Genomic DNA, 72,089 nt, shown 5'->3' with positions numbered 1-72,089 from the left:
GACGAGCTCTTTCCCGAGCGCGTTCATTCGGGATGGATTTCCATGAAATTAATTCAAAATTAAATATTTCCGTTACGTAAGACAATGAATGACTCATACTCCCGTAAACGCGGCCTCCCCCTTACAATGACAGAATAGAAGTGAAATTTTGTGCTTGAATTATTATTAGTGGCAACGCAGCCAGTTGTGGAAGCAGATGACGACGACGAACGCAGAAGCATTGGCACGAGAGCGTGCCGAGCACCTGTGTAGCTCTGAGAGCAGGTGGTTTTTAAATGCCAAGCATTTCTTGGCGATAATTTGCTACTTTGGCAGTGTCTATCTATCTATCTATCTATCTATCTATCTATCTATCTATCTATCTATCTATCTATCTATCTATCTATCTATCTATCTATCTATCTATCTATCTATCTATCTATCTATCTATCTATCTATCTATCTATCTATCTATCTATCTATCTATCTATCTATCTATCCAGCCGCCTACGTCTTTGTGCTGTCATGATCGTTTCGTTAACTTGGTATGTACCAAAATTGGCACACTATAACAAGAGTATATGACCAACATAAATGATATGACATGTCATGATATGCGTGTCATGTAGGTCATGACAATGACCCAGCAAAAAAAGATTACCACTGAGAAACCACATAAATGGGTTCTAACGTGGGTACTAAGTTAAGGCATCACTAAAGGATGATGGTAGAATTCAGTCATGACTATGACTGAGCAAAAATGACCATAACTCAGCAAAAAACGATGAACACTCAAAAACCTTTGAAGAGGGTTCGGACGTGCGTAATAAGTGAAGGAAACACTAAAGGATGATGGTAGAAGTCATAATCATGGGCATGACTCAGAAAAAAATTACAGACACTCAGCGAAAAAAGATAAATACTCAAAAACCACTGAAGCGGGTTCGGACGTGGGCACTAAGTGAAGGAAACACTAAAGGATTGTGGCAGAAGTCATAGTTATGACCACGACTCAGCAAAAATGACAGTGACTCAGCGGGAAAAGATTAAAACTCAAAAATCACTGAAATGGGTTCGGACCTGGGTACTAAGTGAAAGAAACACTAAATGATTGTGGTAGAAGTCATAGTCATGACCATGACTTAGCAAAAATGAGAATGACTCAGCGAAAAAAGATTAACACTCAAAAGCCAATGAAATGGGTTCGGATGTGGTACTAAGTGAAAGAAAAGGCAAAAGGTTGATGGTCGAAGTCATAGTCGTGAGCATGACTAAGGCTTTCGCCTTAAGGTCTCTTAGGTGTAGCTGAAGGGACTCCTGAGGACTCATGACATGAATATCATGGCATGTATGTCATGTAGGTCATGAAAGAGCCGCCTACGTCTTGGTGCTCTCATGATCGTTTCGTTAACCTGGTAGGCTCTCCGCACACGGCTTACCATAACATCGATTCCCACAAGGCATGGGATCTGCCGGATTTTTTTAGCGTTACATCGCCGGCGCAGGCTAGCGTTTACAAGTTTGAAAATGTCGCTCCTATGTTTAGCAGCCTGAACTAAGTGCCTTTACTCTGTCTAAAGACTTTGCACTTTTGCTCACAATTTTACGCACATGCTAGCCGCGGAGCCTATTGTTTGGTATTCACTGCGATTGTCACTGAAATCCCAAGCACATGTTACAGAGATGCACTTATAACATAACATAACTCAAAAGAGGCTGAATATTCTTCAATCAACGCTCATTTTGCCTAAGCCTACTTTACCTGAAAAATAGATAAGGATTTAAACAGTGACACAGCACAGAGAAAGGAAGGTTCAGGAAGGTTCCCTGCGGACGCCGGGAACTTCCTTTTATTGTACATGCTGGTTCAGAATTTCCTGAATTATTACCTAAAATTCCGGGTGTCTTAGGAGTAATTACGGCCATATTTTCTACAGCTCTGCTCAAACACAGATGCCTTGCTTAGCTTCGAGATTTGAGGCACCAGCGTACATAGTGTCAGTATTGTGGTCATATTAAATATATGAAGCACACGTGATTTAATTTTCACTGCTCATCGTCCTTTTACAAGAAACGTCTCTTTAGATATCGTAACTGTTGAAGTGCATCATTGCCTATATGTTCTCAAAACAATGTTTCGACCGGTTGCAGTACAACGGGGAAGACATAGAAAAACATCTTTACGAAGACGAGGAGAAAATTGCTACTGTCATGGTGACCAAAACAGGAAATGGTGTCCGCATGGTATGTACAGCAACGCCATAATGTAGCCAAGCCTCTGAGCATGACATATTGCAAAAAAAGGTAACCAGTTGAACGTACAACTGAAGTAAGAAAATGTCAAGCGAAGCAATGACACTGTCTTTCTGGTTTATCACATATTGCATCCATGTCAGATTAAATTTGTTCTCCCTCAATAATCACTTGCTATAACCATGCGTAACACTGTCAAAAAATAAAAGCAAACTTGTTGTTTTGATATAATTTCATACTTGTTTCAGGAAGGGCTAGTTAGCCCCAGTCACAGAATACAGCCGATGCACGTCTCTGCAAAGTCTGAAGACGGCGTTGTTCCTCACGAGATCCACGAGATTGAGCACAAGGAAATGCTGGACAAAACACTTACTTACAGACGTAAAGGTGAGATTTTTTTGTAATACCATGCGCAAATGGCATCGTACGAGAAACCTAATTGTGTACGCTAATCTACAGCCCGTGGGATATGACAATACAGTATAAATGGAATGTTAACGCCGGACGAACTATCTATAAGCGAATGCTGTACAAGGCCCTTGCTTTTAAAATGTCTCGGCCTTAGCTGACATGTTTAGAGCGATTCTCATTATCATGCCGTTTTGTGACGGCATACCGGTTCACAGCTCTCCGTCTTCGTTGAGAATGTGAGAGTGGGAGCGAAAGGGGTCATTTAATGCATAGTAGTAACACAGGCCTCAAATACCTTACTACTAACTTCTAGTGATTTCCTACTATTGTGTTGCTGTAATAAAGACGTACATATGCGGATTAAAAAATGTTAACATTGTAGATTTGACCATTGCGAAACGTGTAGCAGCCGTGTCACAATTATTAAAGTTTTTATCTCTGCCGGAAACTAATCCCTGCGAATTTTCACACAGGATGCGCAAAATAATCAGAAATTACGTTACTTGAATTTGACGCATCATTTATGCAAATTCTATTGGGGGCATAATTTATTTTATTATTGTCCTGACTATGAATGCCTTGCGCAATGCTGTTGGCTGTTGGACAGTTTTATTATTGCTTTCGAAAATCGTCACCGCTATGCCGCTGCTGTTGCAGCCTAGTCATCTTCATTTGTGCACGTAGTCACAGAATCAGGGTGATGACTGCAGTGCACAGCTTAAGAACACAGACCGGACAAGAGGAGATGACAAGGTACATGGCAGACTGGCAAATAAAATCTTTATATCAGGTGCATGGTTGTTAAATATTCCAGTTGCTAGTCAGCAACGTGTCGTGTTGCTTCGTTTATGTTCTGCCGATATCCATAGGTTGTATGCCTATAGTTATGTATCAAATAGCTCGCCCTGTTGGCAACCCTGAGACGCAATTGCGCGCCACACATGCCAGGGGCGTCACAGGAACATTTTCGCATCTAGCCCTCGTCGAAATACAGCCGCAGATGGTCGGAGTCGAACCTGGGACATCGTGCTGTGCAGCCGAATGTTTGTTCGGTCTCGCGATGACGTAATAATGACGATGACATGACAACGGCAGCATAATCTCGACTGAACCACAGTGACTGTTAAACACTCCTTTGTGGTGTAACCATCGTTTGTTAACCGGACGCAGGTGAGTGATGTTGTTTGGAGCCCAGGTACGACAGTGTATGCAAACCACTCTGTTTTCTTGTTTATAAATTACCGCTCGCTGTAGGGCACGAGCTGTACAGCTAGTTCTATGTTATGCAAATTTGCCGTGTGCATCCAGACGGCTTGCGTAATGAATGTACTTTGGTTTTCCGCTTCAGATGCCGTTCCGAGTGAACGAACGTCGTCGTGGTCTCGAAGAGGCCGAGTCCCATCGCTTGTAACCATTGAAGTTTTCGTTGTTATGGACACATGGCATCACCGCTTCTTCAATAGCACAAAGCATGCGCTCTGGTATCTATGCATCATGGTCAACTCCGTGAGTTCGCTTTTTTGTTGTGTCATGAAATATGCACGCAGAATATCAGATCTCTCAACTTTAATACGAATCGGTATTACGTCTTAATTCAGTGGCATTATTTTTCTGAAACCTACAGCGTACGTTCTTGCATGCAATAAGCCGTGTCGATGCATGCAAATTCATCTTGTAATTTGTCAGAGTCAGCAAGACACTGTCATCAGCAAAAGCGAAGAATGAAGAACTTTGCTGCCATCATTTATTCTTAATCTGATCCTTTTCTGTTCAACTTATTTACAGCAAGAAACCACTGATTGTGCCATAAATATTCTGGATTAGTGAGACGCTTAAATAAACATTACTATAAGTGAAGTCCCCTTACCAAGACTGGCCACGCTGAAAGGCAGGACGTATACAGGCATATGCGAACACGCGCATCGTTGGCTTAACAATTGAGGTTCTTTATTTTAATGGCCGAATTCCGACGCAGTGATAAGCGATAGAGTTTTCATTCTAGGTATTTACAACTTCAGCCACAAGACTGGTGCAAACGAACTCGTACTCTTTTACGCACACACAATTAGACTACCATTCTTACAGCGGTCAATATCGTAAGCTGCAAATATCAAAAGTTAGGAACCACGCTCTGTGTCCTCTTGCTGAGCCTTCTGATCTGCCATCATATTAAGGCTTCGTGTGAGTTAGCTTTCTCTTAGTGATGCAAAATGGGGAGAGTCTCACACTATATAATTCAGTTTCCAGATAATTCCATGTGCATCCGCGTGTTTCTTGCATGGTCATGCTTTTCAGAAAAATACGGCGGTCTTGAGGCGTGATATTACACTAGAACCTAGAATACAATTGCTAGTCATCGTCAGTCAGCCAGTCAATGAACTTTTTTTCAAAAATTATCCTGAGGGGTCAAGGGGACGGTCGGCTGCGGGCCGCACCCACGTGGCGACAGGAATGTGGGGCTATATGTTATACTGCACTTCGATTACAGAAACGGAGCTTCATTACAGAGAGAGAAAGGAAAGGAAAGGAATTGGGCTGGTAGGTTAACTAGATTGCACCTGGTTCGCTACCCTATACAATGGGGTACTTTGTTATGAAAGAAACTTCAGAAATGCTATGGTGCAGTGCATGTGCCTTCCTCCGGATGAATTGAGGAGTAGAGGAGACCTGCGGTCTAAGCATTGCCTCACAGCACTTATTGACCTCTATATTGTTCGGTATTGCTATAGTGCTTTAAAGGTAACGAAGGTTCGCTACCGCTTCTTCGAGAGAATTGCGTGAGTGTTCAGCGTGCTTCGTCTTAAGACTTTGAGTTCACCGATTCTGTTCCGATAAGTATATCTGCTGCTTTGCCGCAAAAGGAAAACTCGACCTTGCCTTGTTCCATTCTTCCCGCTTAGGCAAATATAAGGTACAGAGCTGCTTCAAATCCAGGGGTGAAGCTGCTTCTTACCGGCGTGGAAAAAGCTATGGTAAGATGGTTATCACGTCCTGGCCTTCCTTATAGCCCTCTAAGTTGTCAACGCTCAATATTTGTCGCTTTTGCCTGCACCCAAAGCAAGAAGCCTACGTTGTGTCCCCAGAGCCCGGATATCTCTTTGACGACGGAACAATAACATTGTTCAGAAAGCACGCTGTCGGGAAAAAGAACGAGTACGGCCGCCCAGACTGTTGTGTTCCTCGCAACCGGGTATGTTTGTTTTTGCCCTTGCATTTTCGCCACCAAGAAAGTATCCTTAATTACAATGTACAAAGTGCTACCCTTATTATTTATGCAGGCGCAACGTGTTTACATTTTACAATGGTGCACTGACTGACGCTGGCTTGGGTGAGTGAGGCTACCTGCACGTTGTTTACCAAGCGACGGTAGTGAAAACATTTTTTACTTTGTTTTTTGACCTCAAGCCAGGTAATAATAATATTCTGGGAATAGAAGATGGCTAATAGAAGAGGAGTAAAGAGGGAGAACGCAGATGCACGCATGCCACTAATAAGAAATGAGCCATTCAGATTTATTTATTTATTTATTTATTTATTTATTTATTTATTTATTTATTTATTTATTTATTTATTTATTTATTTATTTATTTATTTATTTATTTATTTATTTATTTATTGTAACGATATTGCAAATGCGAGCACCCTCCATTGCAGGCCTCTTCACCACACAATATATCATGTTACTTTGAAACATAATATTAGATGACGTCACGTTGGAAAAAAGTCAGGACAGCTGCACATGAATGACAGGGAGCAAATGTTATGCCTCAGAACGCCTTAACGACGCATTGGTAATTACACTGATATCGAAGCGCTCCGGACCACCAATAACAACGCGAGTATGGTCTACAATCACATGATGCTGTAGGCGGGGTTTCTCAAGTAAACGTTTACCTGCGCTTTGTTCAGGGCAATGCTCCACAGTTATGAGCAATATCAAAAGGAACATTGCACATTTTGCCTTGTTGCACTTTTTTTACGTACCACCGTGGTCTCCTTAAATCAATCCAATTGTTCTTGGTCCGATTACTCGAGGGGCAGTCTAGATTTCACCTTTAGTTTCTTTGCATCACTTGCGAGCGGGGCTGCAGGCTGTCGACTCACTCAGTGCAGAACTTATGCATTAGTGAGAACATTACCATCAGAATACACCGCACCCTTGAAAGTTATACAATGCTAAAAACACTATACTGCAAAGTACCGACACTATGAAGAGCCCGAAAAGCTAAATTCTAAACCAAAACTAAATCAGTAGTGGTGTACACTATTGAATCAGTCCTGGCATGCTGCATGACTGGCTGGGTTTGAATTTGCTATTACCAGCCGTTAAATAGCAATTTAGCCGGTGGCGCGTCCAGCCGGTGGCTAGCGGATGTGACCAAAGTTACAGCACATCGCCTGCGAGCTTTTCAGTGCCCGGTTGGCACTGCCTAATCTCAGAAGTGATGCCGAGCCACCGCGCAGGTTCTTAGTGTCCTAGGTTCTGCCTCATTTGTAGTAAGTGGTTAACGCGGCGCTTTTTTCCACTTTCGGCATCCAAAACTTCTAATTCTGCGGGCTTTTCTTAACGCACCCACACGAATTTCAAGCGTATAAGAGGGAGAACGCAGAAGCACGCATGCCACTAATAATGGTCCTGCTATATATCTATACAATCCTAAACTATAGGTTTTCTAAGTGGTGAAAAATTTCGTTGCAGTCGGCCTTTAAGACGCTCTAAAGTAATCTGGAGCAGTGAGCTACTACTGATATTAAGGTGCTTTGAAGGCGTTGCCATGGTGCAACTGGCTGCCGCGTCAGTTTTCATAACAAAATGACACAGGTTTCATGCCGGTTGCGCTGCCATCCCATCCGTGAACATTTACAGTTGTCTTTGCGACATAACGGTGATCATGCGTTGTTGCGAATAGGACCCGGCTGAACAGCTCTGGCGCAGAGTGCGCTAAGTAGAAGCTGTTCGTACGCCATATTATTTTTATTTATGATGACATGATTATTTCTTGTTTTGGACATCGGTTTGCGAACGGGATACAGCAGAAAAGATTTGACGAACGTTGATGCAATAAGAGCTGTTCATTCCAAGACTGTCACTGCGACACCGATAAAACGATGAAGAACTGCGGTTTTGTCGAACATACTTGTCTAAAGCAGAGCTGCAGAAGAACCAAATGAAGGAGCTCGAGTGAGACTCATGACGTCACATTCGTGGCAGAGACGCGAAGCATAAACAGCTATTTGAGCCTGAGAACTCTAGCTCTAGCTTAGAATCAGATAGCCTTGTTTTCCAATCTCATGCAATGCCAAGAAATGCGATTTTAACGTACTCACCTTCTTGCTGCAGCAAACGTAGATTTTGTAGTGTACACTGCCATACTGAAATGGACAGTACGGTGATGATTACAAACTTTGAGACAAAATAAACTTTCGCATGTTAAATTACACCCACCATTCTACAAAATGAGTGCGCTGACAAAACTTGAAATTCGTTGGCCACTTCTCTTATGCGTCGTGCTTACGACTATGTCCTTGTTATAGGTATCGGTTATGTGTCTGGGGTCTGCACAGAGTCCTACGTAGCACTGGGGGAAGACAATCCCGGACTTTTCAGCGGAATGCACACCTTCACCCACGAAGTTGCCCACCTGTGAGTACCTTTAGTATCGACCGTAACTGTGACGTACAATCGAATGCGAATATAACGAGCCTGGATAAAGCCATTTGTTCTCTACATCAAGCATGCAAATCTTGTTGAAAGATTTCTAATATAAAATAACACCCTTACAATTAACTGGACACCAGATTAATCGAACTTGGGGCGTCAAGTGCTGTGAACTTCCTTGCATTCCGCGAATACAGAGTACAGTGTAGTTATTCTGATTTATCTCGTTTTTCGTCAAGTTTAGGCACAGGAAGAAATTACTGCCTACCATAGGTGCAGTTTTGTTTTTAATAAATGAATTAATTTCATGCTTTTTTCCACATGCGATAAAGATTCGCTATAACCAAGACATCAGAAAAACTAAGTTTGCCATAGACGAGTTTACCTATATCAAATTATTGATATATAGAACTATTTTAGCCAATAAGGCAATTTGTTATAGTAGGATTCGACTGTATTGGTAATAAGATGAAATGGAATACCAGGAAAACCTTCAGAAAAATATATTCGGAATTCTGAAAGAAATATGTTCTGAAGCTGAATGTTCGAATATTCAGCTTGAGTAGATTCACAAATATCCAATCATGTTCTTATCAGTTTAAATTCGTTCGCAGAAAAGGAAAAAGAAAGACGCTTGCTTCCGAACATTTGTAAATACGTAGATGTCCTGCGCTAGCTAAACACAATCTATGCCTGCAACTTTATTAGTCTCATGAGTCCATCTAATTGTCTGCCACGTTTGAACTGCATTCTGGTTCTGCCCTTCATTCTATTACTTTAACAGTACAAATATAAATAACTGCAATAAAACGCGAATACATAAAAATTGGGTTGATTCAGAAGCTATTGCAGTCTAAAAATGTGGGCCTAAGCCAAAGGGCAATGTCCACTGATTAAGTGCTGCTATTCAATGTACCTTTTTGGGGCCAACTTGGTACACCGGGTATTACAACCGCAATAAACACCATGCGCTGCACTCCGAATCAGTTCGCAACATGTCTCAAAAGCATTAACCATTCGCTGAATAACAATTCTATGATAATAAGAACCATTCTTTACCATACCGTGAATGCTTCCCATTACGTAAATGTCAATTGACGTTGCGTCCGCAGCTTAGATGTTCAGACGGCACAAAAACGGCCAGACAGTAATTACAGAAATTTGGGTGAATTCACCAAGAAGTCGTGGTATTAAATACGTGAGACTGTCACGTGTTCACACACACACACACACACACACACACACACACACACACACACACACACACACACACACACACACACACACACACACACACACACACACACACACACACACACACACACACACACACACACACACACACACACACACACACACACACACACACACACACACACACACACACACACACACACACACACGTGTGCAAGAATTATTAAATGAACAAATTACTGAATAAATGGTTCCTATAGTTAAGATAGCAGTACGAAGGCAGATAAGAAGTACTGCCTTATAGCTTAATAGACTATTGAATGCCTATTGAGTGCTAACGAGTTGATTTATTCGCAGCGAGAATTAAAACTTGAGCGGTACATTTGTTGTCTAGTTAGAATAACAACGACGAACGAACGCGGGGGATTATGACGGCTGTTCTGTGCTGAGCTGGTCAGGCCATATGGTGTATAGAACAGATAACCGGTGTTCCATAAGAGTTACAGAATGGATACCAAGACAAGGGAAGCGTAGTCTAAGATGGCAGAAAACTAGGAGGGGTGATGAAATTAGGAAATTTGCAGGTGGAAACTGGAACCAGCTAGCGCAAGACAGGTGCGATTGGAGATACCAGGGAGAGGCCTTCGTCCTGTAGTGGACATAAAAATGGGCTGATGATGATGATGATTACATTATTGTCTGCAATTGAATACGAGTTAAGAATCACAAATAGCATACGTTAAGTCATGGAAGCTGGTGTCCCATTTTCAGAAGTGTTGCAGCAATCCTAACCTACGCATACGTAAGTTTCTCGCTTCGAAAAGCACTGGTGTCGGCGAAAGAGACGAATTTTGGCGCCCTACAGAACATTAACTTGTAAATCAGCTTGACCTAATCTGTAATTGCTTGCCCTATAAAACAGAAAGTCGTGGACAATTGTTTTTACACGCTTCCGTTCCGGCTTTGGCAGAATATCGACGATTTGCATTTTTACTCAAAACGCATCATTTTAATAAAAAGTTCAAAATTAACTTGTGTAGTTTAAGTGCCAAAACCATGATTTGATTATGAGGGGACTCCGGAATAATTTGTATCTCCTGGGGTGCTTTAACGCGCACTTAAATCTAAGTACACGGGTGTTTTCGCATTTCGCCCTCATCGAAATGTGCGCGAAATGAGAAATTTTTCTGTGACCTATAGATGTGTGTGGCGAAGCATGTACTAATGCTACCCCGTCTCTTTTGCAGCACTTGAAGTTCCGCAAAGCTTGTTCTCAAGGATGCGGCGTTAGATATACTATTCTTATTTCATTTATTTCCCCATACATGGTCCCTGCCTCGTGCCCTTAAAGGAGTGAATACAAAATGCAACAAAGCAACGAAACATTGGATAAGAAATACAATCCACGCATGCGACCCACATTAAGAAGGTTACATAGTAGCTTGTAAATAACACTACGGCGCGTTTTACATAATTGTGCGCGTCTTCAATCATCCGCTGTTTTCTTTACGATGGACTTACAAACCTGACTGAAATGGTAGAGCTGAACTTACAGCCATGGATATTCACGGACATTTGTTTTGCGTATTGGTCATATTCGCTGTACTCGAGCAGACAAGATCTTGCCAACCATATTTAAAATCTAAAATAATATTCGCGTCACTTGAAATGATTGAGTACTGCTGTAAGATAAATGTTGGATATTTTGTGAACAACACGTTGTTCAAAAAAAGAAATTTAGAACGAACAGTGCCTCCTGGTGTTCACATCTGTTTTAGTGCACTTAGATTACAAGCCGTTTACGAAAGAGCAGGTCCCGGGACCGTAGCCTCGTGTGTCTTCGATGCACGAAGCCACAAAAGCGTTAAAATCAATTCCGGTCTTTTACGTGCCAAAAGCCCAATTGATTATGAGGCACGCCGTAGTGCGGGACTTCAGAATAATTTTGACTACCCGGGGTTCTTTAACGGGCACCTAATACAGGGTATGCGAGAGTTTTTGCATTGCGCCTTCATCGAAATGAGGCCGCAGCGGCCGGGGTCGGACCCGCGTCCTCGAGCTCAGCAGAGCCACGTCATAGGTACTGGGCTACCGCGGCGAATAAACCGCACAAGTGCTGCTGCGCTTCTTGAGATGCACCAGCATATATTACCCCGTGTGCTGAGCTAATAAGTAATTTTGTTTCGCGTAATGGCCACACAAAGTGTGCAACTTCTCAGAACTATCAGTCACCTTTCCCTCTTTCCTCAATTCAGTGTAGCCAACCGGGATAAGCTTGGCTAACTTCCCTTGCCTTTCCCTTATCGTTTCTCTCTCCGACACACATCTGTCGGGATCATGCACTTTTATTCAGCCTGGGTGCAAAGCACGATGGAGATGACCCGGACGTGAACATGCCCGGCCATCCTGGTGCCGCGCGCTGCTCGTGGAGTCTTGGGCACATCATGAGCTACGTTAACAACGGTCCGCCTCACCACCGGTTTTCTACGTGCACCTTGGAGCAAATTAGTTACGTTCTGAGGTAAGACCTTTCCTTTTGTTAGATGAGCATGCGTGTCAACGTAAATATTTTTTTCAAGCTCCAAGCCAAACATACGCACCACAAGAAACCCTTCTAACAGCGGAGCTGTTTAAGGTGGCGGTCCCACTCCGGTGGGACCACTCCGGCTTTGGAGCAACCGTGGCGGCTCTTCTACTTAGGATATAAAGTTGTCGTATATACAATAAAAAAGCTTAATTCTTGTCGATTCCAACTATATATACTATAAAGAAATTGATTTATGTGATTTAGAAATAAATGTTCAGGAACAAGCAGGAGATACGTGGTTTTTGCGAACTGTCTCAGTTATGACCATATTTAGAAGAAACTACCGCATTTACTGCATTGTGGCTTGCTCTGTATCTTTAGGACATATTTATCTATTACCTGTAGACGCAGAAAAATAACGTTGAATGTTTACTTATTGGATGATTTGCTTTGGAAGATTGCCAAAATGTCGCAAATTCTGTTATAAACAGCCCGGCAACTACACGCTCAAGCAAGCTAGATTTTAGATAAATTAGAGTTCAAGGAATTTCGATTTACGACGCGAAACTTCATTCATGTACCTAAGCGACTAATTACCCCGTATCACCGTCACAACAAGGTCGCCACGACTGACTGCATGTGTCCGAATGAACCATCCTTTTATTTCAAAACGACTATTTTTAAATATTACTTAATGACTTCGTAGAAGCACCCGGTAGATCATGATGGCGTCATCGCCCCTTTGATTTTGTTATCTCAGCATTATTTGTGAACAATTTACAGCTCGGGTATTCTTAGGCCCGGTGGTTGGGTTAATCTAACAATTTGAGGCTAAAGTAGCTTTAATGTATCACACCAATTGATAAATAGGCTTTCCTTCTTTGCCCATGTTTTCTTCGGCATCAATAGAGTGAAACTATGTTATCGTTTATAGTATACTGCAGATCACGTTGGCGCTATAGCCAGCTAAATCTTTTTTTTTTTCGGGCGCAGATAAGGTAGATTCAAAACAGAGCCTCCTTCTTTAAACAACATATTCTGTCAGCATGTAAAGTTTATACGTAATACATTTGCTTTGTTTCTGTCGTTACACTTATTGCACTGTAGTCTCTCGTGAATGTCATGTGCGCGATGATGATTAGCAAGCTCACACTATCAAGAAATTCGCTACAAAGCTGCAAATGTTGCATTTTGTAAATTCAGAGCAAAGTCTTATTGAAGTGAATTTCGAATTCAGTGATTAATGTCCAATAGCAACTATAATGGCTCGTCCGCCATCTTCATTTCATGGAATCAGCCAGGCATTGACCATTATACAGTGACTGGAGGCAGATGCTTGCACCGTGTTAAGCTGGACTTACGCCCACGACTCACAAAGACGCGCGATCGTGACATTTCCTGAGTGTGTGCACAATTCCCTGTCTTTTTGATTCTTTATTTTGTTTACTTTTTCTTCAAAATTCTCGTTCCCAAATACCGCGGCCGATAAGAAATTGGATCCATCACTGATTCGCACACTGCCTTACTTTAAAAAAAAAAAAAAAAAAAAAAAGGTTAGCCGGGCTCGTTGGCACGACGGCATATTATTGCATAGTATTGCATTTTTTTTATTGCGATAGCAATTATATGGACACTCAAAAGCAGATTTCTGCCGTCGGCGTCGCCGTCGCCGTCGGCGTCGCCGTCGCCGTCGCCGTGAGGTTCCGTATGACGTCAATGGAGATGAAATCGTGGCCGCGCGCCGCCGAACGCTGTATGTGCGAGTGAAAGGGCGCGAGGGACGCGCTCTTTCACGGGGAGTGAACGCACGGCGGAGAACAAACGCGCGTTCTGCGCCGTGCTTCCTTAAGGGCTGCAGAAGTAGGCGTCTCTTTCCTCCTTTACAATCACCATATATGTAGAGCAAACGCGCCTTCTTCCGATGCGCGAGAGGCCGTGGGGGAGGGGGGGAAGGGGGAGGGAAGGGAGGCGACGTTTAGCTGCGGCACCAAGTGCCTATTTATATCAGAGGCTCCGGCAACAGTCACCAACGCCGCACGCATTTTGAGCGAACGCGGGCAAAATGCCGACGGCGTCGACAACAGTTCGGCGCGTTGCCGGTGCTGCTGCATGTCCAAGTTTATACAGCTGATAAAGCTAATATCATTACTCCGTATATCTCTCTACAAATTTGCTATCGCAATTGATGCTTCACCTTTCAGGTGAAACTGCGACAACTTTTTCTTTCACACGCCTCTTTGTATTTACTTACCAGTACTCCCGTGTAGGTTAGTTAACAGCAACTTCTTTTGATTAAGCTCCCTGCCTATCAGTACTGTTGCAGTCCCGAATCGGCAGGGCGCATTTTTTTTTTTTTGTTTCCATCGAAGCAGCCCCTTTCATCAGCGCCGTCCAGACGGCGACCGTGCCCGACACTGACCATGACAAGCTGATCGTCACGGAGATGCCACAGATTGGTGCGAGGGGCCAACTTTGTGGAATTACTACCGTGGGAACTGTGACGATCTCCGTTTCCCAGATGGCCACGCAGTTGCGCCAAATGCGAGGGCGAGGGTGCAACATTAGACGCGGAGCTCTGTGAAAAATACGACTCCTCTGATGGGCCGCACCAAAGTCATCAGATTCCCTAGTCGGGTGAACTAGCGAAGACGACTGTTTTATGAGCGGACACCTTGGATGCAGTGGTGTGCCGTGACATGTTCTCATGTGTGCCGAGACATGTAGTGAGTCAGACAGTCAATATGATCTTACACGGAGTGGGCTACCATATCTGGAGCCACTGTAAATACTGTAAAATAGGCCCTTTTCTCTCGCTCTTACTCCCGGCCGTAACCATCCCTATGGCTGAAGGATCACCGGCCTAAACGCTACCCCGAGTCCTAACAATCCTTATTTCTCTTCGCTGCTTTTGAACAGCGTTTAGTATGTTCAAGTAATATGCCAGCGATTATATTATTCGTAGCGAATTAAATGGCTGTTATCGGGATTCTGAACTTATGGCAAAAAGGTTCAAAATCTTCGAATTTTGTGCTTGCGCTCGTGTTTGTATACGCGTTTGTGTGCGTGCGTGCGGTTGGTGTTCTTCCTTGGCGATTGTTTTTCTAGGTATTTTACTTAATATTATCTAGAAAGCGTGACGTATTAATAATCGTTTGTCAGTGTTCCGTCTTCGCCTTTCTTTTCTGATTGAAGACGTGCAGGTGAAGCATGCTGGAAAATAATCTCGGAAGGGACTTCCGTGAAGAACGTGTACCCGGGAATGGCAGTGTCGTTTCGAAGGTTCTGCGCAGTTCTGCCTTACGACAAACAAAACTCGACGTTCGATTACGCCACCGTAAGAAAATGAATTTTTGTTGCGGAGATTCATTTGTTACATTTGCAGCGCGATACGGTTTGTGCTGTATGCCATGCATGCCTTAGATGCGGAATACCCCAATATAACCTCCCTTTTCCTCCACATAGGTAAACCAAGCAACCTGCCAAGTGCGCTGCCATTTCTACAAGGAGATCATGTCCATATTTAGCGATATGCCACCTGTGCGCATGAGCTTCCACTACGAAGCAGAAGCACTGGACTACATGCCTTGCGGCGATCGTCTGTAAATTTTGGCACATACTCTCCTTTCACAGCCTGTCTCACTGACCGGTATCTAAATAGAAAGACTCTGAGCACGTCATATAGCTATTAGATCGTAGAACTACATGTGAACTTGGGTATGGTAGGATTAAGTAGAGTGTAATGGGAGACGTTGGAAGCAGCATAAGCCTCCGGTTAGTCTAATCTACGTTTATGCACAAGAAATGTGGATTTCTTGTACTCTCTTATCTGCCTCCGCTCTAGATTTTTCTGAACCTGTCATGTTTCCTCTTATTAAAGCGAATAACCTTCTTTGGTACTATCGGCCTTTTTCGTGGTTGGCGGCGGTCGGTGGTGGTCAATGGTCGGCTTCGGACACGCATTTTAATAACGGCTGCCTTTTACCAAGAGGCTTGTACCACACACATCTGCGTCAGACATGTAGTGATGCTTACCTTTTTGCATAAAAATTGGTGTTACTATGATGTTCGGCGCCAGTTATCTCACGCTAGTTGCGCGTCTCGCACCTGGTTGCAAAAATGAGATGTAGAAGCTATTGTTTGAGGACTAAAACAGTGAACCAGTTTTTTCTGTTGTCGCCAGGTTTGCGTCCAAGGAGTGTGCACGGCAAGGCCTCCCAATATGGGTGAGCCGACGGATCAACAGAGAACCGATAGTGCTTATGAGTCTACTGACGTCGGTACAACCCGTGCCGAAGTGATGACCACTCCCGAAGAGACGACCACAACTAGGCCGACGAGAAGACCAACAAGAAGGATGTTCCCGTGGCGGCACAGGCAAAGGCATTTGTAACTTATGGGTATAGCAGCACATGTACGGAATAAACGTCGTCCGTGGACAGTCATGATTGATTGAAACGCTATAATCCGGCACTGTTTTCTTCGGCAAATTCTGCGCTCTGCCGAAATGCACATCCGCGGGAAGACGGCCAAATGAATTGAGGTATCACTGTCCCACCTTTTTCCTTGAGGTAGTCTTCGGCAGAAGGTTTTCCAGCACACTTCAACGTGCATGCAACGCTATCCACAGAAGGCCGCACGGTGGGTTTATTGCGCAGTTGTTGTAATATACTCATTAATAATATTTTTTTCACTATCATTTGTCACGCTTGAATTGCTGTCGCTTGTAATTCGCGTACAAGCTTCTTTCTGGCGGCCTGCTGCACGGGCGTGCAGCTAAAGCTAGGTGCATGGAAATTTAGTGATGAAAATTACTCGAAAAATACCCGTTAGTACCGCCAACAACGATATTTTTTTGCATTATTGAATCCAAGAAAAAATAAATTAAGTCGCAGTTAATGCATCCGTCCTCGAACCACAATGTACAGTGGATAATGCACATACGATGACTGCATCGTTTATTTAAAATTTGGGCAGAGTTACGAAGTAGCTAGGAAACTTGAAGTTTACGTGAATTCTGTGCTTCTACACCTTTCGCGGTGGGCTGTACGTAAGAAGCTAGTGGTTATTAGGCCGAAACCTGCTTACACAACCAACGAAAGATTCTGCTTCAGAAAGTTGCGCTCCCTAAGGAAGTGTTTAATTGATCAAATGTTTCATCAATGCTTGTAGCCTCCGTGACTTTTTGGCAGCCGCCTCACGGTCTTGAATGTAAGGGCAAAGTATTCGCTGACCTCGAGAGCTCCGCCGACAACATGGGACCCTTCACATAAGGTACGAAAATGATGCACTGATGCCGTATGCGCGAGCTCATCGCTGCGCGGACAGTTTTTATGTGCGCGTCTTTTTCAGTTTCGAAAGTTGTTCGTCGTGCCTGGTGTCACTCGGTTTCCAATAGGTCAAACCCGGGTTCTGGTGAGAAACTCCCGCGCTGAAAGCTGGTCCCCCACCTCAAGTGCACCACCACCGCATTCTTGCTGCATATAGCACCGCCTCTCTTATCGCAACCTTTTGGTGCTAGAGGATTCGACCACCCAAATTAGAAGCACGTGAGCTGTTTTGGGGGCATATTAATAGGCCTTCAAATTCAATTAAAAGCGTTGAGACTATTGTTGACGTTGACGCTGCATCGACTCATGAGCGACAACAAATTCTGCACGATCCCTTGAGTCGGAACAAAGATTACTCCCCGTGAGCAGTGACCGAATACAACGTCGGAAACTAATAATTATGTGCGACAAATCCTGTCAAACCCCAACATGAATCTTCACTCATGACACTTGAACTGCATCTTACAACTCGGGAGCCTAGGATGAGTGTCATTTGAAATATAGGCCACTGATATATACTATTTTGCTACATAAAACAATCAAACACTGTCATATATATATTGTCACGGAGCGGCATATTTTCTCGAGTTTTCGAGTGGTTTTGACGCCAATTAACGGCCGCCCAGAAACGTGGTGTCCTCACTGTGCGGCGTATAATTTCGAGAAGGCGACACGCCGAATTACGGGCGTCAAAAACGTCGTGGCCTCACGGGGTGGCATCTCGATTCGAGACGCGGCACGTCGATTAACAGACCTCGAGGTGTGCGTGGGCGGCCGTGTGGTACAGTGACAGGGCTCGACCTTGGAGAGAGGGGAATCTACCGTCCCTCGTCCATGGTGAAAGGGGCGCGGCCAAGACCTTTGAGAGGAGTCATGAATTAATTAGGTGAATTCTGCATACCGACAGTTTCCCTACATAGGGAACTAGGGAAAGGAGAGGCTATTTAAGCGCAGGTTTTGGGCCCTGCTATTTAGTCTAGAAGCTGAACCTATGTGCTGCTGAGAAGCCGTCGGGGGGCTAGTGCCGTCCAGTATCATCTGGGCCGCCTGGCCACGTCGGAACTCCGAGGAACTAGTTGACGAACGAGACGACAAACCAACGTCTGCAACGAAGCCCACGGTAGTTCGCCTCAAGTTAGCTCAACCTGCTTGAGAGAAGACGTCAAATCTGGACTCCCGGGAAACCCAGCCCAGCAATCGCATCCAACTCGACAAGATCGGCCCGCCAGCATTCTTCGGGAAAGCTCTGTGCCACCGACTTCACGGTTTATGGACTTGCTGCTGCTGCCCGGCCACGCGTATGACATCGTTGGTTTTCTTTTGAACGTTGTTTTCTTTTGAACTTTGTTTTAGTCAATTACTGTTAAGTGTATGCTTGTAGATTTGATCCGCGCCCTGTTTCATTCTTATATCTACTGTTAATTGCTCGTATTTATTTGTCTTCATCATTGTGTTATATTAAGTTCAGGTGTATTAGTCTGTCTTGTGATTTTTATTATTTTATTTTATTAATTTGTCTATATTTATCAGCTGATAAATATCTTGTTTTTTGTTTACTCCCGACTCTGACTCTCTCACTGTGTTCGCTCGAGTATGGAACGACCAACCGGCTTGTCTACCCCGTCCATCGACTTCGCGCCGACGACGAATCGGTGACAGCTGTGACATTATATATATATATATATATATATATATATATATATATATATATATATATATATATATATATATATATATATAATTTCGAACGATGCTCTGCAGGTCGTGTACGCACGTAGTTTAGATAGAGGGAGCACACTTACGAAAAAGGCATGTTTACTTGCTTGCGTATCGGCCGTAGCACGGCCTTCATCAGAGTGCATATATATCAAAATTTGTGGTTAATCAGGCATCTTTCCCTGCGTGCACCATCGGTTTCGAGCACTCTGAGCCTCCATGCACACAACGCGCCGCGTCCGAGCCACGTCCGCGCCTGCTCCGCCTACTCCGTGTGCCGAGGCACCCTACCGGGCCCATCTAGGGACTAACAAGCCCACGCACACAGCAGGGAGACCCTAGGTCTGGTATTCCGGTAAGAACTGCGCATTTATTAAGCTGGGTTTCGATACAACACATTTTAGCAATGCAACCGAATCGGAATCTAATTGCTATACAAAACATGGCCAAATGGTCGCTGGTGGCCACTGACTGCGCGCCGCGACAGAGAAACACAAAGAACAAAGAACCCAGTCTATAGTAATGTCGCCTATCCGTCGGCCAGTGCCTGCTATCGTGCACCCCACAGCAGATAAGATGGAAAGAGAAGAAACAGATGAACAGACGGGGGGCACGATCGGACGGCGCTGCCTCAGGACATGGAGACGAAGGAAGAGTGCAAGCGCCCGCCGAGGCCGGGACCCCGCTGAGCCGAAGTAACCATCCGCCAGCGGCGGACAAAGGGGCCGCCGCCGGCAGAGAGGAATACATACGCACCTTCCGACGCCTGGATGTGGTCTTCAGTCCCCATCTTGGGCGCGCCAGTAAAGGGCCCGAATCCCGCAAAAATCTTGGCAAACAAGGAAACCTGCTGCCATCCCTCCTAACTCCCCCCCCCCCCCCCCCTACCTTCAGGCTGGGGAACAAGCGACTGGCAACTACGGCATCGATTCTAAGAATAGTAGAGGGGAGCTGTTGGTAGAAGTTCGCGGGGAAAGGAATAGACTGCGAATAATGAATGCCCTCTACAAGAAGCACAGTAATAGGAACTGGACCTGAAAAGGCCTTAATGGAGAAACAAGAAATTAAATAGATTTCATACTCTCTGCCCATACCAGCATAGTGCAGGATGTACAAGTGTTAGGTAAGCTAACGGGCAATGATCATAGGTTAGTCAGGTGTAGGATTGCTCTCCATTTGAAGAGAGAAAGAGCAAAATTAGCCAAGAAAAAAACAGGTCAACCTAGACACAGTAGGGGAAAAGCCGACCAATTCAGGCTCGTAAACAAATATGCAGCGTTCGAACGGGAAGATGAAGATAACATAGAGGTAATAAATTAAATCGTAACTAGGCTGATTTCAGAAGCAACCATTGAAGTAGGATGTAAGGTACCAAGGCAACCAGTAGGTAAGAGAGAGAGCAAGGAGAGGAAAGGCAGGGCGGTCAACCAGAAGAGCGTCCGGTTTGCTACCCTGCACTAGGGGTAGGGGAAATGGGGAATAGAAAGAGGAAAATGGGGAGAGAATGAGTACTCAGTACACGTTGGACGATGTACAGGGACACTATAGGCGGTCTCTTAAACCGGTGCACTTCAAATACTGTACTAATGCACGCATCGATTTTTGTGCCAGTGACGGGTGTAGCCACGGTCCGAGTATCTTTGACTCAGAGAACGGTCTCGAGTCCAGCCGGTTTAAAGTTGGCCTGAGAGAGAGAGGCGTTCTACGTCGTAGGCGAGGACAGGTACACAATAGGTGCTCGATGGTTTCCTCGCGCATACAGGAGTCGCACATCGGGCTCTTGGCCATTCCCATACCATATGAGTAAGCGTCGGTGAACGCCACTCCCAGCCACAAGCGGCACAGAAAAGTTTTCTCCGCGGGAAAGGCTAGAAGGCAGTTGTAGCCGTAGCAAGGGGTCCAACTTGTACAATCGGCAATTGAAGGCACTTGAACTCCATAAAGCTTGTGACTTTTTGCGTGCAAGCAGACGAAGTTCCCTGGTAGTGTCCGTCCTCGCGTCTGGGTGTCTTCGTGGGCCGATCGGGCAGCCCTGTCAGCAATGTCGTTGCCGATGATGCCACAGTGAGCAGGAATCTACTGGAAGACTATGCTGTACCCTGTTTCCAGAGCATGGTGAAGCTCTCCCAAGTAACAAAGGATCTAATGAACAAACGACAGTGCATGAAAGGGTCTAACTCAAGAGATCAGATAGAATTAGCAGACCTGTCAAAGCTGATAAACAAGAAAAAAGGAAGCAATATACACAATTATAACGTCGGAAAATTTGAGGAAGCAGTAAAAAAGTAGCAATTTCACCCGAAGGCAAAGCATCGATTGCAATAGCAAATTAGCAGACAGCTATACCAAGTAAGAATAATAGGCCGCATAAACTTACAAACATTCGCTTACTAGCTAAATTAACAAGCATGGTGTCAGGCGCGCACATGTAAACGTGAACACATCTCACTCCATGACTGCGGAAGCTCGCTGTCAAGACGCGGCAGTCAGGAAGCGCGGCCGCAGCAGAGAGCGAATTGAGCTTCGTGCTGTATCTCGCCTCAACGCGAACTAAACGTCGAAAGCAAAGCGCATACGAAGCTATCGGCACTGGGCGTACTTTGTCCACATCACAGATCACTTTGAAGATGAGGCACGCGTGGGCGCGCACTTAGTTCACGTCCCAGATCACTGTTAAGATACGGCGCTCGCGCGGCCGTGCCGTAAGCAGCAGCCGTCGGTGCAGAACGGCCCCTCCTCCCTATCATGCCTCCGAAGCGTTGCGCGCGACGGAAGACAGCGCGCTTCCTCCGCGCTTCCCCCTTGCGTGCGCCAGCTTGAGCCGCGATCGCCGGCTGACCCTCGCACGCCTTCATTCGGACATACGGCGTCAGACAGCACACGGCGCGCGGTGATGATTGTATCACCATTGAACTTTATGTGGAACTTCACGACGACGACGACGGCTATGGCAGAAATGCGCCTGGAGTGTCCATATAACTGCCATCGCAATAAAAATGGCCACAGAGTGAAATCAGTGAGAAGAAAACTTGGCATAGGACAGCGCATGATGTATGCAGTGAAGAATAAGTAGGGTAATGTCATCAGCCATTTTTGTGATATATATAACGCAGTAGAATAATTCTATATTGACCTGCACAGTACCCAGAGCAGCCGCGCAACCTTCATTTGTAGTAGTGATGAACAGGATACAGATGCTGCTTCTATAACTAGCGATGAAGTAGACGGGTCTTGCAAGACATGCCGCGGCGGAAAGTGGCAGGAAAAGATTGAATAGCCGTCAATTTAATCAAAGATGGAGGAGCTATTATGCTTTAATTGCTTGCGGCCTTTTATTCACAATGATTCAGGACTTCAGGTGTACCAGAGACCTAGAGAATGCTAGCATTATCCTAACACATAAGAAGATATATTTTAAGGAATTGAAGGCCCGTTAGCTTGCTTTTACTAATGTATAAAATATTTACATAGATAATTTACAATAGAATCAGGGCAACACTCGACTTCAATCAACCAAGAGAACAGGCTGGCTTCAGGAAGGTATATTCTACAATGTATCACATCCATGTCATCAATCAGGCAATCGAGAAATTTGCGGATTTCAGTAAACCTCTCTACATGGCTTTCATAGATTATGAAAAGGCATTTGATTCGGTATAGATAGCAGCAATCATAGAGGCATTGCGTAATCAAGGAGTGCAGGAGGCATACGCGTGATCGTTTTGGGAAATACCTAGAAGATTCCACAGCTACTTTGGTTCTCCACAAGAAATGTAGAAAGTTACCTATCAAGAATGGGGTCCGGCAAGGAGACCCAATCTCTCCAATGCTATTCACTGCAGGCTTAAAAGAAGTATTCAAGCTCTTAGACTGGGAAATCTTAGGAGTGAGGATCAACGGCGAATATCTCAGCAGCCTTCGGTTTGCAGATGACATTGGCCTGTTCAGAAGCGCTGGGGATGAATTGCAACCAATGATTGGGCACCTCAACCATGAAAGTGTAAGGGTTAAAAATTAATCTGCAGAAGACAAAGGTGATGTTGAATAGTGTGGCAAGAATAGAGGAATTCACCATCGCAAGTCAGCCTCTGGAGTCTGTGCAGAAGTACGTTTATCTAGGTGCAATTCCTCACAGGGGACCCTTATCACGAGAAGGAAATTTCCAAAAGAATAAAAATTGGTTTCAGTCCATACGGTTGACATTAACAAATCCTGACTGGAAGCTTACCACTCTCGTTGAAAATTAAAGTGCGCAATCATTGCCTTCTACTGATGCTAACACATGGGGAAGAAACTTGGAGGTCAACAAAGAAGCTCGAGAACAAGCTAAGGGCTGCGCAAAGAGCGACGGAAGGGAAAATGTTAGGCGTATATTTAGGAGCCAGGAAGAGAGCGCTGCGGATCAAAGAGCAAACGGGGATAGCCGATATTAGAGTTGATATTAACAGAAAGAAAATGGAGCTGGGCAGGCTATTTAATCTGTAGACACGATAACTGGAGGGCCATTACAATTACAGTATTGTTGCCAAGGGAAGAGAAGCGCAGTCGAAGACAAAATCAGCAAGCGCAAGACAGGGGTAATTGGAGATCGCTGGGAGAGGCCTTCGTCCTGCAGTGAACAATGAAAATAGGCCAGTGATGATAAAAATTGACAATGATAATATATAAATAAAGAAAAGGCATGGAGGTTAACCAATTACGTGCCCAGTTTCCTACCCTACTCGTGGGGAAGAAGAAAAAAGCAGGAAGAAAGAGAATCAGTGTATGCACACCCGCAGATGATAGTTCATTCAGGTATATAGACAAGCGCTCATGTAGTCCGGTCGCTTTCTAGAAGCGCATTAATGCTTTGGTGACTTTGAAGATACTAGGCGTATTCCGCCAAAGTCCCAGGATTCTTCGCTGTGAGAACAGTTTGTTGTTAAGCGGCCGAGGCTAGTACACAGAGCATATAGATGTGGCACAGCATTGGACTGTGGCACAGATGGTTTCAGTAGATCCTGAAGGGTGGTATCGTGGTTTTGACGGTCATTTGAATGGAAATGAATAAGCATTCGTGAATGCGACGCCCAACCAAAGGCGGCACACGTAAGTTGCTTCACGACTGGAGAGCCCGGGTGTCAGGCAAAGTCGCAAGTCAGGCTCCAAGGAATACAGTCGCGAGTTAGTGAAGTCCGTCCAATTCCGATGTCGAACGTGATGCAAGTAGCATTGAGTAATGAGCAGAATGACAGTTTAGATTGCGGGAGTAGAGGAACTGCGCTGGTCTCCATCGTTCCCATTAGTTACTTCGATATGAGCTTGCACAACAAGCACTTCAGGAACACTCAGGAATATCTAGGAACACACTTCAGAAAAAAATCTGCCAATAATGAACTTACTTGATGCTTCTACGCAGATTTATATACGAAGCGCCAAGAATTGACGTTTGACGTCTTCTGCTGCATTTGTTTCGTCCGGCTGACATGCTTTCCTGGCCATTTTTGTGTTTCCGTACATTGCCCTATAGCCCGATGTATTGTTCAAATGTGTGGCTACTACTAACATCTTGGTCAAGGCTAGTCAGTTTATCTTCAGAACTATATTCAAACAGTGCGACTAATACAAGGACACACTGTTCTTGGAATAGTCCTTGGATTGAAGAGTTCTTGGATTGTTGGTTGCCCGTGGGGGCAACCAACAATCACCGAGTACTCCTCAAGTCCCTACATGAGCAAATAATGGTGGCCCCTATTCCGCGTAATATGCACCCGGAATATCACTTGGGCAGGAGAAAAGCACGAGCGATAACAATAGAAAGGAAATACGGCACTCCGCTGCTTGCTGAACAGATGCGGCCATGTGCCCGAATGGGGAGGGCAGCGTGGCTGGACAGACAGCAGGAACTAGTATCCGCCTCCGTTCGTACGCAGAACGTCGCCGCAGCAGAAGAGGCCGCCATTGCCCTCGCCATCTCGGCATCGAGACAAAGTGATGAACTATATACTCTTACAGACTGTTAGCATGTCGAACCTGCGTGAACGGCCATCTACATAAAGTAGCCTGCAATATTCTTAATCGCCTCAACGAAATACACTGCACCGCGATAATCTGGACAGCGGGACACGAAGCCATCCGAGGACACCATCGTGCACACAAGATAGCCCGAGGTCAATGCAACCGGGCACTGCAAGAGACGCCAGAAGACCCAACTGCGGAAACACTACACACTACGATATACTTCAGCACTACCGCCTTTCGAGAGAACGATGCCGCCACCGCACCCATCCCTCACCACAGCTGAAGCCACGACCTGGAGGCAACTCCCGACCAACGCCTATCCTCACCTCACGCTCCTTCACTCGATGTACCCCACCCTTTATCAGCCCCTTTGCCCTTTCTGTACAGAGCAAGCTACCCTCTACCACACCACATGGGCATGCCAAAATATACCCATTAACTACTCCAATTGAAACGCAACGCACGAGCACTGGGAGATGGTGCTGACCAGCTCGGCACTGGAGGATCAGCGAAAGCTAATCGCCACAGCCGAAAGTGCCACCGCTGCTGGGGCTCCGGACTGAAGGCTCCACCTTCCACGAGGATCGACGCCTTTCCGTGTCCCGTCAAAAAAAAAATGTCACAGTTTCGCCCTAAGGGCGAAGCAATGAATGCGATAGCAACGCAGCAATGTCATACGAAGTAAGGTGAGCGGCTTTGGTAACAATATGAATTGTAGTAAACATGAGGTGATTAAGTAAGCAGGTGTGCTGCGGCGTAAGTAGACCGACATGAAGAGAGACTCGATGACCACGAGAAGGCGCGTGTGAAACGGTGGTGTTGATGAGAAGCGCTTCCCGTGGGCAGCGCGTGCGAAGGGACACACCTGTAGCGCTGCACTGCCGATCCGGGCAGCATTGCATGTATAGCGTGCGTTGGAAAATGTGGCCTGACTGTTACTAACTGAATGAACAAGCGTGGTGTGAGCGCGCACAAACAAACATGAATAGATCACACTGAATGGCTGCAGACAACGACTGTCAAAACGCTGGCAGCAAGCGCATACGCCGCAGCGGGCGAAGGTAAAGCTTTAGGCGAAGGTGCGTGCGGTCTATCGCTTCAACGGAAACTGAGCGGCGAATGCACAGCGCATAGAAAGGTCAGAGCAGTGTGGAGATAAGAGACGGTGCGGGCGAGCGACGAGCGTGGTTGTTGGCAGAGTAGAAGTCTCCTCTCCTTGTCTCATCTCCTCTCCTCTCGGCATTCCTCCTCTCCGACGCTCCTCTCCTCTCCGGATTGCGCTACAAATGGCAACTCCTGCGGCTCCGCGCGCAATAATGCGAAGCAGCTCAGGTTAGAGGCGCGACGGTAGGCGCTGCATAGTCCGCTGGGGGGCGCCACTGTAGCTCGCGGTATAATTACGCGCGCTCCGCTCCTCTCATTCTCCCGCAACGCCGCGATGAGTGCCACGGACAGCGCCAGCGTCAACGCCAGTGTCAGCGCCGTGGACAGCGCCGCGGAGAAGAGGGCTCGAGCCGCTGCCACGAAACGGCAGTGGCGACAGGCCGATCTGAAAATTAATGGGAACTTGAGTCGACCCCATGGCTGCTTCGCATGCTACTCAGGGTTCCCCTACGAGAAGATGGAGTAATTTTTTTCTAATAGTGGAGACAAACGTAGCCTCAAAATAAAGCAATTTGCTTCTTTTGACTCCTTTTCCTGAGTACCCAACAGCAACACTGATTCGCGGTCGCGGCTGTCGTTTTCCGATGAGGGTGGGATGCAAAAAACGCTTGTACCTTCTTTGTGTGCAAGCTCAAAACCCTCAGATGGAGCCCGTATGGCCTCCCTCATAACCCACTGTTGCTGTTCTGAATGTTCAAAACCCGTAATTTAATTTAAATATAGTAGCAGTAGCACGCTCCTTGCGCTGGTCCTCTGTGTAAGTGTTCTTGTCGTCGTCGTCTTTCAGGGCGGTTTCTTTAACGTCACTTGAAATGACTTATCCAGCCACCCTTCATGTAAATGAAATAACAAAATTTCTTTAAGCCCTCCCGAATGCAAAGCAAGCTTATTGCAAAGCAAGTGCGCGGCAGCAGATTCCGCAGCTGAACGATGTTCTTCCATTATCGCAAAGCAAGTTTCGTATATATGCGAGGTTTTTGTGCCCTTTTGAATGTTGGATAACGTGTACGTTGACAGTGGCTTTTAGGTGCCAAGGGACAATGATTGACAGATGCGACATCAGTGGAAAATTTCCAGTTCCATCATATTTTCAGACAGCAAATTGAACAGTACTGTGGTTTGCTTGTAGTATAAGTTTTACTTTCGAACTGATGCCAACAACTTTTTCCCCCATTTAAGTGATCTATTGATTCTGACTGCTTGGAGTATGGCCTTTCCTTCTGTGCTCAGTAACAAGTTAGAATAGACACTTTCATCTTGAATGTCTCACCCGGTGGTCATAAAATACTATTTGCCGCGCTTTGCATTCTGCTGTCGCTAAAGAGAAGCGAAGTATTGACGCAGGCTAAGTATAAAAAGCAGAAGAGTGACCTTTTTCACTACAAATCGACACACCTGGCAGTGTCTCTTCCACGAAAATATTGCAAACTTTCCACACGCTTCGAAAGATGTGGGCAAGTCCGAAGTCAGTTTTACCATTTTCAATCTTCTGTAGTTGGAATTAGGTAGCATGAGCAACTACTCAAGGGCTCTTAGATATAACATATATTGCTCCGCTTTTTACAGGATGCATATGATCTTTGTGGCTCTTTTTATACTCGCGATTGAAGGTAAGCTGGTTCACTTGTATTTACATTTTTTTTTATCCAGCTGGTGTATTAAGGTTCATGATTTAGCAAAAAAAGTCTAAAAATCGGGTTAGTTGGTGTCGTCTTTACTGTAGTCGTGTCCTGGCTAGACTTGTCGACTTTGCGTTCTCGTTTTAAGTTTGTCCACATCCCTCAGTGCAATAATCAGCGCGCTTTACAATGGGATTTATCGATTCATATTTGTGTAACACGACGCGGTAACGTAAATTAAGTGTCGAATGAGCTATAAATAAAGAAACATACCAGCGCGTGCACACGCATACAAATACATAAGTATAACCACTTTCTACCTACCCCAAAATTTTCATGATGTGCAGATATTCTAGGGCGGAGGTTTTAAACGAATCTAACCATTTATCTGGCAATGTAAGCACTGATTTAATTAATGCTAAAGTACTTTAACAAATCCCATAGGGCTCTCCTTGGACTTATTCGACGGGTGTGAATGCAAGTACATGTGTGAATAGCGCTCATCTTGCAGCCACCCTCACTTTCATTCCCTATTCAGTAAAGGGAGGCGTGGAGCTATGCGTCCTGACGCGTGTGTCATTTCAGCATCAGTCGAAACACACTCCACCAGTAACTGGGCTTCCCTGGTGCAAGGCGCACCTACTGTTAACAGATCGGTTCACATTTATGCTCATCTAAATCACTTCCGTCTTATAGCCTGACTGGAAGTAGTGCGGCTATTCCGCCCCCTTCCAGTCATGGTGGCAGATGCTCGCCACATAATATGAACTTGTCCAGCCTTACAACCCGTATATGTTGACTGGGTAGACTAAGACACAACATGAGACTACCAACATCGTCAGTGTGTTCGTTATGTCACGATCGTGGTGACGCGAAACAGTGCTTGTTAGGCTGACCGGAGTTCGTCGATGATTGATGGGTTTTCCTTTGTGTCTTGAAATTTAAAGCGGCTTTGAGCGACCATCCTGCTGGGGCACTGTATTTCCGGGAGTGAGGTATTTGGCCTTCTACTTAAGTTTCTTAGAAAGGCCGCGTTGTTCAACGAGTGGAGACGTTGAGCAGCCGTTGTTTTTTTCGTCACCAGGCACCTAATGTAGTAGGACTGGCTGCTTCGTGGACGTGAGTTGACCTGACGGAGCAGAGGAGCCCTATCTACGCAGCGTCTATAGCAGGAGTGTTCAAACCACTTTTCAGCGTTAGGGCTAAGTGGCATCATTTACATTTACATACTTTACATTTAACTGTGCGGCAAGTTTAGTCCTTTGCAACTTGGAAGAAGATGTTTGGGCGGAGCAATTGCAGGCACGACTTTCCGAGGCTAAGTATGCCTAGATAACGCCATTCTCCTCTTGCTTAGTTAGATACATGTCGGTCATCAATGCGCGATTACAGCTTTAGGCTGAGTTAAGCTCGTTCAGTGAACTGCAAATATAAAAGACGCGGCAGGTTATTCAGTTCTTCAGGCGTGCAAAGCGGGTGAAATTGTGCATACTGCCAAACTTGTCTTTGATCATGTCAGATGGGGAAACCAGGGAAGCGCGTGAAATTGTGCATACTGCCGGGTCTTGTCTTTGAATATGTCAGATGGGGAAACCAGGGGAGAGAATGTTTGTTCGCGCTGTGCTTTGCCAACTGCGAGGGACATCACATCTTTGTAAAAAAATCAAATGGGCCACAATTGATGTCAGGGGTGCAGCGAATTTCGCATCGCATTTAATATCTACACAACACATATATCCAATGTGTACACATCGAGGGTCGGCGTTCTTTAGCCAAAATTGACCCTTGCGCCACTAAACCCACTCATCAACAACAACACACCGAGACCACAGCCTTTGTTCCACGCAGGTAAGGAAAATGCGAGGCTCGTTTACCCAAGACTTCTTGAGGAGAGGTCGTCTGACGGGAGGATGGTGGTTCACGTGCACGACGACCTCACGCTTAACCTCAGGAAATCGTCAGTCGCAGCCGGCGAAATCCGTGTGCTGACGGAGGAAGACGGACGCCGCGTCACCCGATTCGTGAGTTGAACACGTCATGCCAGTAAACTACAAAAGTTAGTCAGCAGACATAGCAATGGTCTGATAGTGACTAGAATATGAATATATTATCAAGAATTGGTAATCACTTTGATTAGAAGTAGGGCACACGCTAGAGTGGCATCGCCAGCGCCTCGAAACAGCTAGTGGCACTCCATCTTAGGTGCTGGTTTCATTCAAATCTGAGACATCTTCGTGCTGCCAATAGACTCCCATTTATTTACTTATTTTATTAATAAATTATCTGCTTATTATAAATCGATTTATTTTGAAGCGAGGGGGCAGTAAAATTGAGCAACCAAATGTGCCCGACACCACCGTCTAGCTTCCACCAGGCTCTGGCAACGTCACTGAAGTGCTCATAATTTTTCTTCTTCGCAACGCTTTAAGTTAATTCTTATATTGAACATGTTAAATCTGCGGAATTTAAAGTCGTCATTGCTCAGCACTAAGCAGCAATTCGGAAAATAGCAGCAGCTGCGAGATATCCAACATTCACGCTCACGGAAATGTGAACCGGCTTTCAAGGTGAGCATTAACAAAAAACTTATATCTCTTAAGGTGAGACGAAGCTAAGTGGAACGCCATTGTATTTGGTGAACGAGTAATAGAAGCAAGTTTATGAATTTTTACTGAGGGTACATCCCGACGGCAATTCGGCAACTGCAAGAAGGGAAATATAACCAAGGAATTAAGAATGTATGATATCATGTATACTAGTTACCTGAATTAGCGATTACCAGACAATAACTGATGCCCTCGATCACCGTTTATTTTGCCAAAAAGTGTCCTTACTATGTCAACAGAAAATGAATAACTTTGGATCTTCAAACAGGTTGGGTAAATGAAGGTATGTCACATTGAGACCTTACTAAGTGAAATCGTTTGAATAACTTCAAACAACACGCTTGAAAGTTGGGTCTTCGCACCTCTAGCATCGCAAAATATATTAGGCTGATTCATAGACGTGGCTGTGTAAAACTTGTGAAACCAAGTATCACTTTCACTTAAATGATAACTACTGTAACCATCAAGTACACAAGAGCACCTACAAAATAAAAGCTGAATATGATTCATTGAAGATAGTCAAACGAATAAATTCTAATTATATCAATTACTTCAGGACTTTTAAAGATCTGTACGTTTTGCTGCAAATACGGCAGGGCACCCTTATGATACGAAAAAATTATTTAAATGTCGGCACGTTGAAAAGTCGCGCAAACGCCAGAAAAAATGTCGCTCAAATGTCCACACGTTGAAAAGTCTAACGGACACAAGCGCTACACCAGGCAACATTTTATTGAAAACAGCAGTGAGTATACGTTAAACCAATAAAAGTAGAACGGCTAAACAGATTGCAGGATGCGTATGTTCGTCTTATTCGCTATCCTGCAGTTTCTAGGTGGGGCAATAGGTGATTATAGTTATTGATCAGTGCTTGTTCTGCTTGTTACATCTTCTATCTTATTGTACTGTTGATGGAAAATGAAATTGTTCCGTATTGTAGACCATCTTCAAAATTACCGATCCACGTTTCTGTTCCTCAATACGTGCTAAGCAAAAGTTTTTACAAGCTTACCAGAAAGCCCCCGAAAGACCAACAGTGAGGCGATTCTTTTTCGTATTTCGCGGGCTTTCTTTCAGGTAAAATTCGATAAAATAAAATAGCCAAAAACTGTCAAGACAGGCAATACTGTTTGTTTTTTTCAAAGCAAACAAAAGTGACCACCCATGAATGTTTCACTGGGCTGTTTGAAGGTCGGGTGTGTCATCACCTTACACTTGCGTCGGCAGTTAAGTAAATTTGACGCCTGGAGATTGGAATAAAATCGGAGTGGAATGGTTTTTCGTGACACGACTACTGCTGTGTTCAAGTCGCAACTGACCGACAAATCAGTACACGTTGCTCAGTCGATATTTCCGTTGGTGTTACGGCCACACCGTGTAAACTTTATATTTATCATTCAAGACCGAATAGATGCATACTCCCTTCAACGTAATTATTGTCGCATGTATACAGGCGCCAACACGCCTTCTACACGGCAAATCAGTTGTTCGGAAGCCCACAAGATAGAGGAAGGTTGGTGAACGGGAACTACGTGCTACAGGCAGGTGGAGGAAACTTTTCCGTTTTATAAACGTTCCTGTAGCCTTCCGCGATACGGATATGCCTGTAGTATTCAGTGTCCCTGTGCTTCGAGTGGTCGATCAATGCGGCCTAGCTCTGCGATTCGCTGGCCTCCTGGTTAGCTCAGATAGTAGAGCGACCTCTCCGGAAAGGCGTTGGTTCTTGATTCGATCCCTGGACCAAGGCAAACTATTCTTAACTGCGAAACTTTCCTTCTGAGAAATCTAGTATTAGTTGTAGCCTTTGTAGCTTCTTGCTAAATTAGGAATTTTTCCTTTCATGAACATTCGACCTGGAAGAGGACAAAGTTAGGCTCCATAGTAACTAAGTTATACCTAGTGTGACTGTCATTTTGGTATTATATCCAAGGCACTTTACGAACTGTTTCTTTTTCCTTTATTTTTTGCATGCTGAGTAAATAGGCGAGATCAAGGCAGATCGCCAGGAGCTTTAAAACATTTAAGATGGATTAACATTTTGTGCACGTCACAAGTGTCCGATGATTAACTTTTTACGTAGGTTGTGCTGAAAGATACATACGCTTTTTAAGGCCTGGGATGCCTACTTTTACAGCAAAGCTGTTATTGCGACACGATGCTATTGAGACTGTGCGCTCAAAACGTCCGCACAAAATGTCGCTGGAAGTTCACTGATAAATTGCTTAACCTAGAACGTTAAGTCTCAAAGGGCACGTTGACCACGTCATGAATTACATGTGGGCAAAGTAGAAGCGTATGGGGCAATAGACGCATGTCCCCGTATAGTTTGCACCGGTAAATAAAATAAAGCGTTTTGACGCATTGGAGCACTTGGGTACGTCAATGAGTATTGCGATAGCTTTATGAACGAAGATGAGAGTATGCAGCTGCCTGAAGCCACTCCAATCGACGCCATTGATATGACAAGGCTTCAATTGTTGCTGCAAATAAGCGGCTCAACATTTTGCTTTCGAAATTTTCCGCTTTTAAAACTTTTCAAACATACATGTATACAGTGACAAAGCATCTTTTCTCCGAATCAATTGTTAAAAGTGCTTTTCTTAGTTCGGAACGGTTCATTCGAGAGCTTGAAGTGGTCACGTGTTCAAAGGCCGCCGGTGCAACAGCCGCGGCTTGGCGCAAGTATACAGCGAGGAGAGTGCACCCAGGCTCCGGAATAGTCAGAAGAACTAGAAAGGCGTCTTCGACGGGAATCACTGCCTCGAAACACTCTGACAATGCGCGCCCACTCTGCTTTTTGCGGTTAATTAACTGCAAGTATGTATATTTTTTTCAGGCATTGATAGTTCACCAGACCATTGACTCAATATTATTGAATAGGCTGATTAATTTATAAGTTCTAAGGGTGTGCGAATTATGAATTGTGAGACCGAATCGAATACGAATCGAAGAGTGTCAGAAGAGAATCGAATCGAACATCGAATAGTTTTCGAATAATGAACAGCCGTTGTAACGATGATAATAAAACAATGCTCACATCTTGGTATTGCTAAAGTTAGCAAGTTTCTGTCATTACATAGTACGTTATGAAGCGCTGTTTAGTAAAAGCGCAAATAGAGCATTAGGAGCAAACAAGTAGTTTCTTCGCATGCATGGCACTCTTCAGGGAGTACGAATGATCGTTGTATAACCTTTAAAGTACGGGTACCTAAGCAACCTAGCCTGCTCTACTATGCAAGTGCTCATGTTTTATGTCTATACTATGCCCGCGGGGATGAAAATTTACCGTACTTTTGTTCAAATTTTGTTTAATAGGGTGCAGTGGACGTTCTCAAATATTTGTAATGTATTGAAAAAGATATTAACATATACGAATCGAATGTTGTCCTATTCGATTCGGTATTCGAATCCAATAAGACAATATTCGATTCGTTATTCGAAAGTTTCAAAGATTAGGCACACCCCTAGACTTATACTCAAATAATATTTGATTATATTTTGTGCATAAGCACTCCTCATGGTCAGAAATGAATGTGAAAATGCTGTTCTATTTTTTTCGTCGATGTGGAACGGCTGTAGGCATCGCAGGGTTAAGTACCATAAGATCTTCTTCACTGTCCAGTAAAACACGTGTCATTCTTCAAGCAGTCCTGAAAGTATAAACACTCAATATAAGCTTTTGGGATATGAACTTGTAACTAGAAGTTACCGCTATGATAAACTACATCGGTGTCAGGGTTATAACTGAAAAGTTCGATGTAACAACAAAGAAACCAGATGATTGAAAGGGGTGAACGAAATGTCCTCTTCTGCATGTGTTTACTCTAACCTCTGAAACCATGAATCCTTAAGAAGTCGCTCAGCTTTCCGTCGTTACCAGGTTGGATTGTTTATTTCTGATAACACCGAAAACCTTCTGTTTATGCATTCTCTCAAGCAAGCTCATGCCTGATTTCAGTACAACGGGGAAGATATTGAGAAACATCTTTACGAAGACGAAGAAAAAATTGCCGCTGTCATGTTGACCACAACTGAAAATGGTGTCCGCATGGTAAGTGGAAAAAATGCCTGCCGCAGCATATCTTAACATGCATGCTTCAGACCTCTTCTGCCACTGGGAAAAAAATTCGAAATGAAAAAAAAAGGGATCTTTCATACTACTCCTTCTGCTAAAGAATGAATCAGTGCTAAAATAAAGTGAGTAGCTGAATTTACATTTAAAGAAGCAAAGCCTGCTAATTGGTTCCCTTTATTACGAGCAGACAATGCGTGTACGTGCTAGTTAACTTGTTTTAGCCTGTAATACACTGATTGCCTATACTGTCCGCTATAGGGTTTATTCTATCTATTCTGGCCTCGCGGGTAGCACTTGACGGGATCAAAGCGTCCGCTATCCAGCTAGATGACGGGTCGAATGCAGTTGAACATTTAAAACTAACTGTAGTTACACTGAGAAGGTAAAAAAAAGCTAGTTAAAACACACAAAACGTTCAGTTTTTGAGCCCATAAAAATGTGGTCCTCTCTCTAGGGCTGGTGGCGGCGGCGATTCTGGCCGCCCCAGCGTTTTTCGAACCGCGATTTTCATCCCCTTTGCCGTCCCCCAGGCCCGGTCGAAACACCAACCGACACATCGGAGCGCCGTCGCTGGGTCGCTTCCAGGAACACAGCTCGGAGTCCGCGGGGGGTCAGTGAAAACAGAAAGCCATAAAAGAGAGAGGAAGGGTCGCTTCCCTCTTGAAAGAAAGTGTGGACGCAAGCTCGCGATGCGCACAGAACACTATCAGTGTAGGCTTAAAATAATATCCTGCGGCTTCGGCTTAATTCTACCCGTCGTGTTAGCTAAGTGGCCATATATGACGTTACGCTGACTGAGCTTGAGGTAGCTGGTTCGAACCCGTCCACGACGACCGGATTTACAGAGGGGCGAAATGCGAGAAGGTTCCTGTACTTCGATTTATTTGCAGGTTAAAAAAAAAAACTAACAGGGGTCAGAACTCATCCGGAGTCCCCCACTGTCGGACGCGCGTCATCATCAGCTGGGAGTTCTGGCACGTCAAAACCCCAGAAATTGTGAATTCTTTATTTATTATTTTATTTCGGTTTTCCTACACATTGAAGGAAGGACTAGTAGGACCCAAACACAGGATTCAGCCAACGCCGATCTCGGGGAGATCTGAAGATGGCGTGGTGCCTCATGAGATCCACGAAATTGAGCAAAAGGAAATGTTGGATAAAACTCTCTCTTACAGACGCGAAGGTGAGTCTCATTTGTAACGCCCTTTTACGATAGGTGTCCTACGAAGAACTTTCACTTGATGCACTGAAGAAAATCTTATTGTTAAGCTTGGTCTGTGAATCCGCATATCATTTCAATTGAAATTTATTTGGTTACCTTGATTTTGATAGAATTACGCCCTTCCTCAGCTTTCATTTTCACGCATGTCCCTGCATAGCAATCTTTTGCAAACGATATCTGAGGAATTTGTGGAAATAAATGTGAAACTGCGCAACTGGGCTGAGCATATTACCAGATTGAAGGGAGTTGAGTGCAACGAAGCAGGAGGAAAATAAACACACGGTGGACACACAGGCACTACTAATCAACAATGGTCTTTGTTTTCTCCTCCGAGCCAATCTAAAGTACACCTTAAGCACACCGTATTACAGTTCACGCGGACCTCCTCGTCACCAACAAACAAAGTAAACCAGACAGATCACAAAAATAAGCTCCGAAGAGACGAACACCGCCATAAAATGTGCAGCAATTTCCAATGGTCATCTTGCGCAGTTTTAATTATTAGGCGAGTGGATTCACACTTACTGCTGCCCATGATAACTATTTTGTGTGCTGTAGGCGCTTCAGCTCGATGTCTGCACGTAACAAGACTATTTCGCATTACAGATCCAGATGTCCCCAGTGAACGGTCATCATTATATGCAGGCATGGTTCCGGCCGTCGTCACTGTGGAAATATTCATAGTTTCAGACAAGAAGCATCACAGATACTTCAGTCGTACGGAGCTAGAACTGCGGTATTTGTGCATTCTTATGAACGCTGTAAGTGTTTGCTTATTTTAGTTTGCCTATTGCGTGTGTTGTGCTCTGACACAATCATTGCGCATGTATGAAATGTAAATCAAGCGGTATGTGGCGTCAAGTGGAGTTTCATTTTTCTATGTCAACTGGGCATTTTGCTTTATCTGCTCATATCGGCATGCCGAGAAAGGCCGCGTTTGGAGGTGTTACATAATATATATATATATATATATATATATATATATATATATATATATATATAGTGTAACACCTAACACTCCCAGGGTTGGTTCGAGTTGTAAAACAAGTAAATACCCCAGAAAGTGGATGGGAAAACGGCTCCGCGGTAGCTTAATGGTGAGAGCATCACACGCGTAATGCGAAGACGTGGGATCGTTCCCGACCTGCGGACAGTTTTTTCATCCATTTTCATTTCCCTTAATTTATCATTTCTTTACTTCATTTAGTAAGCACAAGTAATTTCCCCTATGTTGTCCTTGGTGTCTGTTTTTCGGCTTCTTATGATACTTTACATGGATGGGACACATACGCGAAGAGCCGGTGTCCATTTGGAGAGAAAAAAAAAGATATAAAAGGGAAGTGAAAAGAGAGACGTTCGCCAGAGGGCATCTGTCATTGACCACCATGGTCGAAATAAAGCGTGCATTCGCCTAAGATTAAAAGAAAGCAAACACATGATTTAAATTCTGGGGCCGCTTCGGATCAATTGTTCACAATGAAGAGGAGTGTGAGAGTATCCGATTATTCTTACGTAACGTGGTGCAAAGTGCGCATTAATACCTCGGGAAGATTACTCCCCGTCCTGATGAACGCGTGTGTTGTCCACTGAATATATAAAGAGTAGAGGTAGGCGAATGTCAGCTTTTTCGAATACGGATATTACGTATAGAATGTCGAATAAAATATTGAATAGTAAAACAGAGAAGCATAATTGTACAGCAGGAATATTACCCGTGAACCGACTAGTGCGAAAAAGACAGCTAACTGTCAGAGACAAGGGATCAGTTTTACACACGCTATAACTAATTATGAGTAAAACAACAGCATAAACAGCCTCTCCACATCTTTAGAGCTTAGTTGCCAAAGTGTTTTCCAAGAATGACCCGCCACGGTGGCTTAGCGCCTATGGTGATCCGCTGCTACAAGCACGAGGTCACATGTTCGAATCCCGGCCGCATTTCGATGGGGGCGAAATGCGAAAACACCCGTGCACTTAGATTTAGGTGCACGTTAAAGAACCCCAGGTGGTCAAAATTATTCAGGAGTCCCCCACTACGGCGTGCCTCATAATGAAATCGTGGTTTCGGCACATAAAACCCCAGAATTAAATTATTTCCAAGAATGAATGGTTGCTCTATTGCTCGCTTTCGAAGAACACTAAACAGATGGCTGGTAGAAAAAAGACCGAGGTTGCACCCCCCCCCCCCCCCTTCAAAAAAGAAAAGAAAACATTGATCAAGAACTTTTGTGCCGCAGACACATTTCAAATGGGCTGTTGGAAGGAAAACATCACGAAATCATCACTGCTTGTAGCATACAACATAAAACTGCTACATCAGTGACTAGAGTAACAACAGCACTAAATGACAGACAAGCAAAAATAAGAGGTTATCATGTAGGCTCTCACCGCAAAACCACAAACAAAGCTTGCATTACCAATATTTTTCTGCATTGCTTAAAACATTTTTGTAGTTGTTTCACTTTTGATAAATTACGACGATTTGTTCAACAGGTGGAGAACATACTTTAACAGTCGGTTATTTGGAAGTATTTTGTTAGTTTCGATTCTTGAAAACTAGCGAATACTTCTTTTGCGAATACAAATACGAATAGTTCATGTGTGATATTCGATTCGTATTGGAAACTTCGAATACCCCTAATAAAGATTCTAAGAACAGACGCGCAGATAGACTCTCCTCTGTCTTTTATTACACCAGCAGAATCACATTCAGTGATGCGCTCAGTAGACATTGTACGCCAAGACATTAGAGCTTGGGTTGCCTTTCCTGACGTCGTTCTGGGGCTGTTGAATCTTTCCTTTAAAGTTGGCTACCATGTGCCGGCCAAAGGGAAAAGGGATAGAAATGTTTGCTGAACACAGCAAACCTGTGCTCAGCAATCACGCACCGCATGAACGGACAGCTAGCTACAATCGGCAAGTGCGGTTATGCGGAATAATACTCACAGCCTAATCAGCAATATGGGCAACACTAAAAAGGGATCAAGAGCCACATGTCTGATCTCACGCAGCTTTCAGAGAAACTCTTATCGCAAAGCCGAAGACATCCATCACAACTGCTCGGTCTAGTGTATCTGCGCACAGGCAAAGGCAGACATGAACGGGATACTCGAAAAAAGAAAAACTATTTAGTATAAAATAATAATACTAGGCAAAATATTTACTACATAAAGTACGAATCACCCAAATTCCAAGAGTACACATGCAGAGTACAAGATACCGAGAAAAGTATTTCGTCAGTTTCAAGATACTTTCAAAATACAAGACACCGTACAAAGAGAAGAATTTCTACGTCATTGCAGTGCTTGACTTTGTCAAACACAGGGAAGGGTTAAATTCCGAAAAGCTTTCCTCCCGACCTGGGAAAACGCTGCTTTTCAAACTTTGTCTTAAACAGCCTGCATTCTTTTTTGAAAATATGACCGTCTAAAGTGAGAGCCTCTGTATACGGCACATCAGCATTGTGCTTAAGAAAAAAAAAGAGCGTTCATAGACTGCAGTACTTCAATACTGATGTTACATCTTAGCCCACAATGTCGTACTCAAATTAAGCCCAAAACGAGAACAAGATGGAAGCAGGAGCCAAAGTTTCTACAAGTGGACTTGTCTTGCTCAAGGCCTTGAAAGAACAAGTCCACTTGTCGAAACATTGGCTCCTCCTTTCACATAATTATTTGTTCTCGTTTCACTCATCGTCTTGAATTTTCATCTCCCGCCTTCCCCATGTTTTCCCTCAAATTAGGAGCGAAGTTCTTGCGTAGCTGCGCTTTCAGCATTGACCGCTGGCGAGTTGTGAAAGGAAAGTCTTTGTCGTGTGCCCGACTTTGTTGCTCTTTTTCGTTTACTGCAGAGCAAGTGGGCCGCCGAGCAAAATTCACTGAGTTCAAAAAATAATCAGAGAAAACATCTTGGTAACACGGTCGCACAAAGCCATCATAAAAGTGCGCTGCAGCGTGCCCGCTTTTTCTGCACTTATTTGCGACATTTTCCGAAACAAATCTGCGCACGATGACGTCACAGGATTGACTCTTAAAATGACAGCATTTACTGAGGCAATGCATTCCTGTATGTGCTGAGTACGTATCTTAAAAATAAAAGGTGAAAAAAAAAAAAGACCACCAGCATGGGTAGGTTACTGCACTAAATTCTGCTTTACGAATGTATATCTGAAATACAAAAATTTACTTTCATTTCATTTATTTCTGAGAGTGCCCAAGAACAGCTCTCAAAATACTGACAAAAATATGCAAGAAATTGGAACACGCTTAAGCTTCGCCTTTAAGAGTGGAACGCGATAGCGTTATCAGGACCCGTTCGCATCGCATTTTTCTTTGAGTCGGTTTCACTACAACACCGCACGTCGGAAAGCCAGCTTACAGAGACCAAGCTTACACCGATCCCCTTAAAGTCGGCTTTACTATTAAAAAGAAATACATTGCTGAGACGACGTTTTTCGAGGGGCAATATAAGTCGTCTAATATTTAAATTTTAAGGCCCTAGCAACCTTTTTTATTATTTTATTAATTGTTTGCTATTGCCCCGACGCGCGCGCGTGTTCAAAACGCACTAGGCAGACCAAGCCCCAATTTGACCTGCCGAGTATGCGAGCGCATATCTGGATAGCATTTTCGCAAGTAGCATACCCGAGTGCGCCGCTGTTGGTATGGTAGAAACAAGGAGTTTTTTTTTTTTTTTTTTGCAAGTGCAAGTGCTTTATTTCTTCACATGAACATGATTACATAAATATCTGGACCGATAGCCAGGGAAGGCTAGTTTTTTCTTTTTTTCAACCTCCTTGGGTAGAAACGGTGGCAAAAGGGGTTTGTGCTTGAGTTTCCTCGTAACAGAATTATGTTTTCTCGTACATTCAAATAGCAGCCCGACGCCACCATGTCGGTAGGTTACGGTTAAGTGTACTTTCATTTTTCTGACGGATGTCACTGTGAGAAATTCAATTTTTGTTCACTAACATTTTGCACCACGCGGAGGGCCTGCACGGTCGCGGTGGTTCGGAATGATTTTCTCCTACACTAACACCACTAACACCTTGCGCCACGCGGAGGGCCTGCGCGGTTGGTGTGGTTCGGGATGATTTTCTCCGCCACGGACCCCGACATCCACGCCGACGCCGGATTTTCTGCGACACGGGGGCCTTAGCGCTATCGCGTTAAAATACTGCAGGGGAACAGTATCTTAACTACGTAGAAGTATGGACGAACATGAATACGTGTTTCTTGACGGGAGAAATCCACAGAAGAAAGAGCGATGAGTAACAGGAGAACAAGGTGAGGGCAGGAGCCAACGTTTCGACAAGTGTCGAAACGTTGGCTCCTACCCTAGCCTTGTTCTCGTGTTACTCATCGCCTTGAATCGCCATCTCCCGCATTCCCCTTGTTTTCCACAGAAAAAAAGAGGTTTCACAGGAAAAGTGAGATTCCAAATGAATAACGATTTACGAACAAGGAAACATTCATCGTGAAGCAAGCGTTTCGATAAAGGCAACACTACCCTTGTAGCCCTTCATAACTTTTCGCTTTAAGGGTTAGCTTCTATCGCACGCTGAGTCCCATCAGGGCGGTGCTGTCTGAAGCACGGCAGTTGCAAGAATTATCGTAGCTCAGTGCTTTGCGACAAAGTTACACTTGTCGCCAACGCCATTAAAACGGGCGCCCGGAATACCTATAATTAACTACCTACCAGTCAAGTAAGTAATAATTTTGCCCACCACACTTATTTTTTCGCATTGTTTATATTTAGGCAAACTTAAGGTATAAAGCCACGTCAAATCCAAGGGTGAAGCTTCTACTTTCAGGCCTGGAAAGAAGTCAGGTGAGTCTTCCACGATGTACTCCGCGTGCTGTAGTAGTCAAATTACTCGCGCTGAAACTGTTCTCATTTTTCATGCGTCAGCAGAAGGAAGACTACATTATGTCTCCGGAGGACGGTTACCTGTTTGACGACCTAACAATAATGATGTTTAAACAGCACGCCGTAAAACATAAGAGCGAGTATGGCAATCCAGATTGTGTCTATCTCATGACAGGGTACTTTTCTTTTCTACAGTCTGTCCTGCAGGCCCATGGCATATTCTTAATTGCAGTTAACAAATAAGTGTCTCAATTCACGCAGGCTCAACGTGTTTACCTTCTATCAAGGCAGAATGACTGACGCCGGTTTAGGTAGGTAAGATTTTATCACACTGCATGCCGTGCAACACTAGTAAAAGCGCCTTTTTATGTAGACTGAATGCCAGGGACTTCACTATCTGTTGGCGAAAGCAGGGCGCGCAGGGACGCACAAGCATGCACACACATAAAGTTATTTTTTTTTGGCGTAAATCTGCTTTGTATTTTAAAATCTGCACTTATGACATTATAGCCGCACAGGCTGGATGACTTCCTCATTGTGACAAATAACTACGTTCACATAAAACAGTAATTTTGTCAAGCTATGACAACATACAGAATAATGCTCTTCTCCAAAATGACGCCTGTAATGATATGTTCAATATATTGCCCCTCCCCGTCTGTCCCCCCACGCTATGCACTAATATAAATTATTCATTGAACTATGTAACATCCCTACTTCGTCTTCTTTATCTTAATCACCAGCGTCAGGTTTCTTAGTGTGGACGCAGCAAAATCCTTAAGAAAAAGAAAAAAACTGAAAAAAAAAACGCGGCATCGCGCCATAACATCATGACGTACAGATATCAATAAAGGCCGAGACGGAGAAAATTTTCCCCTCTAGCACAGGATAGATTTACAATGAGCTGTCTGAGTTGTTTGTTAAGGCACGCGCTACCAAAACAATCATTGTATCAGTTTAACAAATTGAGTGGCATGCACATTTGCAACGATTCTGCTCTTTCCAGGAATTGGATATGTTTCTGGTGTCTGCACAAGCCACTTCGTAGCACTCGGAGAAGACGAGCCGGGACAATTCAGTGGAACGCACACTTTTGCCCACGAAATTGCTCATCTGTAAGATCGACCTTTCGCATCGTCACTTGCCTTTTAGCTGTACTTATACTGCGAAAGCAGCGAGAAGCTATGGCATGTGGGTGTTCCATATAAAAACCCGTATGTACTAGAGCACTGCATAGGCTCGGGCTTACCCGAAAGCCCGAGCCCGGCCCGGCCCGTTGGCCGGGCCGGGCCGGGTAGAACAGTTTTTTCACGGGCTCGGGCCGGGCTCGGGCACGGCATGTGCTTTTTGACCCGGGCCCGGGCCGGGCTCGGGTTTTTTGACGCGGGCCCGGGCCAGGCTCGGGCTTTCTGGTGGTGTGCATGTAACGTGCAGCGAGTTATTCTCGGGCGTCTAAACTCTGAAAAACATTATTTTTCGGTCTCGGGCCGGGTTCGGGCCGGTTTTGAGTCGGGCTCGGGCCGGGCTCGGGCCTAAGGTAAAGGGTGGCGGGCCGGGCCGGGCGGGTAACGTAGATTATTTCCGGGCCCGGGTCTCGCCATAAAAGTTTTGATCGGGCTCGGGCGGGCCGCCCAACGTAAAAACGGGCCCGGGCCGTGCCCGGGCTGAAAAAATCGGCCCGTGCAGTTCTCTAGTATGTACCCACATATCGTATGGTATTATTGGATATAAGACTAATGACTCACAGTATATATATATATATATATATATATATATATATATATATGTATGTATATATATAGTTCAAAAAATAGAAGCACGTAGGAAAAACATAACAAGACTTTACTGACGTTTCGGCCGGGGTCCGGCCTTCATCAAGAGTCTTGATGAAGACTCTTGATGAAGGCCGGACCCCGGCCGAAACGTCAGTAAAGTCTTGTTATGTTTTTCCTACGTGCTTCTATTTTTTGAACTACTCCTGTGCCAGCTCCGGTTACTCTTTACTTCACTGATATATATATACATATATATATATATATATTGTGAGTCATTAGTCTTATATCCAATAATACCATACTATATGTGGGTACATATGGGTTTTTATGTGGAATCCCCATATGCCATAGTCATCCGTATTCATTTCCATTAATTTATAATTTCTTTAATTCAATTAAGAAGTACAAGTAATTTCCCCTATGTTGTCCTTGGTGTCATTGTTTGCTGGCTTCTTATAATATGATATATATATATATATATATATATATATATATATATATATATATATCTGCCTCTCCTATAAACCTCTCTGCCTTTCCTATTTTCTATTTCTCTCTCTCTCCATTGCCTGTAGGATATATATATATATATATATAAAGCCTACAGGCAATGGAGAGAGAGAGAAATGGGAGATAGGAAAGGCAGAGAGGTTAACCAGATGCACGTCCGGTTTGGTACCCTGCATTGGGGGAAGGGGTATAAGGATGAAGAGAGAGAGAAAGGAAATAGAGAGAGTACAGTTTCGCGCACATTTGAAACTTCGCATGAAGTCTACAGACGGTCGCCAAGACCTGTCGACTTCAGGTAGTGCAGCAATGCTCTCGTGGCTTTCTGTGCCATCGACGCATACGGCCATGGTCCAAGGATCATTTCCGAAAATGGTCGAGAGTCCAGCCGGTTCAATGCTGTCTGGAGAGCTTCATGCTCGACGTCGAACTAGGGACAGAGACATAAGACATGTTCAATTGTTCCTCTGGTTCCACAAGAGTCGCACATTGGGTGTACCCCCCATTCCAATGCGGAATGAGTAGGCCTTTGTAAATGCCACCCCGAGCCAGAAGCGGCAGAATATTGTCACCTCAGAGCGGGAATTGTTTGATCGCACTTGTAGGTTCAAGGATGGGTCAATTTTGTGAAGATGACACTTCCGGGAGATTAAGAGAACACCAATATTTGTGTGTCATAGCATTAGCCACGATATGAAGTTTTCCAGCAGCGTCGGTTCTGGATAAGGGGATTGGGAGTGGTCGGCCTTCCAGATGAGCAGACCGGGCAGCTTCGTCGGCGAGGTCATTACCAGCAATGCTGGTATGTCCTGGTAGCCACTGAAATATAATTTCATGCCCTTTAGCGATAGCTTGATGGTGGTATTCTCTTATCTCATATGCCAACTGCTCATGAATCCTGTGATAAATGGCAAAATGCAGACTCTGAAGTGCTGCCTTAGAATCACAAAAGATGACCAATTTCTGAGGTGTCTCTTGCAGGAGGTATTGTACAGCAGCACGCAGGGCAGCAAGCTCTGCCGCCGTTGATGTTGTCACGTGTGACAGTTTGAACTTCAGTGCGGTTTTCGTAGCCAGAATGACAAAGGCACCTGAAGAGCTGGTAGATGAGACCGAACCATCGGAATAGATGTGTATTCGGTCCCCGTAGGTCTCATTCATTAATAGCAGCGTCATCTGTTGCAGAGCTATTCTTGGGTGATTGGCCTTCTTCTTTACTCCCGGAATACTTAGGCGCACCTGAGGCTGTTGCGGGTGCCACAAGGGGAATGAAGGCCTTGCTGCTGGGGTGTGTCCTGATGGAAGACAATCTGGATTGGTGACGATAACTTGAGAAAACGTGGAACGAGGTCTCTGCGAATGCAAAACGCCAAGTGATAATCGCGGACGCGGAAAAAATGACGGATATGCGCCCTGAGACAATCCACTGCAACGTATGTTTGGATCGGATGATCTTTGGCGAGGACGATTGTTGCAGGTGTTGACGCGCAGCGAGGAAGTCCTACACAAGTGCGCAATGCATGGCCCTGTAAGCTCTCCAACGAGCGAACATTTGACTTGCACGTATTGGACAACACTGGAAGGCAGTAGCGTAGGTATCCTAGAAATAGAGCTCTGTACAACTGAAGCATGGAGCGTACAGATGTGCCCCATGTTTTCCCGCACATGAATCTCAGTACCTGGGCAATCGACGACAATTTTTTTCTTCAGGTACGTGCAATGAATGCTCCAGGAAAGATTGCGGTCGATTATTACACCTAAAAATCGATGGGTCTTTCCGTAGGCAATAGTGTGTCCATTAATAGAAACTGGGTATGTTGTCATACGTTTTCGTGTGAATGCAACCAACGCACATTTCTCGGTTGATACAGTCAAGCCTTGTGCTTGAAGATATGCTGATGTCAAGGTTGCTGCCCGTTGCAAACGCACGCGCACCTGAAGCCGAGTAACTGCAGAAGTCTAAAAGCAGATGTCATCTGCCTATATCGAGAGGCAGATTGTCTTTGGTAAAACGTCAGCTAGTCTAATGAGTGTCACATTGAACAACGTCGGACGCAATACCTGAGGCACGCCGCAGTACGTGTAATGTTCAGCTCTGGGGCCATTTTCTGCTTGCACAAAAAAAAAAAAAAAAAAAAAAACGACCGGTGAGTTATGTAGCCGGATAAGCAACGAAGCATGCGGCCGCCGATTCCAATAGTCTCCAGGGAGGTGACGATGGAATCATGTTCAACGTTGTCAAACGCGCCTTTCACGTCGAGAAAGAGCGCAACTGATATGCGCTTACGGCTTTTCTCCTGCTGCACAAACGTTGTGAGTTCAATGACGCTATCAATGGCAGAACGACCCCGAGGAAAGCCTGCCATGGAAGCGGGGTAGATATTGTAACGCTCGAGATAGCATTCTAGACGTGCAAGGACCATCCTTTCCATAACCTTGCCGATGCAGCTGGCAAGAGCAATAGGGCGATATGCCGCCAAGTCCAACGGAGATTTTCCCGGCTTTAGTAATGGTACCAGCCGACTTAACTTTCATTGCCGGGGAACAGTACCTCTATGCCATGAGTTGTTAAATCTGTTCAGAAGCGTTCTTCTTGTCTCATGTCCAAGGTGTCCCAGGTCAGAATAGGTGACGCTGTCGGGGCCTGAAGAGGATGATCGTTTAGAGACTGCCAGGGCAGCTTCAAGTTCTTTCATGGTGAAGGACACGTCCATTTCCGGTACCTTAGCCACTGGGAGGTCAATTACATCAACGCTGGTGTTGACAGGCTCGCCAGTGACTCTTGCACAGAATTCCTCCGCCACACCAAGCTGTGTTTGTCCAAGATGGAGGGCCAAAGCTGCAAATGGGTGTCGTTGGTGTGGGGATGAACGAAGACCACGTACTGTCCTCCAGATATGTGAAAGCGGCTTGCGAGGGTCCAGTGACTCACAGAATGTCTTCCATCGCTCACTCTCTAGTTTATCTATGCGACGATGAATTTTCTTCTGAATGCGGCGTGCGTCTTTCAGATCATAAATTGATTTAGTGCGTCTGCATCGTCGTTCTGCACGCCGTCGAATCGCACGAAGTCTTTCAAGTTCAATGTCGAAATCCGCTCGGCTTGATGACCCCGATGATGAACACTTGGAAACTTTAAGCGCTTCTGCGATGGTGTCGTCGATGTCGCCGGCGAAATCTCCCCCGCATGCTTCTTCCATAAGCGACGTAAACATAGTGCAGTCAGTGCTCTTCAAGATACCACGAGAGAAAGACTGAGTGAGTCCACTAATCGTTAAGTAGGTGGGAATGTGATCCCTCCCATGAGTCTCGATGTCGCAAAACCATGTAACATGTGATGTGAAGTTCCGTGGCACCAAAGTCAAGTCCAGGCTGCTGCTATACGTAGGACCCCTTAGATATGTCGGGCTACCATCATTCATGATGCAGAGGTCATAATCAGAGGCAAGCGACGCAACATTCCTTCCCCTGGAGTTATCTTGGTGCCTCCCCAAAGCAAGTGGTGTGCATTGAAGTCCCCAGTGATGACCCAGGGGCCATCAGTTTCCTTTATTATGTATTTCAGTCTTTCAGGGTCAAACCGCCTTGATGGGGTGATGTAACAACCAAGAGTAAAGGCAATTTTGTTCGTTTTGACGTGGAAGCAAACGTATTGGTTGTAGTCATGAGGCTGAACAGCACGCGAAACATAGTTCCAGTCCGTGCGGATGTAAATGAGAACGTTGCTCCGTTCCTCGCATGTGGAAGAAGCAAAAGCTTCGTAACCACATAGTCTGTAGGGCTTTGATACGTTCAGTTCACAAATAACAAGTATAGGGAACCAATTCCTCAAGACAAATTGGCGCAAATCCAAGATGCGGGACTTCAAACCTCTGGCATTTCATTGAAAAATCGTCGCACTTCTAACTTCAGTGCGAAAAGAAAGTACTGGGTGAGCCATGGTGCTTATAGGAGACTTGCAAGTACTGAACTCAGTGCATCCAGTATTTGCAATGCGCTTTCAGCTGTTGGTGTCTGCAGCTTGTTCAGTAGCATGCGAATCGTATTCATTAGTGATCGCACCATTATAATCACTTGCCGATCCTCTTCAATTAACCGGCAGGAGATGCCCGGGATGGTTGACTTGCATCGGCGTGCAGCGATTCTGCTGGTGGTTGCAGTTTTGGCAACGCAGGCCAGGCTTCGGTGTCCGTGTTCTTCCCAGCGCTCTTGTCCTTTTTAGGCCTTTCTGATGTCAATGGCCTCGGTGGCAGTGGAGGAGGTAAAGGCAATGAAGCCACGGAGCGCATAGGGGCTATTATAGCTGTGTTTGAAATTGAAATTCAGAAAATAATGAAGTTGACGAAAAGATAACTTGTTGTGGGTGGGAGACGAACCCACTATCTTCCCATGTGTTGTACTACCAATTGTTCTACAGCGACGGCCATCAATCCGTCCACTATCTTGGACATTTATGTCTGCTAGATCTAGCCCAGCGAGTGTTAGCCAGCCCCACTCGGGGTCATGGCGGGTGGATGTGCAACATCCTTTTTTTGCCCGGTGGCGTCGCGTAGCAAGTTAGCTTAGGAGAACAGACACGTGGCTAATAAACCCTCGTAGGCGACCAGTGACATAAAGGCTGCCAGATTCGAGACCCTCGCTACGAAAGAACAACAAGGGAATCAAAGGGACTCAATTTTTGTTAATCACGACCATATTGTCACGTAGTAGTGACGGTAAAGAAAGCAGTCGTAAAACTGTGTATGACAAAACTGGTTGTTTATTGGGCGAACCTGTGCCCACAAAAGCAAGCTACACTCAAAGCACAACGATAGCGGCGAACACAGTCGGCGATCGTCGAAAATCTGATCAGCGGCGAAACGCGTCGGCTTTTATACCTGAGTCATCGAAGGTTCCAGATTAATCCCTGATGCCCGCGGGTCTTCCAGAAAGTTCTAGACAATTCGCGTCGGTCATACAATCAGATAACATAAGCGTCGGTGAAAACAGGCAACGGAAAGAAGCATCGATAACGTTCTAGAAACTTCCGATACAGGCGTGTCCTGCGCCGAGCGATAACGTTTAACATTTGTTAGCCAGTGGAAAGCGGCCGCCGGTGAAAGATAAACATGTATACGTGTCAATACCCTCCCTTTAAAAAGCATCGTCCCGATGCTACAAACACGAAAGCGAAAACAAAACCATGCGTACAGAAAGGGACAAAAATAACAAAGCAACAAAGGACCTAAGTTCGTCAGCGGGCGTAGAAAGGCTTAAGACGCACCACGTGGATGACTTCAGGTCGTGCGCGGCGCCGCTGTGATTGCGAAATACCGTCTGGCACGACCTCATAGTCCAGTGCGCCAATACGTTGGATGATCTTATATGGTCCGAAATAGCGACGTAAGAGTTTCTCGCTAAGTCCTCGTCGGTGTATCGGAGTCCAGACCCAAACACGGTCTCCGGGCTGGTACTCGACGTAGCGTCGTCGAAGATTGTAGTGTCGGTTGTCGCTTCTCTGCTGGTTCTTGATGCGCAGGCGGGCGAGCTGTCAGACTTTCTTCGGCACGCTGCAAATAGGTGGCAACGTCGAGGTTGTTGCAGCAGGATGGGGGACGCTCGGGCTGCCATTGGGGTCGTTGACTTGACCTTGATTGCTGTGGTCTTCTCGGGAAGAAGTCCGTACTCCGGGGGTTGGTTTTGTAGCCTGAGGCTAGCTCGATGCTCCGGGACAACGTTGGTACTCTCTTCGGGGTTCGGGCTTGGATCACGGCTTTTCGGGGGCGTCCGCTGCATGGACACAAAAGCACCTCCACCAGATGTCACGTAGTAGTGACGGTAAAGAAAGCAGTCGTAAAACTCTGTATGACAAAACTGGTTGGTTCTTGAGGGAACCTGTGCCCACAAAAGCAAGCTACACTCAAAGCACAACGATAGCGGCGAACACAGTCGGCGATCGTCGAAATCTGATCAGCGGCGAAACGCGTCGGCTTTTATACCTGAGTCATCGAAGGTTCCAGATTATTCCCTGATGCCCGCGGGTCTTCCAGAAAGTTCTAGACAATTCGCGTCGGTCATACAATCAGATAACATAAGCGTCGGTGAAAACAGGCAACGGAAAGAAGCATCGATAAGTTCTAGAAATTTCCGATACAGGCGCGTCCTGCGCCGAGCGATAACGTTTAACATTTGTTAGCCAGTGGAAAGCGGCCACCGGTGAAAGATAAACATATATACGTGTCAATATAAAGCCAGCAGGCCATGAAGCCAAAGAAAGCATGGGGGTAATTAGCTGCGGTTCGAACTGAAATGCAGAAAGCAATGAAAGAAAATGAAAGTTGACGAAACGATAACTTGTTGCCAGTGAGAGAGGAAAGGTCTCCATAAATATTATACACTCTAACTGGGGCGGGAGCAGCTTCATTATGAAATCACTGCGAACATTTTCACGCCACACAGAGTGCAAGTTGTCTTACGAAGCCGGACGCTCAGAAAAACAAACGAAGAATAAATTTCCTGCATGAACTCCCGTAAATAAAGCCGACAAAGAAAATTGGAAGCCAACACTGAGTTTGGCTGGGTATGAGCATTGTTATTCTTCAAGAAAGCCACCGAAATACTGGATGAAAGCAACCGTAAAAAAATCGTTACATTAATTGCCCAGCTTTTGATTTTGAAGACAACCCAAAAAATGTCACAGTTTCGCCCTAAGGGCGAAGCAATGAATGCGATAGCAACACAGCAATGTCATACGAAGTAAGGTGAGCGGCTTTGGTAGCAATATAAATTGTAGTAAACATGAGCTGATTAAGTAAGCAGGTGTGCAATGGCGTAAGTAGACCGACATGGAGAGAGACTCGATGTCCACGAGAAGGCGTGTGTGAAACGGTGGTGTTGATGAGAAGCGCTTCCCGTGGGCAGCGCGTGCGAAGGGACACACCTGTAGCGCTGCACTGCCGATCCGGGCAGAATTGCATGTGTAGCGTGCGTTGGAAAATGTGGCCCGACTATTACAAACTGTGGTGTGAGCGCGCACAAACAAACATGAATAGATCACACTGAATGACTGCAGACAACGACTGTCAAAACGCTGGCAGCAAGCGCATATACGCCGCAGCTGGCGAAGGTACGTGCTGTCTATCGCTTCAACGGAAACTCAGCGGCGAATGCACAGCGCTTAAAGGTCAGAGCCGTGTGGAGATAAGAGACGGTGCGGGCGAGTGACAAGCGCGACCCCCCGCTCCCTCCGGCGCTCGCTTCCCGCTTCCTTGCTTGCGCGTGGGAGATTGAATGCGTTCGCTCTCCGTGATAGCGTGCGTCCCCGCACGCTTCCGCTCGGGCATACGGTGCGCGGCGAAGATTTTATCTATACGGAACCTCACGGCGACGGCGACGCCGACGCCGACGGCAGAAATCTGGTTGAAGTGTCCATATAATTACTATCGCAATAAAATATGTTAAGGTTCGTTACAGTTTACAAGAAACTAAGTAGTGCACAGTGATCGAACAAGGAATATCACTGTAGCCATGGAACGTTTCGACAAATGGACGGGTCTTAGCCGGTGACACAACTCTTTTTCTTGAAAGCGTTTATATACAGTTGTTTTCCTCCTATCCCAGTGAAAGACAATAAAAAGCGGCACTCTAAATAAAGCGAGGCGAAATCTCTTAATAGGCCACTTGATTCTGTAAAATGGTGAACCGCCGCGCTGCGAAGCAATCAATGAATGAATAAATAAACTTTTATTTCCCAAACAATAATATGGAAAAGGACGCGATGAAATGGGCTCTAGAAACACATTAAGCGGAGGCTGTCAGCTGTTTAATGAGAACGACGGAAAAAGCGTATAAAGCGAGAGCAAGCAAGATGCACGCAGTCACAGGGTGTTTCAGTTTGTATACGCGTGACATTTTTTTTTTCCAAAGTTAAAATTCCTTGTCACCTAGTGCCACGAGCGTTGCGTTAACACACGTGCCGATTGATCGTGATGCGATGTGAAATGATTCGATGATTTCTCGGTGCATTTTTTCCTTCTTCCTCTGCGGCGCAACGGTGATTGTGTTTTTAAGTTCTGGCTCGCAAATACATTGTTTCGCAGCGAAATGTTTCACCCTGCGACATTCCTTGTTCGAGTACTGTATCTGCTCTCGCTTCGACGTCCAAAGCCTCTTTCTCTCCGGACAACTTTAAACAGATTGAACTCGAGAGCGTTCTCCTGAGTCAGATACTAGGACTATGATCACACCGGTCTCTGGCACAAAAAGCGATCCGTGCGCTAGTGTAGTACCTAAAGCGCACCGGCCTGAGTGATGACTTAAAGTGCTCCTGTGCGTCCTCTCACATGCGCTCAGTGTTCACTCTCTTCCCCTTTTCCTCTTTCATTTCCCCCTTCCCCTTACCCACTTTGTAGGGTAGCAAACTGGACGCTCGTCTTTCCTCTCATTGCTGTCTCTCTACTGTTCATAACTTCGTTCTCATCTTCCTGTGATGCTCTGTCTTGCTTGGTTTGCATTGAAAGAAATGCTTTTAAATGTTTTGAGACCTACGCGTCGCCGTGAAAATATTTTAAAAACATAGGACTATTCCGAATCTCGCACCTGTCGTCGTGTGCATAGGCTGGGAGCAAAACACGACGGAGATGGCCCAGACCCGGACATCCCAGGGCACCCTGGTGCAGTAGGTTGTCCTTGGAGTGACGGATACATGATGAGCTACGTCAACAAAGGGCCTGAATTCCACCGTTTCTCGCCATGCAGCTTGAGCCAAATTCGGCACGTAGTCAGGTAAGACCGAAAACACCTGCAGCAGCCCAGCCCTTAAGTGTTCTTCTCTCGGAAGCTTTTATCTAGATGCATGTCAGCTGAAAAATTGTTACTTTCGTCATCGAGAAAACAAGTTTTTATAAGTTTTCTTGGCATTTAGATGACAACCTTTGCCGAATGCTAGAACTGGTTTCTTTTTATTTATGGTATCAAATTTATTTTCTAAAGTTCAATAAATCGATCATTAAGAAAGAAATAAGCAATAAGCTCGCAACTCTTACTCTACCATAAGAAGAGCTACCACAATTCTGAAAACTCTCTCAATCAAGAACTTTGACCTCGAAGAAATAGATATACACCAACCCACATTGTACAGTAATGTATAGACTAGAAGGACACCATTCAACTGGAATCAGTATTCGTAAGGACCACTTTAATTTATCCAATTAAACAATCACCAAACAAGGAGGTTTATCAGAAATTATTCCAACGTTTCGGAGTCATTCCGACTCCTTCATCATGGGTGTATTCGGGACGCTGCAGCAGATCTTTATATATTCGGCTGGCTGCCCTGGCCGTGGGTTCCCTCGAGAGGCGAACCTGCGATGGATCTACTTGTAGGTTGAGGGCAATGCTCCCAACGAGCAGTTCATTGCCCTTACAAAAAGTTTTGCAGAAAGTCTATATAAAGTGTGTAGACATTTGTCTATGAAGTCACCAGACTTTTGTAGACATTTCTTTAGACTAGTCTATGACAGTCTATGGACTTATGGCCATACACTAATTGTAGACTAGTCTACAAAATATCTGAGTCTATAGACTGACTAGACTGTCTATAGATCAATGAAATCTCACTTTTGTAAACAAATGTCTGTAGAATGTCTATAGACAAAAGTCTATAGGTTTATATAGTTCTGCTTTTGTAGAAATAAGTCTATAAAATGTCTCCCAACGAGCAGTTCAATGGCGCGGTAGCGGCTTGGATGCGCCATGGCCCAGAGTAGAGCCGCTTGAAGGGCCTATCAAAGCGGCTAAGGTTTCAAATTTCAATGTTTGCTCAGTTTCAAACGCAATGTAATGCTTCTCTGCAATTGATATCCGCAATTGATAGCCATGGGTGTCGATCTTCATGACTGGTGCTGAAAGGCAAACTGGTGGACACACGTGTATTTTGCTTTGCCATGCTTTCTGAGTTCCCAAGCATTGGCTTCATGCGCAGACTGACCTATAACTATACTTACTAAATAACGGCAGTCTACCGATGTATCTAAAATTTACCTTATTATACCTGCATTTAAGAAGGTGTCGTCGGCCCCGGGTTCTGCATTTCGTGGCCTCACCATCATGCTCGAAACTGCCGAAATTATTTAAGCAAGGACTTTTAAAATTACCATTACGTATACGCTTAACATTCCAAACATCAGTAAAACATCATAGGAAAATTATGTATATTTTTAGGGTAGTTAAGAATCTGCACAAATAATTAACTTCTTGATCGGAAAATAAAATAGATGTCGCACTCAGGCACTCATTCGCGACTTTCCCTATGGTCCATAATTCTTCTATTATTTCCATCTTGGTTTGTCTCAAACAGGATCCATTATTTTTGGTCTCGTCAAATTCAGGGGTGCGGCCACGTCACTTGTATACAGTGGTCCTGGAAAGTGGCCCCTAGGATTAATTTTAACGCACAATCTATGTTCTCGCGCCATTTATGCCGCGCCCAGTCTGACCAATATACGTGCATTTTAAAGCTCTTTTACAAATTTCGTTCTATATATTTTTTTCGAATTTCGCCTTTCCGAAGGCGCCATGGCAGGGTTTCGACATCATTATTTCACATTTGACTGCTCATGCTTATTGTTCTTAACATGCTGTTACTGTCCCATTGAAAACAGAACCGCATTTTTAGTTGAACTAGCTGGTATAACTTTGTGAAATTTTCACAAGATCCTGGGCATTGTAGTTTTTCCTTTTATTGATGTATATGTATCTATCGTCAGTGCCTTGTTCAAAGCATTGCATGTATATCCCGGTGTTTTAACTTTGATTTTGCTACGTCCTAGTTCAATTTCTTTAATTTTATTTTGGTTTTGCCTTTGATCGTAAAAACATAGCATCGAACATTAAACAGCTGTGCAAGCCTTCCTTTGCAAAAACACTTAGATTGCTTTGTTCGTCCCCGTTTTCTCTTTCGTCATGTTTCAACTATCTAGCGGCCAGCCACGCAACTACGATACAATCTCATTGCTGTCGAAAAAAATACCAATCACTTAAGGTCACACTAGCATATTTGTGGCGACTGCAGTATATATAAGTGGCCTCTGGAAGAAACAAATAAGCGGTATCGCGTCTTTGTGTGCATGCTTATATGCGCCTTTACTTGTGCAGTCGTATTTCTTTTCGCCGTTCACATATCTATTAGAGCAGTGTACCAAACAGCCCAGAGTAAAGTCCTGATTGAGCACGTTTCATTAGAGCTACGAGATAAAATTTATGTTTTAACATTGCCCGACGAGCGTAGGTCAGCATAATAAGCGGATCTCAATCTCCAATATTTTCCCAGGACTCGATCACATTCATTTGCACTCATACTCGTCGGCGCTCACTTATGTTCACAGTCACTTGCATTCACACTTACTGGCTGCCACTCTCACTCATACTGGTATCTACTCGCATACATACTCACGTCCTCTAACACTCACGTTCGTCCTAATAAAAGCCACCGTCACCGAATTTCGCTCGTGCCCCCCTCCTGACACCCTTGCATGTAGAGTGAGCATGAGTCGTTGTACTCGTGAATACCGATCTACGCGGAGGAGTCTCTTTAGTTGATGGCTGTTAACAGTTCTTCACTTTCCAGGAGTTCTTCAGATAGCGGGAGAGCATGCTAGCATTACTATCCTAGGCTTACCATCACGCGCGTAGCTGGGATTTTTTTTTTTTTTTTTTTTTTTGGGGGGGGGGGGGGGGGGGGCTAAGGTTGCATACGCCCACTCGGGGGTTTCCAAGAACCACTCAGGTCTCCTTTATGATTTTGGCGCTGATTATTATGGTTATGTAATGCCAGGTATGGTTCTAAACGGAGATACAATCAAAATTCATTGTAAGCTCCCCGGCATCGGACGCGCATGCCCATACAGTAGCCGCACATTCAAAGGATATGCGCCTTTGTTCGTAAGCGACGTACCAAGCATAGAAGGGAGCAGCGTGTAACATTGTCTTCAAGAAAGCTGTCACCGGTTTGTTTTGTTAATAATTTGTTCTGTAGACGGACTCTATTGTATAATGCCCTCGGGCCTTCAGACCGAGTATGTAAATAAATAAATAAATAAATAAATAAATAAATAAATAAATAAATAAATAAATAAATAAATAAATAAATAAATAAATAAATAAATAAATAAATAAATAAATAAATAAATAAATAAATAAATAAATTTGCTTCTGCCTGCTTTCGATTCGTTATTCTATCCGGTTTCAAAAATTGAGTTTCGCACACTCCTTCATTTTTTGCCGCAGCATAATGGACAGCTCCTAATAAACCATGCATTCTTTGGTAGCTGTTGCACTGTCCTAACTGCACCGTTACAAGTAACAAGACGACGACGAAAAACATTTATTAAGAAAAAAAAAACAAGCAGGCGTCTTCCTGCAGTACCCCGCACAAGAAAAATAATCATCTTTATCCATTTTCGTCACTGCTTTGCCATTTCTGGATTTCAGCCGTGCGGGATCAGCGTGCTGGAAAGTGTCATCACAGGGGAGCGTGGTGAAGCATGTATACCCAGGAATGGCGGTGACCTTTAAGCAATTTTGCAGCGCTTTGCCCACCGACAAGGAAAACTCCACGTATGAATACGCCACCGTAAGAATAAAATATCTGCCATATCAATATCTCGTACTTCTATCGGCAATATAAACGACCTCGCGCCCTCTGACATTTTAAACAATTAACTTATGATTTTTTTTATCTTTATGCTTCTCGTGCAGGTCAATCAAAGCTCCTGTAAAGTGAGGTGCCATTTTTCCACAATTTACACATATGTATGGCAGAATGGCGTACGGAAAAATTACAAGCTATTTTTTACCAAAACGCAAGACGCACTGGACTACATGCCATGCGGAGATCATCACGTAAGCTGGGAAGAAACTTTAATAGAAACTTTATGGAGTGGAAAATATATTAAGGAGGGGTGGTCGGAGCCTCTCAGTCCAGGGCCCTACTGGCCTCTGCCGCCTGCCTGACCTGGCTAATTAAGGACTTTTGTCCTGCCAGGTCGGAGCGGGAAGAATTTTGTTCTTGCCGCGTGTTCAGCAAGAGTGCGAGAATCATCTAGCTATCGGAAAGTGAGCACAATTAATCAATCAATCAATCGATCAAAAATTTATTCCAAATGGGAACCTACGTTTAAGAAGAGAGCATTTCAAAACGCGTCACGCAGCAGATGACAGCGCTGCAGCAAATAAAACACGTGAAAAACAAAGCAGAAGGCGGTTTGCTCTCCATGTATACATTGTCTTGAAATCAAAAACGTTTTCTGTGCAGATATAACTTTTTTGCTTGTCCGCATAACGTAACCGCAAGTTTGATGGTCTGTAGGTGATGCGGTGGAAGTCGGTCATCACGGACGTTGAGATGATCACGACGCTATTAGGACGTGCACGCCTGGACGATAACGAAGTTGTCTGCGTTGCAGGGCATCTCAGACATATTTTAATGCGACAGTGTTAAGGGCCCCGTGTCACAGAAAATCCGGCGTCGGCAACCAGCGTGCGATGCGGGTGGGGGAGAAATTCCCCAACCACCCCGACCGCGCAGGCCCTCCACGTAGTGCAAGCTTTTGGTGAACAAAAATTGAATTTCTCACACTGAAATTCGTCAGGAAAATGGTAGAATACGACTTTAACATTCAGCGTCGGATTTTAATTTGAATGTACGAGAAAACCTAATTCTGCTACGAGGAAACGCAAACACAAACCCGTTTTCCAGCATTTCTACCAGACATATACAGCCGCACGTTGCGATGCGAGCGGGTCCCGATAACGCTATCGCGTTCTGCTCTTAAAGGCGAAACTTCTTTCTGGGGTTTTACGTGCCAAAACCAGTTCTGATTATGAGGCACGCCGTAGTGGAGGGCTCCGGATTAATTTTGACCACCTGGGGTTCTTTAACGTGCACTACAACGCAAGCACACGGGCGTTTTTGCATTTCACCTCCATCGAAATGCGGCCGCCGGGGCCGGGATTCGAAACCACGATCTCGCGCTCAGCAGCGCAACGCCTTAGCTGATTGAGCCACCGCGGCGGGTCTTAAAGGCGAAGCTTAAGCGTCCTCCAATTTTTATTTCATGGGTAGTAAAGCGATAATATTTTGCCATAACTGAATCACTTTAAAGTATGAGTGCAGTCGCATTTAACACTTAGACAAAAGTGCAAATGGAGCAAACGCAGCAGACTGTGGCCTCGATTGGCACGGAAACTTTGATCAAAGCCTATCACAATGCGCAAAATAATGAGCCATGAAGCCCAATTAAATATTAAAATACTTGAAAGCGCGCTTGAATGTGTTTTCACTAGCGCTATACACTAAATCACTGATAACGCTTATTTCAGTCTTGGTCGAATGCTTTCAGGGTACGAGTTGACGGATAGTGAGTAAAGCACAGCGTAGAGAATAAAATAATAAAAAAGGCGGGTATAAAGTAAGCGTTATCTTTAAGTCTTCCTTTTCATCTTTGATTAGAGTTTTGAAGAATACAAAAAAAGAAAATTGACAGCCATTTCAGCATGCGCCAAAGAGGGTGAAGGGGAAGGCCTGCTAGCTCAAGAGACATTCAATAAATAACTTGACATTCTCCTTAGAATCCGTTGTTATTTCTTATTACCTGTTTTGTCCTACCAAACAAAGGTCGTGGGTTCGAATGCGTTAACTCTATGTTATATAACTCTATATACATAAATTATATATATATATATATATATATATATATATATATATATATATAACTCTATATATATAAACTGGGTCTTAATTGAGTCTCTAATAACGTATACGAACAAGCTAAGAATCTTTGTAGATATAACTGAATACTGTCCAGTAGCTGCAAAGAATAAAAGCTTGAAAATGTAACTATCAACAGTTTTCACTGATTATTTGAACACAATTCTAACAAATCATATAATTATTTGAAAGCGACATGTTAAAACTACAAAATCAAGGGAAGTGTACTGTCTCAAAAATCACGGAGTGAACAGAAAATGCAAGGGAACACTCGTGAACTCATAAATAAATGTTGTAATGGGCCCAGTGATTACACAAAAAGGTCTCATTGAGATGGTTCAGTACGACGCTGCAGATCAACTTAAAAATTGCTAGTCTCACAGTCATAAGGTGCAGTTTGTGAACGAGGCACACGGAAATGTTCAAACCGAACCAGAAAAAGTGTGGGACCATTTTTTTTTTTGTTCGTACAGCTGTTCAATATGAATTTTTCGCTACGCTAGGGTTTTTCACATATTTTGCGGCTTTTTCATAGTCGCATCCACGCTTTTCACCATTAAATAAATAACTGCTGCAATGTCTAGCATTAAGTGCATGCACATAATAAAACAACTTTTTCCAGCATTGATAAGTCAAACTTGCTTTTATTGTATATACTTACCTGGGTATTTCATTATTTAGGTCTTTCGGGGGAAATTAAATGAACACAAAATGAAGTGATATGTAATAGAGTTCAATACGGCTAAAATCATGTTCTTGTTTTTGCGGCCCAAAGTTCACCCCTCGTGTCATGTCTAAGATCTTATGATGCCCTCGTAGATATTCAGCAAGATTTTTTAGGGGGGGGGGGGGGGGGGAGGGGTATGCACCGAGTCTTTAGGAAATAGCGAAGTACTTAAGTTATAGATGAAGGCTTTAATGTCTTTATTTCTCTACTATTTGCAGGTTTGCATTCAAGGGGTCTGTTTGGAAAAGAATTCCCCCATAGCGGTCACAGAGGACGAGCTCACAACTGATCAGCCGGCTTCAGTTACCGAAGTCAGTGCAGGCCGTGACACAGAGACGACAGAAACGACACCTACGATAAAAACAACAACAAGGAAATTTCCATGGCGGCACACAAGGAGAAGATACCTCGGGCATTAATAGCACTGCTCTAGCATTCAGTTAAAAAATTGAAGGCACCGCAATTAAAACTACTGTGAACTAAAAAGAAGCTTTAAGCATTTCATTTTATTTTTCATATTGGTCTCACCCTCACCTTGCTTCTGCATATATTTCGTGTCTATAATAAGTCCTGTCTTATCCTTTTTAAAATATTGGCAGCCAAGATTTCAGTGGTGCGCTAGGTGATTCGAAGCATTCTTGTTTGGTAGTAGAAGGGCAATCATGAACAACGGTGGCTACATTTTGAAGCGAAACTTACACCACAGGCTGCGAAGATGAAATGTTCATATGGCATTACGATGTTAGAGATGATGATTATTCATAATTTTACATCGTTATAGTATGTACAATTATGCTTATTGTGACGCGGATCATAATCATAATCATCTTTAGCAGCCTATATTTATGTCCACTACAGGACAAAGACCTCTGCCTGCGATCTCGAATTACCCCTGTCTTGCGCTAGGTGATTCCCACTTGCGCCTGCAAATTTCCTAACTTCATCATCCCACCTAGTTTTCTGCCGTCCTCAACTGCTTTTACCTTCTCTTGGTATCCATTTTGTAAATCTGATGGTCCACCGGTTATCCATTCTACGCATTACATGGCCTGAACAAAGCTTCATTTTCCCTCTTAATGTCAACTATAGAATATCGGCCATCCCCGTTTGCTCTCTGATCCACACCGCTCTCTTCCTGTCTCTTTACGTTTGGCCTAACATTTTTCATTCCATCGCTCCTTGTGCGGTCCTTAACCTTTTCTCGAGCTTCTTTGTTAACCTCCAAGCTTCGGCCCCATATGTTAGCACCGGTAGAATGCAATGATTGTACACTTTTCTTTTCAACGACAGTGGTAAGCTCCCAGTCAGGATTTGACAATGCCAGCCGTATGCACTCCAACCCAATTTTATTTTTCTGTAAATTTCCTTCTCACGAATAGGGTCCCCTGTGAGTAATTGACCTCAATAAACGTACTCCTTTAAGACTCTAGAGGCTGACTGGCGATCCTTAATTCTCGTTCCCTTGCCAGGCTATTGAACATTATCTTTGTCTTCTACATGTTAATCTTCAACCGCACTCTTACACTTTCTCGGTTAACGTCCTGAATCATTAGCTGTAATTTGTCCCCATTGTTGCTGAATAGGACAATGTCATCTGCAAACCGAAGGTTGTTCAGATATTCACCGTTGATCCTCACTCCTAAGCCTTCCCAGTCTAAGAGCTTGAATACTTCTTCTAAGCATGCAGTAAATAGCATTGGAGAGATTGTGTCTCCTTGCCTGACCCCTTTCTTGATAGGTAACCTACTTTTCTTGTGGAGAACCAAGGTTGCTGTGCAATCTTTCTAGATATTTGCCAATATATTCACGTATGCATCCTGTACTCCTTGGTTCCATAATGCCTCTATGACTGCTGGTATATCTACTGAATCAAATACTTTTTTCATAATCTATGAAAGACATATAGAGAGGTTGATTGTACTCTGCAAATTTCTGTATTACCTGATTAATGACTTGGATATGATTCATCGTAGAATATCCCTTCCTGAAGCCAGCCTGTTCCACTTGGTTGAAGAAATCAAGTGTTGCCCTGATTATATTAGAAATTTTCTTGGTGAATATTTTATACAATACTGAAAGCAAGCTAATTGATTTATAATTCTTCAATTCTTTAACGTCTCCCTTCTTTTGTATGAGTATAATGTTGGCATTCTTCCAGCTTTCTGGTACACTTGATACACTGGTACACTAGTAGTGTCGTGGAGCAGAGGTAGAACACCCGGCTTCCGATCTGAAGATCGTAAGTTCGAAATCTCCTCCAGTCCCCTACATTTTCAGGCATGGAGTGGTGCCTGACACCGGCAAATATATATATATATATATATATATATATATATATATATATATATATTGCCGAGAGCTAGTGGGACTATACTGGTCAAGGTGCAACCAAGTTAGAGGGGCCCACAAGCTTCAACAAAGTCACTCCCTCACCAGAACAGGAATTGGCCTCCCTGATGCAGTATTCGTCTACTACCTCACTCACGACTCCTACAATTGTGACCCGAATAAGAGTAGCCAAAGGAATTTTTTTACAAAACATATGCAGAGAGAAGCCACTGCCAAGATGGCTGAACAACAACAACACGCTTCGTTGATAATTTTCTTCATTGCCTTGCTGGCGCCTTCTTCAACGTGAAGGAATGGCTCGTAACAATATGTACGTACAGTAGTGAACAAAAAGATAGCAAATGTTGCATTTGTGTCTTTTGAGGCAAAATACTAAAAACAATGGGGTTGATGCATTGTGGCAGACCACGAGATTAGGGCAATATTCTCTTGAACATGCCACTGCCGTCTTTATTCACACCGCATAGCCCACCCACCGGGTACATAAATTGCATATTTCAAGAATGCATCGTAAGAAAACCATAATATAATCTTTAGTTAAAATACGTACATAAATACGTGCGCAAGTATGTAAAAATAGATCAAAGGTCGAGCGAAAAGAAAATATAACGCACACTCATTCATCGCAGAAAGACTTGGAAAGCCTTGAAATGAACAAAGTGGAAAGTAGATCTCTATGGCGCCGTCAATAAACCAAATATTACCTATCTCTGTCATTTTGGCTGCACCGCAGAAATGCATAAAATATTGTTTATAACTTGGTTTGGCACCCGTAAAGCACCATAATTCATTTAAAATTCGACGCTTATGTGACGGCGCAATGCGCCGTATGAGGCAATAACAGTGCTAGCCTTCTCGTAGGCTATGAACAATGGCCCACAACGACGCCTCATGCAAACACGTCTCGCTGTGTGCTCTGTGTGCTACGAGGTCACACACGAGTGATGCACGCAAGCGGAAGATCCCCTCAGCACTCTCGTATTGCACCGACCGAGTGTTCAGTAACTTAAGTATTCGCCATCAACATTACCGCCGGTCACCATCAATTAACGCAAGCACTACAGGACGTTTCGCTCGACCCGATTCCAACCGTGCGTGAGATATGCCTAATCTTTAATCCCGAGGTTTTCCTGTGCCTTAAATTTTGTGAAGCATGCATGTTACATGTACATGTAGAGTTACTATGTTCGATGAAGTACAACAGGGATCTATCTTGTGGACTTCACCATTGATCCACAGATGGCAGTAGCGTGATCAGCGTGGGTGTAGTCGCACTTTTGACAGGTAGTCGCGGCTTGATGAGCGCAGTCAGAGACAAATCGACAAGAAGTGTGGTACGTCTACGGCGGCAGCTGGTAGAGTGCAGGTTGCCGTGTCCTGCAGTCTGACACTCATAGACAGGTTGCACCTGGCATCAATGAAGAACCAACGCCGAACTTTCTAAATTCCACTCGTTTGACCTCTACGATAATTTATTTCCCTGACACTGCCACGAATTCTGTTCAATCATATTCGTGATTCTCTGAAGACTAATTCCAAACCTTTGCCTTACTCCAGCTCGTCGTTGATCGAATAGGCCATATTTTGTTAATTGAAATGTAATATTCGCTATAGAACGAACCGAAATGCAACTGTAGATGCTTACATATGTCCGTGCTGCGTGTTCTTGTACTATCTTCGGCGGCTTCCTGGACACGTGTGTTGAACTTTGTATGCTACCGTGCTTTTTGATAGTATTCAGTGTCTTGCGGTGCCTTTCGTGATCTTATTTTGTTTGGCACGTGACAATGAAGAACCGACGTCACCTAAGGGCGCCAACTTCTCCTTTTATCTCATGTTTAAAATAGACTGAAAATAACACGATTCTTCGAGGCTGCATGTTTTCTTAGAACATTCGTCCTTTTCTGCTTATGTATGTTGAGAAAGTTTAAGAGAGAGGGAGAACAGAGGTAAGGCAGGCAGGTTAACCAGACGCCAGTCCGATTTGCTACCCTGCACTGGGGGAAGGGGTATAGGACGAAAATAAAGAGAGAGATCAGTTTTGCTCACATATGAAGGTGCGCTGGAAGAACGCTTGAGACGTCTGCGTGCTCTGGCGACCTGGCGTGCTCTAGAGCAGCAGCACGCTAGGTCGCGTTCTTCCAGAATGTTATAAATACGAAAATATTCAAAAATTTTAATTATGTGGTTTTGCGCATCAGAACCACGATCTGATATAAGGTAAGCCATAGCCTGCGACTCCGACCTAATTGTGACCACCTGAATTTTTACAACGTGCACCCGATGCACGGTACACAAGCACTGTCGCATTCCTTTGCCATCGCAGTGCAGCCGGCGCGGCCGAAGTCGAACCCGTGGCGTCGTGCACGGCAACGCAACAAATAGCCACTGAACTATCGCGGCAGGCTCTATTTGTTCACTTGGCTCAGTCTGCGTCCCCAACACCGTTCGTTATTATTACTTGTTGCTTGGCTAGCTGTTTCACACTTGTAAGAAAGATGCGAAACCAAATAACGAAACACTGTTCCTTTACACTATTCCTTAGAAGCATGAGCCATAACAGCGAACTCATGCAGTTGGTTCCTTTTAGTAAAACAATACATGCTTCACATAGATTGCTATGGGCCTGGATGAAATAATATTTCATTTCGTTCATTAAGCAAAGCTATATTTCAAAATTTATTTGCCCATACAGGCAAAAAGCGTATCTAGGCGCCATTATGGCGCGATATGTATTGAATAAATCAGATTTGTGACACACATTACGAACGTTGTTTTTGAACACTTGTTTGAACACGCAAAGCACCTGGCGACGTTCACGCGTACGGATGTGCTTTGAAGGCATTTTTCGACTGGATTGCCGTGGCTGTAATTTGTGCGCGTATTGAAGGATACGTGTCCAAAATTCGTACCTGACATTTAAGGTTCGTTAGATTATGACTCACATTTGTTATATCAGCCATATCATATAGACCGGAAAATGCACTCTCTCTATGAAGTGTCAAAAAAGGGAAAAAATAACAAATATGGTAGGTCTGCTTGCACATCTGCGATCGCCGCTGGCAATAAACATAGCCTAGGGATAATATTTCTTGGTTCAATAAAAGGTGGTCCTTTTTAAAGCTGACAGAAAAATGCCCTGGTTCGCGTATGGTGACCATGGTTCGCGTATGGTGAATAAATGTGAGGCCAACTCTAGCCATGTAGCACAATATTTACTCATGGAACACAATATTGCAATTGTGAGGCAAAATGTACTTTAATTTACACCCTTAATTGTTGAATAAAGGTGAAACGGCAATGAATATTACAGAATGACAAAGAAAAAAAAACACCTTATTAAAGGCCAGAACACACTCGAACAGCTGAAGCCTCTATTGACCTAATATATTTATCACGGATGTGACGATTGTCACCTTTCTGACGAGCGCAGATTTCAACGTTGCCGCTCTAGCCGTCCACTACATTGTTACGTTCTCCATCTCGGCTGGTCTAATGTATTCTTCTCCTTTCCCTAACTTTCCAACATCTTAATACGTGATTCTAATTTCATTATTTGTGCATTTTACTTGCTTCCTCGTTTTACGGAAAGGCAAACAAATATGCAGATGGAATGCACGTCTTGGAATGTATGGGTAGCGAAGCTTTTGTGAAGGCGGTTAATAAAATGCTGTAAATTTTTTATTGAATTCCTGCGTCTTTGACAAAGAAAACTAGCGCGCACGTGTGCTTTCGCGCACTCGTTCTACCCAATGTGACAAATCTTATATATAGGCTTGCATTTCTTCATTTCTGATAATTTATTTTAACTCTATTGGCAGGTTTTCGGCTAGTCCATCGGGGTAGGTGTGCGCCGCATATAGCATGGAAATCATAATCACCTTCAACACGCGGTTATCGTGTCAAATAACAAGTTGGCGTTGGTGCACAATGTGTACCTCCCGCTTTTTGACCAATCCTTACTTGTGGGCATGTGCAATTGTACGGAAATCATCATAACCAACACGCGGACGCGCTTCTTGGCCGATCCCAGTTGGTGGCGTGTACCAATGTACGGAAATCATAATCGTCATCAGCACGCGGAAGCCATCTCAAACAGCTATAGCGTTTGCATGATATGTATAGTCGACCAATTCTTTAACAGTACCACGTGAGCGACGACTTGCCGGTCGGTCGGCGTCTTCTAATAGTGCGAGGCCACGAGTTGAGCAAGTGCAAGAGAGGTCATGAAGAGGTCTGAAATACCTTGCTGATCTCGTCGTTTCACATTTTTAGAAGACGCTGACAGGCCGGCCAGTGGACGCTCGCGCGGTACTGTAAAGAAACGGTCAAGTGTACCTCCCGCTTCTTGGCCGACCCCCTAGTGTGGGTATGCGCCATAGTATTGGAATCATCATCACAGTCAACCCGTGGCGAAGGTAGTAGTTCGCACGATGGAATGTAACGCGCGGTGGTGAGCTAATGGTTCTGGCTACGGCGCTGGGGGCCGCGGTTCGAATCCCGCCACCGGACACGCTTCATTTCTTTGTTTGGTTTTAAGTGAATGCGAGTCTAATCGGCGAGAACTCAACCAGCAACAGACCTACCCAGGCGAAATCGTGGAAATGGTAAGGAAAAGAAAGCTTCGCTTTAATGAAAGCGTCTGTACAAGGCGAGCCACTGTGTCCATGCTGCCAGCGTGTGTGTGAGGAAAACGACAAGAGAACGGCACGACGACGACGTTTGCGTGGCGGTGATGGCAACGACGATGATGTCATGATGAGGACGGCAAGAAAAGTGATTCATTGTACTCCGACGAGGAAACGTTACGTCCTGTTCTGTTACGATCTTGGCCGATCCCGAAGGCTGTACAATGTCGGAAAGTTGCAAGAAGCCTACGCACACAGTTAATTTCTTTCGTCCCTATCTGCTGGAAAGATAGGCAGGGGTGGGCCAATAATGCATCGCATTAACTTCTACGGACTTTGCGAAACTGTGGCCGGCGGATGGAGCCCTACTTCCTGGCTTTTAGCTTTGCGTACTAACCTAGTGTAAGGCTCTCCGACGATCATGAATGTCGCGGCTCTGTCCCGAGGCCTCATAGCACTGAGGCGTCTTTCAACGCTCCGCTATCCCCAAACGTAAGCAAATTTTAGCGAAATGATGCCTTAGTATAGCCATTTGAATCTGAGCAACTTACACAACCAAGAGAGCGAAGCTGTTAGCAGGATGTACTCAAACCCCTCATCGGAAGTACAAGGCGTCTGTTTGCTGGCTGTTCTTAGTGATCATTCATCATCGATGCTTCGATCATAGCGCCGCTTAGGAGCTCCCGAGCAGACTGCGTTGCTGGACCACGCCTGCAACTTTGATTACCACAGCCGTACATATTCCTAGCTCACTTCCAGCATGGTACCGGTAAAACGTGGGGTGAGAAACGAAGATTACCGATTACTGACTAAAAAAGGAAAACAGTGCTAAGAAGTTGTTTATTTGAGTGGGGTATACGCCAGGTAACTTTTATTTTATAATCACTTACAACTGCGTTGAAAGCTATAATTCGGGACTGGCTGTCTTTGACATTTGATACCGCCCACGCCTTGTCACATGCCGTCAGCGCACGTAAATTATTGTGGAAGTCCCAGCAACAGCTTCGCTCTAAAAAAATAATCAAGAAGTAAAAAAACAACAGCAAGTCACAAGTGACAGGCTACCACAGTCACGTAAACTAATGTGGTAATCACTTCTCAGATCGAATGAAACTGGAATATTTCGCACATTTCAACGCGTTCTCTGTTTTATGCTTCATAAGCATTACACGCTGCTAATAATAGCTTGCGACGATGGCGCTTCGGACTAAAATGAAAATGATAGAAATTTCCCTGCCCTTTCCGAAGGTCTTCGAGAGGCATTTTTTTTTCTATTTGGGGAGAAGTACAGGCGGAGCCACCATCTGAAGCCAAGCAAAAACCATTCGTCAGAATGCTCTTCCCAGTCCTGTTTATAGTCGCCATTTTTCGTGTCAGAAGTAAGGCTTCTTTAATGAAGGAACGTGATTCAGTGAATATTCTGATATGTTATTGCAGTTGCATCTGAACAAAAGTACATTCTAAACCAGTGGCTTTGATAGTTGAATGAGCTGGCATTTGTTCTCACTAATATTACAATATTCCGTCAAGTTTGCAAAAGATGAATGAATGAATGAATGAATGAATGAATGAATGAATGAATGAATGAATGAATGAATGAATGAATGAATGAATGAATTGTGTGGCTTTACGTCCCAAAACTACGATTTGATTATGATGCACGCCGTAGTGGGGGACTCCGGAATAATTTTGACCACCATGATCTTTAACGTGCCCCCAATGCATCAGATACGTGCGATTTTGCATTTCACCCACATCCTTGGAAAAAGTTGCTTAGGCGAAGCATGGTTTAATAATTTTGCTAAGTCTGTCACGTTTTCTGCTCCTTCAAGCGTATATGTGAGGTTGTATTCTGATGTTTGTCTTTTGCCAATTTTTTATTGCCTGGAAGATTACAATATGCACCTTATATCCACCACGTACAGCGCAGACCTTAAGGCAATACAAAGATGCAAGATTAAAAACTTGTAGGACTTCTCAATTTTAACAGTTTCTTGTATTTTCTCAAAGCTTAAAAACGAGACGGGATGAATATAGACAGGTTGAAAACATTGGTTGAAGGTAAGGACGGCACAAAAGATCCCAAGACGCAACGCGTAATGATGACGTCGAAAAAAAAAAGTTACGATAATCATTGGCAGCGAGTACAAATTAAACAGATATATCAGAAGATCTAGTACCAACATATTTTGCGTCATACGAGTTAGTACTATTCGTTTTCGGTATGATCTGATGTTCGAAATGCAGATATATATTTTAAACAAGAACAGAGGAGGGGGTGGGGGGCTGAACCAAGGGGCCCAATTTACATCTGTCACAAGAATTTGAAACCAGTAGAAAATGAACACAAGGATAGCATAGGGGAAATTATTTGTTGATTTAACCATTAACCGTCGCCGTAGCTCAATGCTACAGCATCGTGTCCGTAGTGCTGAGGTCATAAGTTCGGCTGCCACAGGCGGCCAGTTGTTTTCTCGTCCACTTTTATTGTCCTTTATCTTATCATTTCTACACTTCAATTAAAACAACAACTAGTTGCCCCTATGCTTTTCTCGACCTCATTTTCTGTTGGCGGTAAAAGTGCTTTTTTTATGATCACTGAGCATTTCATTCAGCATGAGGGCAAATCACGAAATCTTGCCGTCACATTGTGCGTTTGTCACTTATTCTTTGTTTCTATCCGTAAGCTGCATATGAATATGCGCACCGCAATCAAGCTCTGTACACTGAGATCATATGGCGCATGCATGTAAGAGCCAAGGCTCGTCTACCCGAAACTTCTTCAGGAGCGGTCCTTGGATGGAAGGATGGTAATACATGTGCATGATAACTTGACACTGAGGTTAAGGAGGACGACTGTAGCGGCTCGCCGGATTCGCGTCCTCAAACATGCTAACGGACGCCGGATGACGCTGTTCGGAAGTACAGATCTTATTTAGCGCACCTTTCTCGTGAAAACCGCGAGGCTTAGCACGAAGATATTGGCAAGTTGCCAGGCGCACAAGCCGTCAGTAAGTATAACGAGCCGAACACTTTTGATTCGTCATATTTGCAGAGAACATAATTGCACATTTGTCAAGGGATAAAGTTAAGGTGCTGAAATGGTAGCGAAAAACGCCTGCGTTTAAATACGATGGGCGTCCATAAATTCGTTTTATTGTTACGAAGGAACAGAGGTCAAGCGATAAAACTCAAGTGGTAGTTTCATCTGACACCACGCACATATTAACCCGTCGCACAATTGGTTAAACAATTATGCGCCAGTCAGCTAGCACTAATGCCTCCACTTGCACAATTTTTGGTTCTCCATTGAGCGACTGTCGCCCTCTTGTGTCTTCATCGTCCAGGCTTGTTCGCCCGCATTGAAGTCATCCGCGTTATTTCGTAACAGCATCACAAGGTGGAACAAATGTCGCCATAAACTGCAACAAGGTCGGCATGAGCCTCCTTGGCCCTGGGTCTCTTCAAATGCAAAACGTTGTTCGTGCTTCAACTAACCTTCGCGAGAGGCGCTGCTACTTTTGGTTTGATGTCATTATGTAGAACGAAATTTTCATGGTGCGCTATAACTAGAGAGATGTGCGCTCATTTTGATGCCTCTCGTGTACGCCTGCGATAAATTTATGGTACCGATGATGCGAAATTTATTAGCGGCCTTCGTACAGTCATACACAAAGTTAGACTATGGAGTACGAAAGCTAAAGTATATAGTTTGCATGTCTGTCACAGGCCAGAAGCGGTCCCGCTGTAGGACTCGTAGGATTAGTTGGCCATGAATGCTTGAAGCAACCGCTAAGCTGACCGAGTAGTGCCAAGGCACCGCAGTGGCTGTTATTAACACTTCACGGTGTTAGCAGTGTCAGTTGTGCAATCGTGTAATGAAGGCCGGCATAAATAATGACCGGCGGTGTGCACATCCCTTCGAAATTATTGCAGGGCACGTTATAGAAAGTATCAAGGTTGCTATTTGCCACCAAAATTTCAATTAGTTTAAACATTAACTATCAACGAAGCAATTCTACCTGCATAAAAACTTCCTGTTTGCAGAAGTTCTTGCGTATTTGGAACCACGTAGCATATTTGCTGTGTCTTTCAGTACAGTGGAGATGACATCAATAAGGACTTGTGCGAAGACGAAACAGCGCTCGCAACGCTAACAGTAACCAGCAATAACAGTGGTGTGGAAATGGTACGTACGCACTTTTGCCCACACAAGTGCATATATATATATTTACTTAGTTCACAGATGATCAAAATAAAACAAGCACTCATCTAAGGTTCAAAGAAAGACATATAATTGACGATTTGGGGCCGAATCCTTACCTGACGAGATTTCGTCTAACATTGTACTACGTAATTATCAGATGCTCTTAAAGTCGCCAGACAAGAGTATTGTAACGCAAATTGGGTCCCATAGGGCAATGCACAGGTAGCGTTTGTGAAGGCATCTGCCTAATCAACCAACCTTTTACAGATTCGAAGAATTTGGCCTTAAGGATGTATCTTACAAATGACTACAACGGCTAGTGGCGTTGCATATTGACAGACGTTTGCTCTTTACTGAGAGTTATGGCGAAAAACACCGAATACATGCTATTTACCGAAGTCAAGTTGGCCTGCATAGATATTAAGTGGAGTAACCGCTGTGGGGTCTCACGCGTGCTCTTAGCGCAAAGGAACGACAACGCAGCAGTGCAAACAATCAAAAGGGCATTTATTGCACCTTTCATACACTAATACCTGCTATCCGAATTACTACCCATAGAACATACCGATGGGCGGCCGACAAATTGAGGAAGTCCGACTCACCGCGACCGGATAGCGAGCGAATATGTTCGCATCATGCTAGACACCAGCGCCTGATCGTTCACATGTGCTGTCACCTCAACAATGGCGTATTCGATCGATTGTGTTCGTCCATTCCGGTGCCCTGCTCATCAGCCTAGCGAGATGGTCTCGCAGAGAGCGTGTCGGTGCATGCGCGGAACGGCCGCTCCCGCTCGCCAACCCCCAACCCAAAAGAAACAGTCTTCTCCCTTTTGCGCCCGCGTAACGTCGCCGTTAGGTGGCGTTAGCAGCGCAACACTCGCGCCATCTTTCGTACTAGTCCGCAACCACACCGGCCGGTGCAACGCCACGCGGCGAAGTCTGATTACAGGACACGTGGGCCATGCGGGGAAAACAGCATCAGGGGGTGCGTAAGAGTCGCGCATCCCCACACCGCCTAGCTACGACAACATATGCGGCTAACATGTTACCACCTTGTTCAAGGATGTAGTGAAAGCTACTTTACTGGTAGGTGGCTACGAACTTGCAAAAAAAAATGATATACGTTTGGTGCAGTTCTAAACAAATTGAAACATGGGTCTCTTTTGCTACTTTGTTTTTGTTCGCTTTCGTTCTTACTTCTAAGCAATATGGCACCATAGATATCTTCTATAGCTGTGTCCGTTGTCTAAATCAATGTCGTAACTTTTCCCAGCACATGCTATTGAGATAACGTTTGAATGACAAGTTGCACAAGTCAACATATGGCACTTGCTTCCATATTATTTTTCGTTCATGGCAGAAAGGTATACTCGGTCCGGATCACAGAATCTAACTGATGCCATCCAATGAGAAGTCTGTTGCTGGAGCCGTTCCCCACGCAATTTACAGGGTAGAGCATAAACAAATGCTGGATAAAGCTATCAGGCTACAAACCAATCGGTGAGGAGACTTCACGTGCCTTTGCAAG

The 72,089-nt window shown here is 44.4% G+C and overlaps 2 protein-coding genes across 3 annotated transcripts in view; both read left to right on the top strand.

Annotated features, from left to right (window-relative positions):
• Positions 1–15,626, top strand: part of LOC119463897 (venom metalloproteinase antarease-like TtrivMP_A) — a 29,195-nt gene extending 13,569 nt beyond the window's left edge. Inside the window, 11 exon segments of the mRNA XM_037724718.2 lie at positions 2,131–2,223; positions 2,481–2,619; positions 3,992–4,149; positions 5,544–5,615; positions 5,702–5,812; positions 5,814–5,833; positions 5,922–5,971; positions 8,179–8,287; positions 11,850–12,017; positions 15,216–15,357; positions 15,486–15,626. Coding sequence (XP_037580646.1) covers positions 2,131–2,223; positions 2,481–2,619; positions 3,992–4,149; positions 5,544–5,615; positions 5,702–5,812; positions 5,814–5,833; positions 5,922–5,971; positions 8,179–8,287; positions 11,850–12,017; positions 15,216–15,357; positions 15,486–15,626 — 1,203 coding nt within the window.
• An 11,864-nt stretch (positions 15,627–27,490) lies between these two features.
• Positions 27,491–59,873, top strand: LOC119464293 (venom metalloproteinase antarease-like TtrivMP_A). Of its 2 annotated transcripts, none has more exons than XM_037725200.2 (14): positions 27,491–27,695; positions 27,797–27,840; positions 29,698–29,870; positions 34,414–34,506; positions 35,575–35,713; positions 36,359–36,513; positions 41,510–41,581; positions 41,666–41,796; positions 41,882–41,931; positions 42,627–42,735; positions 52,498–52,665; positions 56,371–56,512; positions 56,638–56,781; positions 59,594–59,873. In XM_037725200.2, the coding sequence occupies exons 1-14, from the start codon at positions 27,679–27,681 to the stop codon at positions 59,792–59,794; spliced, it is 1,638 nt and encodes a 545-aa protein (XP_037581128.1). In that variant the 5' UTR covers positions 27,491–27,678; the 3' UTR covers positions 59,795–59,873. The 2 variants fall into 2 exon arrangements, with proteins under 2 accessions (XP_037581128.1, XP_049511713.1); XM_049655756.1 differs by having other exon boundaries at positions 27,539–27,695; positions 36,365–36,513; positions 59,594–59,872.
• Positions 59,874–72,089: the final 12,216 nt, after the last annotated feature.

The sequence above is a fragment of the Dermacentor silvarum genome, chromosome 9, assembly GCF_013339745.2.
Source record: "Dermacentor silvarum isolate Dsil-2018 chromosome 9, BIME_Dsil_1.4, whole genome shotgun sequence".
In the NCBI taxonomy this organism is placed as follows: domain Eukaryota; kingdom Metazoa; phylum Arthropoda; class Arachnida; order Ixodida; family Ixodidae; genus Dermacentor; species Dermacentor silvarum.
The sequence above is the reverse complement of the archived record's forward strand: the minus strand, read 5'-3'. Positions and strand labels throughout refer to the sequence as shown.

What these genes read in the sequence shown, in the direction of transcription:
- LOC119464293 (XM_037725200.2), top strand. An exon ending in AATGACTGACGCCGGTTTAG is followed by an intron (nt 41,932 to 42,626) that starts GTAGGTAAGATT and finishes TGCTCTTTCCAG; the next exon opens with GAATTGGATATGTTTCTGGT. An exon ending in CAAATTCGGCACGTAGTCAG is followed by an intron (nt 52,666 to 56,370) that starts GTAAGACCGAAA and finishes TCTGGATTTCAG; the next exon opens with CCGTGCGGGATCAGCGTGCT.